Source organism: Heterodontus francisci, unplaced genomic scaffold (assembly GCF_036365525.1).
Source record: "Heterodontus francisci isolate sHetFra1 unplaced genomic scaffold, sHetFra1.hap1 HAP1_SCAFFOLD_789, whole genome shotgun sequence".
Classification (NCBI taxonomy): Eukaryota; Metazoa; Chordata; class Chondrichthyes; order Heterodontiformes; family Heterodontidae; genus Heterodontus; species Heterodontus francisci.
In genome coordinates, this window is record NW_027140805.1 from 234570 (window position 1) to 306658 (window position 72089).

Here is a 72089-nt window from a genome sequence, read left to right on the forward strand (position 1 = left end):
TAGTGCATTTGGGACATCTGCATCAGTAATACTTTGTCAGAGAGTTCCCAAACTCTTCTAGGGCGCCTAAGGAAGACAAGATAAGCCCACAAGTGTAGGGGTGAGCCACCCACATTACTCTGGGAAATCATGGCTAAACGCTTCTACCCTTTCCCTAACTCGCATCTTAATCTACTAGGAGTGGCAAAAAACTTAAAAGCCCTGGGACAATGTGGGGACAAACCTCAGTAAATTTCCTCTCCAATGCCCTGCTGCCCTGGCACTCAAAAACCTTTCCAGGAGATCACATGGACCGATAAACAAACGTACCTTCTTTATGACACAATCTTTCTTACAGTCAGGAACTGATGGAGCTCCCTCTTGACGCCGCTGAGAAATTCAGTACGCACCACACCAGCTGACAATGTATTCCAGAGGCACTGCATTATTTGGGAAAAGAGCCACTGAATATCATGTCTATTCCTCCATGCACAAGGTTTATATAATTTTTTTAAGTTAAGCTCACAGATGGTTTTCTCTCCACAATGTTACTTGTCTGCGACTGTGAAACAATTATTGGTCAATAATGGAGCAAAGGCTTGCTTTTGAAAATCAAACATTACTTCTACAGCCATTACAACTTGTTTGAAATTATTTAAATTTGATGGGGAAATATTTCATTAATAATGCTACACCGTTTAATGTCTTCAAATTGGTTTTGACTTGAACCGAACATTTCTACTGATAGCCAACTCTCTATTCACTCGCATGGAACACAACACCCGCCCTTTGGGACTAGACTTTGGAATCAGAGGAATACTTCATTCAAGGAACACTAGCTATTAGGTTGACTAATATAGACTGTAATGGCAGATTAATATTTCAGAGTGTTTTAATTTATTACCTGGAAGAATAACATTTATAGTTGGATAGCCAGTATTGATTATTCCAACCCCCCACCCACCCACTAGATATGAAAAAATAATGTGCACAAAGCCAATTAAGGTCTAGACTAGATCCAATAGATATTGTTTCGATGCATTTACATTTTTAATATTTGCATTTGAAACAGTGGATTATCAAAACTTAGATAACTTGGGAATAAGTTAGTCTCTCACCCACTAAGTAATGAGAATTATGTAAATTGGATCCTGTGTTTTGCCTTATCTCATAATTCCTAGTGGATTCTGTCTACAAGATCAATTGATGTGGACAATGGCACTCGCTTTCAATCATAATGTGGCAGCTTTCCAGATCTAAATTACACAGCAGCTACAACATAACTTTTTACATTAACCATCTATCATCGAATTCCGTGTTAGACTAATTGTTTTTGTCCTCTTTCAATAACTGGCTAGATATAATGCTTGATTTTTTTTTAAGTTAAGACAAATCATCAATATGCTGACAACCAGGGTCGTCTGGGCAGGGAATGATAGCTATTTCTCCAAGTCTATAGTTGCAATGTTGAAACAACAGTTCATCAATTATAATTTAATCTTGTTTTCTGTATAACACGAGACGTTACTATTCCTTTCGAGGCTAATTTTAACTCACATGACTGTTACTCAAATTACCCAGTAAATGTCATACAATTTTGGCAGCCACTATAACTGAAATATTAAAGGATCTTACAATCTACCCCTGGGTTTCCTTTGGGCAGAGAAGTAAGCCCCTAATTTGTGTTATTGAATGACATACTCAAAAGTCATTTTAAATAAAATTGCATTAGAAATGCAATTCATAAGAATTTCCAGGCTTAAAACCAGTCTGCAAAATAAAACATGTGCTCCCACAATTTAAAATGATTTATTTTAATCATAACATTGACAAGATGGTTTTAAAATGTCACACATAAGTTTTAATGCACAGCAAGTATTTATATTAGGATTTTCACATAAGCAGACATGACAAGTGGCACCAAGACTGCCAAAGCTAAACAATACAATCCTGCCCGACCCCACCCAACCCAGAATGTATGACACAGAATATAGACCAGAACCGATCCGAAACCGACACATGTATTCGGGGTTGGTTGGGTTCAGTTCGGCTAACAAGGCCGAAGCTGTCCAGGAAAAGCACATTTTGTGATGTTCCTGTGGGGTGAAATGTGTTCAGTGTATGACACGGAGCTGTCCCAGGTAGGGGACGGTTTGTGATATCCCTGTCAGGTGCAATGTGCAAACTGTCTGTGCCTGAGCTGCCCTGGGTAGGGGATAGTTTGTTATGTCCCTGTGGGGTGCAGTGTGTTGACTGTCTGACCCTGAGCTGTCACAGGGAAAGGACTATTTGTGATGTACCTGTGCAGTGTAAAGTGTTCAACGACTGGCCGTGAGCTGTCCCAGTGAGAGTATAGTTTGTGATGTCCCTGTAGGGTGAAATTAATTCAGTATATGACGTTGAGCTGACCCAGCGAGGGGACGAATTGTGATGTTCCTGTGGGGTGCAGTGTGTTCAGTGTCTGACACTGAGCTATCCCCAAGGAGGAGAAGATTTGTGATGGCCCTCTGGGATTTAATGTGTTCAGTGTCTGATCCTGAGCAGCCCTGTGAGGGGACATTATGTGATAGCCATGTGATGCGCATTGTGTTCAAAATCTGACCCTGAGCGGTCCCAGGGAGGTTGGAGTTTGTGGTGTCCCTGTGTGGTACAGTCTGTTAACTGTCCTACTCTGAGCTATCCCAGGGAAGGGACCGTTTGTGATTTCCCTGTGGGTACAGTGTGTTCAGTATCTCAGCCAGAGCTGTCCCAGGGAGTGGCCAGTTTGTGATGCCCCTGTGGGGTCCAGTGTCTTCAGTATCAGACACTGAGCTGTCCCAGGAAAGGGACAGTTTGTGATGTTCCTTTGGGATGCCATATATTCAGTACCTGACCGTGAGAAGACCCAAGGAGGGGGCATTTTGTGTTGTCAGTATGAGGTGCAGTGTGTTCAGTATCTGACACTGAGCGCGCCTCCGAGGAGGGGGAAGATGGCGATGTCGCTGTGGGGTGCACTGTTTTCCGTGTCTGTCCCTGAGCTGTCCCAGGGAGTGGACATATTATGAAATCCCTGTGGGTTTGCAGTGTGTTCAGTGTGTGATTCTGAGATCTCCCATGGAGGGGACAGTTTGTAATGTCTCTGTGGGGTGCAGTGTGTTCAATGTCTGGCCCTGAGCTGTCTCAGAGAAGCTCTGTATGGGGTGTTCCTGTGTGGTAAAGTGTGTTCAGTGTCTGATCGTAAGCTGTGCCAGGGACGGAGACAGTTTGTGATCTCCGTGTGGAGTGCAGCGTGTTCAGTATCAGACCCTCAGCAGTCCCGGGAGGGGTCAGTTAGTGATTTCCCTGCGTGGTTCAGTGTGTTCATTATCAGACGCTGAGCTGTCCCAGGAAGAGGACAGTTTGTGATATCCCTGTGGGGTGCAGTGTATTCATTGTCTGACCCTGAGCTGTATCGGGGAGGGGACATTTTGTCATGTCTCTCTGGGGTGCAGTTTGTTCAGTTTCTGGCACTGAACTGCCCAAGGAAGGTGACAGATTATACGGTTTCTGTGGGGTGCAGTGTGTCTCGTGACTGACCCTGTGCTTCCCCTGGGAGGGGACAGTTTTTGATGTTCCTGTGAGGTTCACTGTGTTCAGTGTCTGACCCTGAGCTGTACCAGTGAGGGGACAGTTTGTGATTTCCCTGTGGGCTGCAGTGTCTTCAGTATCAGATCATGAGCTTTCCTTGGAAGTGGGCAGTTGGTGATGTCCCTGTGGGGTGCACTGTGCTCAATATCAGAACCTGAGATGTCCCAGGGAGGGCACATTTTGTGATTTCCCCGTGGCTTGCTGTGAGAGGTCAGATTGTGAGGTCCATGTGGGGTGCTGTGTGGTCAGTGTCTTACCTGGAGCTGTCCCTGGGAGGCGACAGTTTGTTTTTCACTGTGGTTTGCAATGTGTTCAGTGTCTCATCCTGATCTGCCCCAGGGAGGGAACAGTTTGTGATATCCCTGTGAGGTGCAGTGTGTTCAATGTCTGACCCTCAGCTGTCGCAGGGAGGGGACAGACTGTGATGTCCCTGTGGGGAGCCCTGTGTTCAGGGTCCAACCATAAACTATCCCAGGGAGGGGACACATTGTGTTAAGCTTATGGGGTGCATTGTGTTCAGTGTCTTATACTGAGACGTCCCACGGAGGGGACATTTTGTGATAACCCTGTGGGGTGCAATGTGTTCAGTGTCTGTCCCTGATCTGCTCCAGGAAGGGGACAGTTTGTTTTAACTCTGCGGGGTGCAGTTTGTTCAGTGTCTGTCCCTGAGCTGCTCCAGGGAGGGGATAGTTTGTTTTAACCCTGTGGGGTGCTGTGTGTTCATTGTCTGACCCTGAACAGCCCCAGGGAGGGGACAGCTTGTTTTAACCCTGCGGGGTGCAGTGTGTTCAGTGTCTTATCCTGAGGCGTCAAGGAGGGGACATTTTGTAACGTTCCTGTGGAGTGCAGTGTGTTTACCGTCTGACCCTGAGTTTTCCCAACAAGGGCACAATTGGTGATGTCCCTTTGTGGTGCATTGTGTTCAGTGTCTGACCAGGAGCTGTCCCAGGGAATAGACATATTGTGAGGTCCATGTGGGCTGCAGTGTGTTCCGTATCTGACAATGAGCTCTCCCAGGTCGGGGAGAGGTTGTGAGGCCCCTGTGGGGTGCAGTGACTTCAGTGTTTGACCCTGGGCTGCATCAGGGAGGGTACAGATTGTGATGTCGCTGTGGGGTTCAATGGGTTCAGTATCTGTCCCTGAGCTGTCCTAGGGAGGGGACAATTTGTGTTGTCCCCGTGGGGTGCAGCGTGCTCACTGTCTGACCCTAAGCTGTCCCGGTGAGGATGCGGTTTTTGAAGTCCCTGTGATCTGAACTGTCGCAAATGTGGGGGTATGCCATTAGGTTACATCGGCCGAGCTTTGTATTCTCACTGTCTTGCTTCTGTTTGATGCTGTCATTCTGTGCAATGTGGAGTCACACCGTTCTGCTTATTTTGAGGGAGCATTGCATTGTACCTGCCCTGAGGGAGCTCGATGCTAAAAGCGGGCATAAAGTGGATATATAGTGTTAAGGTAATGTTGATTGTGCACTGTTCTGCACCTACCCTGGGAGAGCTCGATACTGTCACTGGGTATCACGTTCAGGTAGGAACATAGGAACGGGAGAGGGCCATTCAACTCCTGGATACATTACACCATTCATTGAGATCATGGCTGACTTGGATCCTAACTCTATTCACCTGTCTTGGCTGCGTTGTACCCACTACTTTGTTTGGTGAAAATCTATCAGCTGTATATTTATATTATTTCTTGAGCTCGTTTCTACTGTTTTTGTGGGAGACAGTTCCACATTCAAAGCACAATTTGGGTGAAGGACTGTTTCCGATTTCCTCTCCTTCATTGAGTCGCTGTGATTATACGAATATGTCCCCTTATTTTTGACTCTCAGCCCAGCCGATTAAAGTTTCTATCTGCAGTCTCAATACTTTCAAAGCCCTAAAACCTCATTCAGTTGGCATCACCTTTGCACCTTTGACATTCCAGAGAATACGAGCTACAAGGCTAATTTCTGTCGACTGGCCGCACAATTTAACCCTTGATGCCCTCATAATATTCTGGGGAATTAGCGTTGCACTCCTGCGATGGTCAATAAATATTTTCTAAGGTGCCCAGGATCTACACACAGTGCTCCAAGTGTGATCTAACCAGAGTTTTGTATTGCTGCAGGAAAATATCCTCACCTTTATATTTTCTTGCCATATGTAAATGGACTTGGGCAGAGAGAATGTAATTTCAAAGAACTAACAGGAGGAGTTGGCGCCACAAATACCCCATCCTCAAAGATGGAGGAGCCCGGCGCATCAGTTCAAAAGATACGGCTCAAGCATTGGCAACAATCTTCAGTCAGAAATGCCGAGCGGATGATCCATTTCGGCCTCCTCCTGGAATCTCCAGCAACACAGATGCCAGTTTCACCCAAGTCGAGTCACTCCGTGTGACATCAAGAAACGACAGAAGGCATTACATATTGCAAAGACTATGGACCCTGACAACATTCCAGTAAATGTACTGAAGACCTGTGCTCCAGAACTCGCTTCATCCCCAGCCAAGCTGTTCCAGTACAGCTGCAGTGCACTGGCATCGACTCGGCATTGTGGAAAATTGCCCAGGTATAGTCCTGTGTACAGAAATAAACATGACAAATCCATGCTGGTCAATTACCACCCTATCAATCTACTGTCGATCATTAGTAAATTGATGGAAGGTGTCATCGAGAGTGCCATCAAGCGGCACTTGCTCAGCAATAAACTGCTCAGTGACACTCAGTTTGGGTTCCACCAGGCTCACTCAGCTCCTGATCTCATTACAGCCTTGGTTCAAACATGGACAAAAGTGCTGAACTCCAATGGTGAGGTGAGAGTCACTCACCTCGAAATCAAGACTGCATTTGACCGAGTTGGCATCAAGGAGTCCGAGCAAAACTGGAGTCAATGGGAAAAAGGCAGAAAACTCTCTGCTGATTGCAGTTGTGGTTGTTGGAGGTCAGTCATCTCAGTCACAGGAAATCACTGCAGGAGTTACTCAGGCTAGTGTCTTTGACACAACCATCTTCAGCTGCTTCATCAATGAGCATTCCTCCGTTATAAGGTCAGAAGTGGGGATATTCCTTGATCATTGTGGTATGTTCAGCACCATTCGTGACTCCTCAGTTACTGAAGCAGCTCATGTCCCGATGCAGCAAGAGCTGGGCAGCATCCATGTTTTGGTTGATATACAGCAAGTAACATTTGCCCCACACAAATGCCAGGCAATGACTATTTCAAACAAGACAGAATCTAACCATCTGCTCTTGATGTTCAATGGTAGGATCAACGCTGAATCCCCCACTATCAACATCCTGGGGATAACCATTGGCCAGAAAGGGAACTGGAGCAGCCACGTAAATACTGTGACTGAAAGAAGAGGACAGAGTCTGGGAATTCTGCGGCGACTAACTCACCTCCTGACTCCCCAAAGCAAGTCCATCATCTACAAGGCACAAGTCAGGAGTGTGATGCAATACTGTCCACCTGCTTGGACGGGTCCAGTTGCAGCAGCACTCAAAAATTTTACACCATCCAGGACATAGAAGCCCGCTTGATTGGCACCCCATTTACCACCTTCAACATTTACTCCCTTCAACACTGATGCACAGTGGCAGCAGTGTTTACCATCTAGAAGAAGCATGCAGCAACTTACCAAGGCTCCTTCGGTCGCAGTTTCCACACCTGCGATCTCTACCACATAGAAGGGCAAGGGCAGCAGATGTATGGGGACACCAACACCTACAAGTTCTCTTCCAAGTCACACACCATCCTGACTTGGAACTATATTGCCATTCTTCACTGTCACCAGGTCTAATTCCTGGAATTCCCTTACCAACAATACTGTGAGCGGACCTACACCCCACGGACAGCAGATGTTCCAGGAGGCAGCTCACCACAACCTTTTCAAAGCCAGTCAACCATGCTATCTGCATCAAACTTCGCTATTGCTTCATCAACAAAACTTAATCAAGGTTGCCTAACATTATTTGACATTACTACATCCATGCAGCTTGTCATTTTCCAAGCCACACAATTTTTGCCGCAGATTATAGAATCTGAATTTTCCAGCATGTGTCACCGAGATTAAACTAACAGACCTGTAACTACCGGGTTTACTCCATCTCTTCTTTTCATGCAACATGTATAGCCAACCAGCTCTCAAAAACCATTCCTTTATCCAAGGTAGAATGACAGATTCTGTCCAGTGCTTTTGCTATTTGTATCTTTCCTTTCCTAAGCAACCCACGTACATCCCATCTGGAGTAATTGGTGTACTGTAGTGAGGTGGAATGAGGCGGATAAGTAGTGGTATTATCACTGCACTAGTAACCCAGAGACACAGTGTGTTGATCTGGAGACATGGGTTCGAATCCCACGACAGCAGAAGGTGGAATTGGATTGTAATTAACAAACCTGGAATTAAAAGCTATTCTAATGATGGCCATGAAACCATTGTCGATTGTTGTGAAAACTCATCTGGTTCACTAACGTCCTTTAGGGAAGGCAATCTGCTGTCCTTACCTGGTCTGGCCTACATGTGACTCCAGACCCACAGCCGTGTGGTTAAATCTTACATGCCCTCTGAAAAGGTATAGCAAGCCAATCAGTTGTACCTGACCACTACGAAGGCAATAAAAAGAAATGAAATCGGGATGCCCCACCCAGCATCGACCTAGGCACCGGAAACGACAACGGCAAACCCAGCCCTGTCTACCTTGCCAAGTCCACCTTACTAACATCTGGGGGCTTGTGCCAACGTCGCGAGAGCTGTCCCACAGACTAGTCAAACAACAGCTTGACATAGTCATACTCGCGGAATCATACCTCACAGACAATGTCCCAGACACTGCAATCACTGTACCTGGGGATCCCTTGTCACACCGAAAGGTCAGACCCAGCAGAGGTGGTGGGACTGTGGTCAACAGTAGGGATAAAGCTGTTCTTGGAGTCCTGAACATCGACTCTGGGCCCCATGAATTCTCATGGCATCAGGTCAAACATGGACAAGGTAACCTCCCACTGATTAACACCTACCGCCCTCCCTCAGCTGATGGGTCAGTATTTCTGCATGTTGAACACCACTTGGAGGAGGCACTGAGGGTAGCAAGGGCACAAAATGTACTCTGTGTGGGGGATTTCAATGTCCATCACCAAGTGCAGGACCACTACTGTCCGAGCTGGCCGAGTCCTGAAGGACATAGCTGCTGAACTGGCTCTGCAGCAGGTGGTGAGGGAACCAACAAAAGGAAAAACATACTTGACCTTGTCATCAACAATCTGCCTGCCGCAGATGCTTCTATTCATGACTGTATTGGTAGGAGTGACCACCGCACAGTCCTTATGGAGACGAAGTCCCGCCTTATCATTGAGGATAGCGCCCATCGTGTTTGTGGCACGATCACCGTGCTAAATGGGATAGATTTCGAACAGATCTAGCAATGCAAAACTGGGCATCCATGAGGAGCTGTGGGCCATTATCAGCTGCTAAATTGTACTCAACGACGATCTGTAACCTCATGGCAAACTGGCATATCCCCCACTCCAGCATGACCATCACGCCAGGAGGACAACACTAGTTCAATGAAGATTGCAGAAGGGCATGCCAGGAGCCGCACCAGACATACCTCAAAATGAGTTGTCAACTGGGTGAATCTACAACACAGGACGATTTGCGTGCCAAACTGCATAAGCAGCTTGTAATAGTCAGAGCTAAGCGATCCCATAACCAAAGGATCAGATCTAAGCTCTGCAGTCCTGCTGTGATTCAGCCGTGAATGGTGGTGGACAATTAAACAACTAACTGGAGAAGGTTGCTCCACAAATATCCACATCCGCAATGATGGGGGAGCCCAGAACATCAGTGCGAAAGATAAGGCAGAAGCATTTGCAACAACTTTCAGCCAGAAGTGCCGAGTTGATTACCACCTACAGCATTACAGATGTCAGACTTCAGCCAATTCGATTCACTCTACATGATATCAAGAAATGACTGAAGGCACTGGATACTGCAAAAGGCTATGGGTCCTGACAACTTTCCAGTAATGGTACTGAAGACCTGTGCTCCAGAACCTGTCGCACTCTAGCCAAGCTATTCCAGTGTAGCTACAACACTGGCATCTACGCGGCAATGTGGAAAATTTCCCAGTTATGTCCTGCACACAAAAAGAAGGACAAGTGCAACCTGGCCAATTACCGCCCCATCAGTCTACTCTCAATCATCAGCAAAGTGATGGAAGGTGTCATCTACAGTGCCATCAAGCAGCACTTCCTTAGCAATAACCTACTCAGTACTAGCTAAACTGGAGTCAATGGAAATCACGGGGAAAAGTCTCTGCTGTTTGGAGTCATTCCTAAAACAAAGAAAAATGGTTGTGGTTGTTGGAGGTCAATCATCTGAGTTCCAGGACATCACTGCAGGAGTTCCTCAGGGTAGTGTCCTGGGCCCAAACATCTTCAGCTGCTTCATCAATGACCTTCCTTCAATCATAAGGTCAGAAGTGGGGATGTTCGCTGATGATTGCACAATGTTCAGCACCATTCGTGACTCCTCAGATACTGAAACAGTCCGTGTAGAAATGCAGTAAGACTTGGACCCTATCCAGGCTCGGGCTGATAAGTGCCAAGTAACAATTGAGCCACACAAGTGCCAGGCAGTGACCATCTCCAGCAAGAGAGAATCTAACCATCTCCCCTTGACATTCGATGGCATTATCATCGCGGAATCCCCCACTATCAACATCTCAGGGGCTACCATTGACCAGAAACTGAACTGGAGTAGCCATATAAATTCCGCGGGTAAAAAAGCAGGTCAGAGGCTCGGGATACCGAGGCGAGTAACTCACCTCCTGACTCCCCAAAGCCTGTCCACCATCTACAAGGCACAAGTTAGGTGTGTGAGGGAACACTCTCCACTTGCCTGGATGGGTGCAGTTCCAACATCACTCAAGAAGCTTGACACCACACAGGACAAAGCAGCCCACTTGATTGGCACCCCATCCACAAACATTCACTGTCAGCACCACCGAGGCACAGCGGCAGCAATGTGTACCATCTGCAACATGCACTGCAGCAACACACCAATGTTCCTTAGACAGCACTTTCCAAACCCCGACCTCTGCCAATTGGAAGGACAAGAGCAGCAGATGCAGGGGAACATCACCACCTGCGAGTTCCCCTCCAAGTCACACGCCATCCTGACATGGACCTGTATCACCATTCCTTCAGTGTTGCAGGATCAAAATCCTGGAACGCCCTTCCGAAGACCACTGCGGTGTAACTATCTCACATGGACAGCAGCGGTTCAAGATGGCAGTTAACCACCACCTTCTCAAGGGAAATTAGGGATGGGTAATAAATGCTGGTACAGCCAGTAACGCCCACATCCCATGAATGAATAAACTTTACATAATGCTTTGGATTAAAAGGGGTTAATTGAACCTGTTTGTTCAGCGACTGTGATTAATGTTAGTCTCAATGAACACTAATTGTGTCACTGGAGGATCTTCATCTTATTTCAATAACTGACTGCTTTCAATGTGTCATCCCGAAGTGTCAGCGGGAGCATCACCATCGGTACTAACAAGGATCAGCAGCTCCAGAGAGAGGAGTGGAATGGTCAGAATCTGAGAACATAGATTGGAACGCAACAACAATGGGTCAGAATTTAATAAGAATCGATTGGAATGTTACAACAATGAGTCAGAATCTGAGAATAATAGACTGGAATGTTACTACATTGGACAGGAGTTTATCCGATTGGTTTGCCTTTTTTACTGCGAATTATGATTGGATAACATTACCTTATCAGATCTTTTGGGCACTGAAGATAATTCAATTCTTTTACTATCCCATCCTCGCTATTGTTGGTGTCACTGGTAAGTCTCTCTCGCCGAATCTAAGTATTACAGACTTTGTGCCGTTTTAATTTGCTGCCTCATCTTTGCTGTTGTCAGGGTTCCTGTTCAGTCTATGTGTCCAGCTATTCAATGTAGTAGTGTTATTGTTCTTCAAGTATTAGCAAGGTGGAAGTCACTGTTTTTAGTCCCCATTACAAATTCTCTTCTCTTTCCACCGACTGCCGTGCCCCATTCATATCTGACACTGAAACAGACTGTTCATTACCTCACTTATGCCTTTGACACCGAGCTGAGTTCCAATACCGTATCCTGTCCTTCATAAATACTGCCAGCTGTCACCACCGGCATATCTTTCCCTGCCTTAGCAAATCTGCTGCTTAAACTACCATCCATGGCTTTGTTAAATCCAGACCCGACTATTCTAATGCTACCCTGACAAGACTCCCGGTTACAAAACGTCATAAACCACAGCCAGTCGGAAACTCTGCTGCACATATCCCAACTTACACCAAATCCCACTCAGCCAACACTCATGTGCTCACTGACCTACATTGGTTGTGGATCTGATAAAAGCACAGTATTACTATTCTTATTCTTGGGTTAAAATCCCTCCATGACCCCACTCCTCCAAATAGTCCCTATTTCTGTTACCCATATTCCTGAAAAATGTTACGCTTAAAATATTTATCCTATTAACTTTTATAAGTGATTTTTTTTCTCCCTCTGTATCTCTCCCTGGCCATAATTCTGGACTCCGTAGATCCACTGGTGCCAAGGCTATGACGATTATATATTTTTATATTGTGGGGATGCACTGCCAGCCACTTATGACTTCTCGTGCATGCTGTTGCATGGTGCACTCGGCGTTCTGGCATCATTGGCACACGTCTTTCAAACCTGGTCTGTGCATGTCCTCTGACCACCAGTGCTACTCACTTTCAGCCAAACATGTTTTCAGCAGCATGGGAACTCGCTCTAGTTTTATTCAAAAGGACCAGTCATCCAAATTGCATGTGACGGGTTTTGAAAGAGTTCTGCTAATGTAACGTTATGGGAGGTACTTTGGATGGTTTTCTGGAGGTTGTGTTGTGAGTTGCTGCAGACATTCAGGGAGGGCAGGAGATTTGGAGATTCAATTCTGGGCGAGGTATCTGGACTGCAGTTACAGTGTCTCTGGGTCTGTAACATGACCAACAAATGGTGCAGAAGCTGCAGAGAAGGGAAGCTCTGTAAAGAGAGGGGACAGGGGAGAGGGGTTGGGGATGTGCCATACCACCCCGGGATTATCAACAACACCTTTCTTTTTTTATTTTCTTTTATTCATTAAAGAGATGTTGCATCACTCCCCAGTAATGGCGCCAGCTGCCTGTGCACAGATGCTGAGGCCATTTTTTAAAAATCTGCTAGCCCTACCAGCTTATTTAAATATTTAAATACAGAGTTAATAAAAGTTAAATAAATTAATTTCCTTTGTCCCTCTCCCAACACCAATGACACCTAAATAAATTATTTACCGCTTTTCTCCAAAACAGTTAACCATATAAACTTCCGCCCAACACCCACACCCCCCCCCACCACGCACCACCTCCCCTCCTTCCAGCCCCGCCATCAGCCAGTATGCACAAACGTGCATCTACAACCCCTCTCACCGTCCAACTACATCCATGACGCCAATTTGGCACCGTACCCCCAATTTCACTCTGAGAAATTTGCCTCCTCCCCCCCACCCGACCAATAAGGTACCTCATCCTCTCAGACGGGGATCTAAAGGCGCGGGACTGCTGGCCACTGGGCCGGAGATTGAGAGCTGCCATCCTGATGAGATATAAGTATACGTAAATCTATTAAGTATTTTAGTTTGCATATGCTGATTGTGATCCCTTCACTGAGAGATGGAGAATTGCCAGGGAGCCTTGCTACAGCTGGGATAATCAGTCTGGGACCAGCTAGCGCCGAGGTCTGTGGTAGGTCTCATCTGGGGACATCTTCAGGCCCCACCTCATATTCACGCTATGGAAAAGGAAATATAGGGCTCCTTGAAATCCAGCCGTTGTCTTCAGTTGCTGTTCCAAACTCCATTCTCTAGCTACCGATTCTATCCCTCTTCCTGGCATCTGTGTGTGACTGTTCGTAACCTTGGTTTCATATTTGACCCCAAGATGAGTTTAGGACCTCAGATATGCACATTCACTAAAATGGCCTATTCCTACCTCTGTAACATCGCCTGACTTCGCCCCTGTGCTCAAAACCCTAATTCATTCCTTCATTCCCTCTTGGCTTGTCCATTACAATGTCCTCCTGCTGATCTCCCACAGTCTACAGCCTGTAAACTGCAGGCCATCCAAAACTTTGCTGCTGACGTGTTAACTCACAGTAACTCCCGTTCACCTATCACTCCTGTGCTTGCTGACCTACATTGGCCATCGATTAAGAAACAGTTTGATTTTAAAATTTGCATCACCATTTTTAAATTCCTCCATAGCTTCACCACTGGATTTTATGGTACCCCTAAGTAAGGTCAGAGGCGGGACCAACGGGTGATTGTGGTGGAGGGCCGATGGTCACCCCATCGTCAAGTGATCTTTCTGGGGACGAGATAGGCCGTCGATGACATTACCGCCCAGCGGCCAAATGAGGCCCTTTAATGGCCACTAAAGGGCCGCTTTCTGCCATCGCTTGGATCTAATCTTTGGAGGGGGTACCTCTGCTATGTGGGGAGGGTATCTTGAACAATGTGGAACCCTCCATCGGGCTTGGGGCCTTTCCCTCTCCATGGGCAAACTGTGGCCAACGAAGGGCCCTGACTGTGAAACAATGAACCTCCCAGGACACCCCTGCACCTGGACTTTAGGACCACCAGTTCCCCTCAGCAGGAGCTTCCAGACCTGTACCGTTGACCCCGTCTCAATCAAGTGGGTCCACATTCAATTCAGGGCCTGGGTCCATGATCTCTGCCGTGCTGACAGTGGCCAGACCTCCTGGTGACACTGCCTCACTAACCTGGTGTCCAGGGTGCAGTGCTGGGCCTGGGTCGAGACATCTGCAGTACTGAAAGAGACAACCCCTCCTGGTAACCCCACTGCACACAACGTAAGTCAAGATTCCAGCACAGTGACTGCATCCAAGGCCTCTGCAGTACTGACAGTGATCACTCCTCCAGGTGAACGAACTGCACTCACCTTGAGTCCAGGTTCCAGCACTGTGACTGGGTCCAAGACCTCTGCAGTACAGTCAGTGACCACCCCTCCCGGTGACCCCAATGCACTCACCTTGGGTCCAGGTTACAGTGCTGTGACTGGCAGAAAAACCTCAGCAGTACTGACAGTGACAGCCCCTCCCGGTGACCCCACTGCACTCACTCTGTGTCCGCTGTGAAGGGGTCCAAGACCTCTGCAGTACTGACAGTGACCTCCCCTCCTGGTGATGCCAGTGCACTCACCTTGGGCCCAGGTTCCAGCACTGTGACTGGGTCCAATACCGCTGCAGTACAGACAGTGACTAGCCTTCCCGGTGATCCCACTGCACTCACCTTGGGCCCAGGTTCCAGCACTGTGACTGGTTCCAAGACCTCTGCAGTAATGACAGTGACCACCACTCCCGGTGAACTCACTGCACTTACCTTGGTCCCAGGTTCCCGCACTGTGACTGCGTTCAAGACCTCTGTTGTACTGACAGTGACCACCACTCCCGGTGAACCCACTGCACTCACCGTGGGCCCAGGTTCCAGCACTGTGACAGGGTCCAAGACCTCTGCAGTACAGACAGTGACGAGCCTTCCGGATGATCCCACTGCACACACATTGGTCCCAGTTTCCAGCACTGTGACCGCGTCCAAGACCTCTGCAGTACTGAAAGTGACCACTCCTTCCGGTGACATTACCATTTCTGCTGAGCTGCTGGCCCTCTGATTGGCCAGCAGCTCGAGGAGGCAGGAATGCCATCGTCAAAGGGAAAGGGATTCCAGGCTCAGGTCAGTGAGACAGCGGGCTGAATCCTGAAGTCCTGAAATAAGGAACAGCCTCTGCGCACTGTGAATTGAGTCAATTGTTTATGGATAGGCATAGGTACTATATTTTAAAGCGGTTGCCCGCTCAACTAAATCAAAATTGCATATTGTCCGACCGCAACAATGCAAGTTGACACTTTCCCCTCCGCCTGCACTTCTTTATAAATGCACTGTTTCACCTTTACCACCTTGGTGGCGCTAGTTTTCCCTGGACGGGAAAGTTGAGGCACGTGAGTTCCACCCATCACACTGAACATCTGGAACTGCAGTAATATTGCTACAGTTTTCATTTTAACTCAGGCAAACAATTTATTTAAATATGTGAAGTCGGGTCCTGTCACAGAGCGGTGGAGGGTTTGTCACCAAGGTTCGCCACCACTGTGAATATCGGGCCTGGTAAACCCGGCATTTCCTGGCGGGCTGCTGCCACACTAAACATCGATGCACAATGTCGATAAAAGAACAAGATCCAAGTCAGAAAATCAACACAGGACTCTCTGGTGGACAGGCTGGATGGCACAAAAACGCCAAAGTGAGGATCCCCTCCTCTCTGGCCCGGTGCTGGGAATCCCGCCTCCTACACATGTCCTTTTCCCATCTCTGCAATGTCCTCCTGCCTCACAATACACTAAGATATCCATTTTCATCTAATGGTGGCCACTAGTACAACCCTAATTTTAGTTTCTTCGCCATTGGTGGCCATACCTTCAGTTGCCTGGGCCCTAAGATCTGTCATACCTTCTCCAAACGTCTCCAACTCGGTTTCCACATTTAAGCCATTCCTTAAATCCAGCTTTTCTCCATCTTACCTCCAATCTCCTTGTGTGACTTGGCATCTTACTTTTGTTATATAATGCACCTGTGACGCATCTTGGGATCTTTTAATACATTAAAGGTGCAATATAAATGCATATTGTTGTTGCTTCGACACAGTCTACCTCCCTGTCTATGTCCTCTTGAATTCTATTGCCGTCTTCATCGCCCGTCACTATACTTCCACACTTCATGATTTCTGCAAATTTCAACATTGTGGTCTGATATCTGAAGTCTAAGTCATTAATGTATATCAGAAACATCAGTGAACCTGGTACTGAACCCTGGGGAACAGCACAGTAAACATCCCTCCAGTCTGAAAAGCAGCAGCGTTCCTGGTACTGAACCCTCCAAAACAGCACTGTATACCTTCGCACAATCTGAAAAACAACAGCAGTGCTCCGAGTGCTGAACCCTGGGGAACAGCACTAGATATCTCGTTCCAGTCTGAAAAGGACAACAGTGATCATAGTACTGAAACCTGGGGAACAGCACTGTATACCTCCCTCCAGTGCGAAAAACAGCAGTGGTCCGAGTACTGAACCCTGGGGAACAGCACTGTATACCTCGCCCAAACTGAAAAACAGCAGTGGTCCTTGCACCGAATTCTGGGGAACAGGACTGTAAACCTCACTCCAGTCTGAAAAACAGTATTGATCCTAGTACTGAACCCTGGGATCAGCACTGCATACGTCCCTCCAATCGGAAAAACAGCAGTGATACTATTATTGAACCCTGGGGAACAGCACTGTATTTCTCCTTCCAGTCAGAAAAACAGTAGTGATCCTGGTACTGAACCCTGGGGACAGCACTGTATACCTCACTCCAGTCTGAAAAACAGTAGTTATGATAGTACTGAATCCTGGGGAATAGCAGTGTATACCTCACTCCAGTCTGAACAACAGTAGTTCTCCTAGTACTGAACCCTGGGGAACAGCACTGTATCCCTCCATCCGGTACGAAAAACAGTAGTGATCCTAGTACTGAACCATGGGGAACAGCACTGTATACTTCCTTCCAGCCTGAAAAACAACAGTGGCCCGAGTAGTGAACCCTGGGGATCAGCAGTGCATACCTCGTTCCAGTCTGAAAAACGGTATTGATCCGAGTACTGAACCCAGGGGAACAGCACTGCATACCTCACTACAGTCTGCAAAAAACATCGCTGCTCCCAGTACTGAACACTGGAGAACAGCACATTACATCTCACTCAGTGTCTGACAAACAGCATTTGGAACAGCATTGCACCCTGGGGAGGAGTGCTGTATACCTCCCTCCAGTCTGAAAAACAGCGCTGGTCCTATTACTGAACACTGGTAAACAGCACTGTATACCTCCCTCCAGTCCGAAAAACAGCAGTGATCCTAGTACTGTACCCTGGGGAACAGCAACGTGTACCTCCCTCCAGTCTGAAAAACTGCAGTGAAGCTAGTACTGAACCCTGGTGAATAGCACTGGATAACGAACTCCATTCTGCAAAGTACTGAACCCTGGGGAACAGCACTGTACACTTCCCACCGGTCCGAAAAACAACAGTGGCCCCAGTATTGAACATAGAACATAGAACATAGAACATACAGCACAGAACAGGCCCTTCGGCCCACAATGTTGTGCCGATCCTTTGTCCTCTGTCAAGGACAATTTAATCTATACCCCATCATTCTCCTTTATCCATATACCTATCCAAAAGCCTTTTGAAAGTCCCTAAAGTTTCTGACTCAACAACTTCCCCGGGCAAGGCATTCCATGCCTCGACCACTCTCTGGGTAAAGAACCTTCCCCTGACATCCCCCTTATATCTCCCACCCTTCACCTTAAATTTATGACCCCTTGTAACGCTTTGCTCCACCCGGGGAAAAAGTTTCTGACTGTCTACCCTATCTATTCCCCTGATCATCTTATAAACCTCTATCATGTCACCCCTCATCCTTCTCCTTTCTAATGAGAAGAGGCCTAGAATGTTCAGCCTTTCCTCGTAAGACTTATTCTCCATTCCAGGCAACATCCTGGTAAATCTCCTCTGCACCCTCTCCAAGGCTTCCACATCCTTCCTAAAATGAGGCGACCAGAACTGCACACAGTACTCCAAATGAGGCCTTACCAAGGTCCTGTACAGCTGCATCATCACCTCACGGCTCTTAAATTCAATCCCTCTGCTAATGAACGCTAACACCCCATATGCCTTCTTCACAGCCCTATCCACTTGAGTTGCAACTTTCAATGATCTATGCACATAGACCCCAAGGTCTCTCTGCTCCTCCACATGCCCAAGAACCCTACCGTTAACCCAGTATTTTGCATTCATGTTTGTCCTTCCAAAATGGACGACCTCACACTTTTCAGGGTTAAACTCCATCTGCCACTTTTCAGCCCAGCACTGCAACCTATCCAAGTCCCCCTGCAGACGACAATAGCCCTCCTCGGTATCCACAACTCCACCAACCTTTGTATCATCTGCAAATTTACTGACCCACCCTTCGACTTCCTCATCCAAGTCGTTAATAAAAATCACAAACAGGAGAGGACCCAGAACTGATCCCTGCGGCACGCCACTGGTAACTGGGCTCCAGGCTGAGTATTTACCATCTAAGACCACTCTCTGCCTTCTATCAGTTAGCCAATTCTTAATCCAACTGGCCACATTCCCCACTATCCCATGCCTCCTGACTTTCTCCATAAGTCTACCATGGGGGACCTTATCAAATGCCTTACTAAAATCCATGTACACCACATCCACTGGTTTACCCTCATCCACTTGCTTGGTCACCTGCTCAAAGAATTCAATCAGGCTTGTGAGGCAAGACCTACCCCTCACAAAACCGTGCTGACTGTCCCGAATCAAGCAGTGTCTTTCCAGATGCTCAGAAATCCTATCCCTCAGCACCTTTTCCATCAACTTGCCTACCACCGAAGTAACCCTTGGGAACAGCACTGTATACCTCGTTCCAGTCTGCAAAAAACAGCGCTGGTCCTAGTACTGAACCCTGGGGAACAGCACTGTCTACCTCACTCGAGTCTGAAAAACAGCAGTGATCCAAGTACTGAAACCTGGGGAACAGCATTGTACAGCTCCCTCCAGTCTGAAAAGGAGCAGTGATCCTAGTACTGAACCCTGGGAACAGCACTGTGTACCTCCCACCAGTCTGAAAAGGAAAGCAGTGATCCTAGTACTGAACCCTGGGGAACAGCACTGTATACCTCCCTCCAGTCTGAAAAGGACAGCAGTGATCCCAGTACTGAAAACTGGGGACAGCACTGTATACCTCCCTCCAGTCTGAAAAACAGCAGTGATCCTAGTACTGAACCCTGGGGAACAGCACTGGAAACCTCGACCAAACTGAAAAATAGCAGTGGTCCTTGTACCGAATTCTGGGGTTCAGGCCTGTCAACCTCACTCCAGTCTGAAAAACTGTAATGATCCGGGTACTGAACCCTGGGGAACAGCACTGTATACTTCCCTCCGGTCCGAAAAACAGTAGTGATCCTAGTATTGAACCCTGGGGAACAACACTGTATACCTCACTCCAGTCTGAAAAACAAAAGTGGCCCTAGTACTGTACCCTGGGGAACAGCAGTGTATACCTCGTTCCAGTCTGAAAAAGAGTATTGATCCTAGTACTGAACCTTGGGGAACAGCACTGGATACCTCACTCCAGTCTGCAAAAAACAGCGCTGGTCCTAGTACTGAATCCTGGGGAACTGCACGTTCCACCTCCCTCCAGTCTGACAAACAGCAGTTGTAACAGTATTAACCCCTGGGGCAGAGTACTGTTTCCCTCCTTCTGGTCTGAAAAACAGCGCTGGTCCTACTACTGAACCCTGGGGAACAGCACTGTATACTTCACTCCGGTCCAATAAACAGTGGTGATCCGAGTACTGAACCCTGGGGAACAGCACTGTATACTTCACTCTGGTCCAATAAACAGTGGTGATCCTAGTACTGAACCCTGGGAAGCAGCACTGTAAACCTCCCTCCAGTCTGAAAAACAGAAGTGATCCCAGTACTGAATCCTGGGGAACAGCACAGTAAACCTACTTCCAGTCTGAAAAACAGCGGTGAGACTGGTACAGAACCCTCCAGAACAACACTGTATACCGCCCTCCAGTCTGAAAAGCAGCAGCTGTCCTATCATTGAACCCAGGGAATCAACACTGTATACCTTCCCGCAATCTAGAAAAAACAGCAGTGCTCCTTGTGCTGAACACTGCGGAACAGCACTGGATACTTCCCTCGAATTTGAAAAAAAGGCACTGGTCCTGGTACTGAACACTGGGGCACAGCACGTTTCACTCCCTCCTGTCTAAAAAACAGCAGTTGTCCCTGTATTGAACTGTGGGGAAGAGTGCAGTACACCTCCCTCCAGTCTGAATAACAGCAGTAAACCTAGTACTGAATCCTGGGGAACAGCACTGTATACCTCCCTCCAGTCCAAAAAACTATAGTGATCCGAGTACTGAAAGATGGGGAAAAGCACTGTATACCTCATTCCAGTCTGAAAAACAGTAATGATCCTTGTACTGAACCCTGAGGAACAGCACTGTATACCTCCCTCCAGTCTGAAAAACAGTAGTGATCCTAGTACTGAACCCTGAGGAACAGCACTGTATACCTCCCTCCAGCCTGAAAAACAGTAGTGATCCTAGTCGTGAACCCTGGGGAACAGCACTGAAAACCTCCTTCCAGTCTGAAAAGCAGCGGTGATCCTTTCATTGAACCCTGGGGAACAGCACTGTATCCCTCTCTCCGGTGCGAAACACTGTAGTGATCCTAGTACTGAACGCTGGGGAACAGCACTGTATACCTCACTCCAGTCTGAAAAACAACAGTGGCTCTGGTACTGAACCCTGGGGAACAGCACTGTATACCTCACTCCAGTCTGCAAAAAACAGCGCTCGACCTAGAACTGAACCTTGGGGAACTGCACTTTACACCTCCCTCCAGTCTGACAAACAGCACTTGTATAGAACCCTGGGGAAGAGTACTGTTTCCCTCCTTCTGGTCTGAAAAACAGCGCTGGTCCTACTACTGAACCCTGGGGAACAGCACTGTATACCTCCCTCCAGTCCAAAAAACTATAGTGATCCTAGTACTGAAACCTGGGGAACAGCACTGTATCCCTCCCTCCGTCCGAAAAACTGTAGTGATCTTAGTACTGAAACCTGAGGAACAGCACTGTATACCTCCCTCCAGCCTGAAAAACAGTAGTGATCCTAGTACTGAACCCTGGGGTACATCACTGAAAACCTCCTTCCAGTCTGAAAAACAGTAGTTATCCGAGTACTGAACCCTGGGGAACAGCACAGTAAACCGCCTTCCAGTCTGAAAAGCAGCGGTGATCCTTTCATTGAACCCTGGGGAACAGCACTGTATCCCTCTCTCCGGTCCGTAACACTGTAGTGATCCTAGTACTGTACGCTGGGGAACAGCACTGTTGCCTCACTCCAGTATGAAAAACAGCAGTGATTCTAATACTGAACCATGGGGAATAGCACTGTAAACCTCACTCCTGTCTGAAAATTAGCAGTGAACCTCGTACTGAACCCTGGGAAACAGCACTGTCTACCAACCTCCAGTCTGAAAAACAGCAGTGAAGCTAGTACTGAACAATGGGGAACAGCACTGTATACCTCCCTCCGGTCTGAAAAGCAGCAGCGAATCTCGTACTGAACCCTGGGGAACAGCACTGTATACCTCCCTGCAGTCTGAAAAACAGTAGTGATCACAGTACGGAAACCTGGAGAACAGCACTGTATACCTCCTTCCAGTCTGAAAAACGGTAGTGATCGTAGTACTGAAACCTGGGGAACAGCACTGTATACTTCCGTCCGGTCCGAAAAACAGTAGTGATCCTAGTACTGAATCCTGGGGAACAGCACTGTATACCTCCCTGGAGTCGGAAAAGCAGCAGTGGTCCATTTATTGATTCATGAATATCAGCACTGCATACCTCACTCCAGTCTGAAAAGAAAAGCAATGATCCCAGTACTGAACCATGGGGAACAGCACAGTATACCTCCTTCCAATCTGAAAAACTGCGTTAATACTGGTACAGAACCCTCCAGAACAACACTGTATACCGCCCTCCAGTCTGAAAAGCAGCAGCTGTCCTATTATTGAACCCTGGGGATCAGCACTGTATACCTTCCCCTAGGGCGGCACAGTGGCGCAGTGGTTAGCACTGCAGCCTCACAGCTCCAGGGACCCGGGTTCGAATCTGGGTACTGCCTGTGTGGAGTTTGCAAGTTCTCCCTGTGTCTGCGTGGGTTTTCTCCGGGTGCTCCGGTTTCCTCCCACAAGCCAAAAGACTTGCAGGTTGATAGGTAAATTGGCCATTATAAATTGTCACTAGTATAGGTAGGTGGTAGGGAAATATAGGAAAAGGTGGGGATGTTTGGTAGGAATATGGGATTAGTGTAGGATTAGTATAAATGGGTGGTTGATGGTCGGCACAGACTCGGTGGGCCGAAGGGCCTGTTTCAGTGCTGTATCTCTAATCTAATCTAATCTAATCTAAATCTCGAAAAAGCAGCAGTGATCCAGTACTGAACCCTGGGGAACAGCAGTGTATACCTCCCTCCAGTCTGAAAAACAGCAGTGGTACCAGTATTGAGTCCTGTGAAACAGTACTATTTACCGCACTCCAGTCTGAAAAACAGCAGTGGTCCAAGGACTGAAACCTGAGGAACAGCACTTTATACGTATTATTGCTTTGAAATAATTGAATTCCGTGTTTCCTGTCACAAGTGAGGGAATCTCTCAGTCAGTCCAACATTTAACTTTTTATACAAGAGCAAAGTGCTGCAGCTGCTGCAAATCTGAAATAAAAACAGAAAATGCTGGAAATATTCAGCAGGTCTGGCAGCATCTCTGGAGAGAGAAACCGAGATAATATTTCATTTAAGTGACCCTTAATCAGAACTGGGACAGATTAGATATGGAACAATTTTTAAACTAAACAGCGAAAGGAGGGAGAGGGAGGATTATGTTTAACAATTTCGGTATCATCCTTTTGTTATTTAATCTCTCCTGCCTTCCACCAATTCGTAGACCATCCCGTTTGTTCTTTCACTCTCAATCATTTTAATACATCACTGGATACAGGAACACATTTGTTAAACTCAATAAGTCCTCAATCGAACTGTTAACTTTGCTCCAGCCTGATGTATAATTTCTCTGTTTATTTCCCTTCCTCACAGTTAACTTGCTGACGATTGGGATCCTGTCTCGGGGAAAGTGCGGTCTCTCCAAATGTGTCAGTTGTTACCTGGTGGCCATGTCAGCGGCGGATCTACTGGTCATTATCCTGGACCTGATATTGAGGCACATTCCGATTGTTTATTGGGAACAGTTTAAGTTCCTGCGGTCCATCTACGTGTGTAATTTCCACGCCGTCCTGCTTTATGCAGCCACAGACTGTTCTGTCTGGTTCACCGTCACTTTCACCTTTGATCGATTTGTGGCCATTTGCTGCCAGAAGCTGCGAAGTAGATATTGCAGTGAGAAAATGGCGTCTGTGGTACTTGGAGCAGTGACTGTTCTGAGCTGTTTAAAGAACATCATCTGGTATTTTATGTTAACAGGTCCATATAGTCTGCTTAACACACCCTGGTTTTGTGATGCAACACTGGATGTTCTGCTCTCTCGGGTCTGGGGAACAATCGAGTTGCTCCACCACATTCTAACTCCGGGGCTCCCATTTGTGCTGATCCTGCTGCTCAAAGCTCTCACCGTCAGACACATTTCAGTGAACAGCAGAGCTCGCAGGAGACTCCGAGATCACAGCAGTGGGAAGAGTCGCAGAGATCCAGAGATGGAGAGTCGAAGGAAATCCATCATTTTACTGTTAGCTATCTCGTTGAATTTCATCCTGTTATGGGCAGCGTTAATGGTGTATTCAATATGGTTCCGGATGTGGATTTTGGACGGTACGTTTGCTTATCCACATGTTTTCCTGCAGGAATTGGGATTCATGCTGCAGCTCCTGAGTTGCTGCACAAACACTACGATTTATGCTGTGACCCAAACTCGGTTCAGAGAGCAGTTGAAGAATGTGCTGAAATATCCCCTAACTGCAATTGTTCAATTCATTGGATGATGAGAGAAACTGATTGACCATTTCCAGCAGCCGGGGGGGGGTGGGGGGCAGTCGCTGTAGTGACGGGAGAGTCCGGCTGGGCCTGTCGTGATGGCGAAAGGCGGTGGCCAAACCTGTAGATCTGATGCCACAGGGATTGGGGCCTGGCTTGTTGCTGTGGTGACAAAGCAGCGCGGGGCCTATCACTATTGTGACAAAGCAGGACGGGCCTATCACTGTGGTGAACAAGAGGGGCGAGGCCTATCGCTATGGTGACAAAGCGGGGCGGGGCCTATCACTGTGGTGACAGAGCAGCATGGGCCTATCACTGTGGTGAACAAGAGGGGCGGGGCCTATCGCGACGGTGACTGCTGCTGGTGGGGCCTGAGCCCATTCGCAAAGTTGAGTGTTCGCTATTTTGGTAGGGAGGTGAGTGTCGGGCCTCATTCACATGGGGACGGGCAGAGGGGGCGAGTGCGGTTCACCGTGGTTATCGGATATGGGGTTGGAGCCTGTTCCCATGGTGACACCACAATGGAAAGATCGCGGTGTCTGACCACTGGCGGCCCCGCCCACCACGATCAGCATCAGCAGCGGCCCCGCCCGCCGCCCTCAGCATTGGCAGCAGCCCCACCCACCACCCTCAGCATAAGCAGCGGCCCCACCCACCACCCTCAGCATCGGCAGCGGCCCACCCACCACCCTCAGTAGAAGCGGCAGCCACGCACAGCACGCTCAGCATCGGCAGCAGCCCCACCCTCCAACCTCAGCATAAGCAGCAGCCCCACCCACCACCCACAGCATCGGCAGCGGCCAAACCCTCCACCCTCAGCATAAGCAGCGGCCCTGCCCACCACCCTCACCATCAGCATCGGCCCTGCCCACCACCCTCACCATCTTCAACAGCCCTGCCCACCACCCTCACCAACAGCAACGGCCCTGCCCACCACCCTTACCAACAGCAACGGCGCTGCCCACCACCCTCACCATCAGCAACGGCCCTGCCCACCACCCTCACCAACAGCAACGGCCCTGCCCACCACTCTCACCATCAGCAACGGCCCTGCCCACCACCCTCACCAACAGAAACGGGCCCCGCCCACTACCCTCATCAACAGCAACGGCCCCGCCCACTACCCTCACCAACAGAAACGGGCCCCGCCCACTACCCTCATCATCAGCAACGGCCCTGCCCACCACCCTCACCAACAGAAAAGTGCCCCGCCCACTACCCTCATCAACAGCAAAGGCCCCGCCCACTACCCACACCAACAGCAACGGCCACGCCCACCACCCTCACCAACAGCAACGGCCCTGCCCACCACCCTCACCAACAGCAACGGCCACGCCCACCGCCCTCACCAACAGCAACGGCCCTGCCCACCACCCTCAGCATCAGCAGCGGCCCCGCACAGCACCCTCAGCAGAGTCAGCAGCGGCACTGCACTCCACCCTCAGCATGAGCAACGGCCCCCCCCACCACCCTCAGCATGAGGAGCGGCCCCGCCCAGCACCCTCAGCAGAGTCAGCAGCGGCACCGCACTCCACCCTCAGCATGAGGAGCGGCGCCGCGAACCACCTTACGTGAGCCTTACATCAGTGGCAGGGAAACTATTAGAGAGGATTCTTCGGGACAGGATTTGCTCCCATTTGGAAAAAAACGAACTTATTTGCGAGAGACAGCATGGTTTTGTGAAGGGGAGGTCGTGTCTTACTAATTTGATTGAGTTTTCTGAGGAAGTGACGAAGATTATTGATGAAGGAAGGGAATTGGATGTTGTCTATATGGACTTTCGTAAAGCCTTTGACAAGGTCCCTCATGGCAGACTGGTACAAAAGGTGAAGTCACATTGGATCAGAGGTGAGCTGGCAAGATGGATACAGAACTGGCTCAGAAGGCAGAGGGTGACAGTGGAAGGGTGTTTATCTGAATGGAGGGATGCGACTAGTGGTGTTCCGCAGGGATCAGTGCTGGGACCTTTGCTGTTTGTATTATATATAAATGATTTGGAGGAAAATGTAGCTGGTCTGATTAATATGTTTGCGGACAACACAAAGGTTGGTGGAGTTGTGGACAGCGATGAGGATTGTCAGAGGATACAGCAGGATATAGATCGGTTGGAGATTTAGGCAGAGAGATGGTAGATGGAGTTTAATCCAGACAAATGTGAGGTAATGCATTTTGGAAGGTCTAATGCAGGTGGCAAGTATACAGTAAGTGGCAGAACCCTTCGGGGTATTGAAAGGCAGAGAGATCTGGGCGTACAGGTTAACAGGTCACTGAAAGTGGCAATGCAGGTGGATAAGGTAGTCAAGAAGGCATATGGCATACTTGCCTTCATCGGTCGGGAAATAGAGTATAAAAATTGGCAATTCCTGCTGCAGCTGTATAGAACATTAGTTGGGCCACACTTAGATGATTGCGTGCAATTCTGGTCACCACACTACCAGAAGGACGTCGAGGATTTGGAGAGATGTACAGAGGAGGGTTACCAGGATGTTGTCTGGTCCAGAGCGGATTAGCTGTGAGGAGAGGTTGGAAAAACTCGGATTGTTTTCATTGGAACGACGGAGATGGAGGGGCGACATGACAGAGGTTGACAAAGTTATGAGCGGAATGGACAGAGTGGATAGTCAGAAGCTTTTTCCCAGGGTGGAATAGTCAGTTACTAGGGCACATACGTTTCAGAGTGAAGGGTAAAGTTTAGAAGGGATCTGCGAGGCAATTTCTTTACACAGAGGACGGTGAGTGCCTGGAACTTGCTGCCGGCGGAGGTGGTGGAAGCAGGTACAATATCGACGTTTCAGGGGCATCTTGACAAATGCGTGAATAGGAAGGGAAGAGAGGGATATGGGCCCCGGAGGTGCAGAAGGTTTTAGTTTAGGCAGGCATCAAGATCGGCACAGGCTTGGAGGGCCGAATGGCCTGTTCCTGTGCTGTCCTGTTCTTTGTGCTTGTTCTTTCTTCACCGTCAGCATCAGCAGCGGCCGAGCCCAACAACCTCAGCATCAGCAGCGGCCGAGCCCACCAACCTCAAAATCAGCAACGGTCCCGCCCACCGCACTCAACATCAGCAACGGCCCCGCCCACCACCATCAGCATCAACAGCGGCGCTGCACGCCACCCTCATCATCGGCAGCGGCTCCGCCCGCCACCCTCCGCATCAACAGCAGCCCCGCCCACCACAATTAGCATCAGCAGCGCCCCCCCACCACACTCATCATCAGCAACCGTCCCGTTCTCCACCCTCATCATCAACAGCGGCCCCGCCCACCACCCTCATCATCAGCAGCGGACCCGCCCACCACCCTCATCATCAGCACCGGCACCGCCCACCACCACCCGCATCAACAGCGTCCCCGCCCACCACCCTCATCATAACGGCGTCCACTCCCACCACCCTCATCATCAGCAGCGGCACCGCCCACCACCCTCATCATAACAGCGGCGCTGCCCACCACCCTCATCATCAGCAGCGGCCCCACCCACCACACATCGCATCAACAGCGGCCCCGCCCACCACCCTCATCATCAACAGCGGCCCCGCCCACCACCCTCATCATAACAGCGTCCCCGCCCACCACCCTCATCATCAGCAGCGGCTCCGCCCACCACCCTCATCACAACAGCGGCGCTGCCCACCACCATCTTCATCAGCAGCGGACCCGCCCACCACCCTCCGCATCAACAGCGGCCCCACCCACAACCTTCAGCATCAGCAGCGGCCCCGCCCACCACCCTCATTATAACAGCGGCCCCGCCCACCACCTTCAGCATTAGCAGCAGCCACGTCCACTTCCCTTTCCATCACAACCAGATCAACAACTGTTCGAGAGAATCTGGTTTGAGCTCAGCCTGAATATTTCATGACAATTGATAACATTTTAATGTTTTATTTTCGTTTATAAATCTTTACATTTTTATAACACGTTGCAATAATTTATAACTTTGCAATGCATTATTATCCTTTATACATCTGTCTATTCCTTTGTTGCACTTGGTAATGTAGAACCATTTACAATACTTTACAATGGTCCATCTACTTTGCAGGTATTTGAAATGCTCCTTACATCTTTAAACAACTACATAACAATGTAGAATCCTACACCAATATTTAGATACCTAGATAATCCTTTATATCCCATTACAGTAATTTATCATCTTTTATAATACTTGATGAACCTATCTTATCTTTTATCGTCATTTATATTGCTCGAAAATAGTTTATAACCCTTTACAATTCTTCATAATCCTTTAAAGCCTGCGAAACAAAACCGTTTCTACTGCTTCAGAATCTGACATAAAGATTGATATCCATTTACCATCCTTTATGTCCCTTTAAAACATTCACAATATTTCCTAACTCTTTACAATGTTCAGTAATCCTTTTTAACGCTTCCTGACATATTAACCGGGATTTTCTTGCCCTCCTGACATCAGGCTCTTTGGCAGTGACACTAGGTCGCACTGGCATCAGCCCGACATGGAGCATTCTGCCTGGCAGAATTCTCTGGCTGCAGCAGCCCGACATGGAGCATTCCGCCGGGCCCAATCCTCCGGTTGCAGCAGCCCGACATGGAGCATGCAGACCCTCAAATTAATGCAGCCGCTCAAATTAATGCAGACCCTCAAATTGATGCAGACCCTCAAAGTAAGGCAGCCTCTCAAACTGAGGGAATACCTCAAATTAATGCAGCCGCACAAAATAATGCAGACCCTCAAACTATGGCAGCCTCTCAAACTTTTGCAGTACTTCAAATTAAAGCAGCCCACAAAATAATGCAGCCCCTCAAACTAAGGCAGCTTCTCAAACTTATGCAGTACCTCGAACTAATGCAGCCCCTCAAACTAAGGCAGACCCTCAAGCAAAGGCAGCCTCAAACTTATGCAGCACCTCAAACTAATGCAGCAACTCAAACTAATGCAGCGCCTCAAATTAAGGCAGACCCTCAAACTAATGCAGACCCTTAAACTGAGGCAGTCCCTTAAACTAAGGCAGCCCATGAAACTTATGCAGCCCCTCAAACTAAGGCAGCCTATCAAACTAATGCAGACCCTCAAACTAAGGCTGACCCTCAAACTTATGCAGCCCCTCAAATAAATGCATCCACTCAAATAAATAACTTCAGTCAAACTAATGACTTCACTCAAACTAATGCAGCTCCCCAAAGCACTGAAGCCCCTCAAAGTAATGCAGCCCCTCAAACTAATGCAGCCCCTCAAATAAATAACTTCAGTCAAACGAATGACTTCACTCAAACTAATGCAGCCACTCAAACTAATGCAGTCTTTCAAATCAATAACTTCAGTCCAAATAATGACTTCACTCAAACTAATGCAGCTCCTCAAAGCAATGCAGCCCCTCAAACTAATGCAGCCTCTCAAACTAATGCAGCCCCTCAAATAAATAACTTCAGTCAAACCAATGACTTCATTCAAACTCATGCAGCTCCTGAAAGTAATGCAGCCCCTCAAATAAATAACTTCAGTCAAACTAACGACTTCCCTCAAACTAATTCAGCTCCTCAAAGTAATGCAGCCCCTCAAACTAATGCAGCAACTCAAACTAATGCAGATCATCAAACTTATGATTGATGAGGGAAGGGCTGTCGATGTCGTATACATGGACTTCAGTAAGGCGTTTGATAAGCTTCCCGATGGTAGGCTGATGGAGAAAGTGAAGGCGCATGGGGTCCAAGGTGTACTAGCTAGATGGATAAAGAACTGGCTGGGCAACAGGAGACAGAGAGTAGCAGTGCAAGGGAGTTTCTCAAAATGGAGACGTGTTCCACAGGGATCCGTGCTGGGACCACTGTTGTTTGTGAGATACATAAATGATTTGGAGGAAAGTATAGGTGGTCTGATTAGCAAATTTGCAGACGACACTAAGATTGATGGAGTAGCAGATAGTGAAAGGGACTGTCAGAGAATACAGCAGAATATAGATAGATTGGAGAGTTGGGCAGAGAAATGGCAGATGGAGTTCAATCAGGGCAAATGCGAGGTGATGCATTTTGGAAGATCGAATTCAAGAGTGAACAGTACAGTAAATGGAAAAATCATGGGGAAAAGTGATGTACAGAGAGATTTGGGTGTTCAGGTCCATTGTTCCCTGAAGGTGGCAACGCAGGTCAATAGAGTGGTCAAGAAGGCATACGGCATGCTTTCCTTCATCGGACGGGGTATTGAGTGCAAGAATTGGCAGGTCATGCTACAGTTGTATAGGACTTTGGTTCGGACACATTTGGAATACTGCGTGCAGTTCTGGTCGCCACATTACCAAAAGGATGTAGATGCTTTGGAGAGGGTGCAGAGGAGGTTCACCCGGATGTTGCCTGGAATGGAGGGCGCTAGCTATGAAGAGAGGTTGAGTAGATTCGGATTATTTTCATTCGAAAGACGAAGGTTGAGGGGGGACCTGATTGAGGTGTACAAAATCATGAGAGGTTTGGACAGGGTGGATAGCAAGAAGCTTTTTCCCAGAGTGGGGGATTCAATTACAAGGGGACACGAGTTCAAAATGAAAGGGAAAAAGTTTAGGGGGGATATGCGTGGAAAGTTCTTTACGCAGAGGGTGGTGGGTGCCTGGAACGCATTGCCAGCGGTGGTAGTACATGCGGGCACGATAGCGTCTTTAAGATGTATCTAGTCAGATACATGAATGGGCAGGAAGTAAAGAGATACAGACCCTTAGAAAATAGGCGACAGGTTTAGATAGAGGATTTGGATCGGCGAAGGCTTGGAGGGCCGAAGGGCCTGTTCCTGTGCTGTAATTATCTTTGTTCTTTGTTATGCAGATCATCAAACTTATGCAGATCATAAAACTAATGCAGCCCCTCAAACTGATGCAGCCCCTCAAACTAACGCAGAAGCTCAAACTAAGGCACCCTCAAACTAATACAGCCTCTCAAACTAATGCAGACCCGCTAACTGAGGCTGACCCTCAAACTTATGCAGCCCCTCAAACTAATGCATCTCCTCAAAATAATGCATCCCCTCGTAGTAAGGCAGCCCCTCAAACTAAGGCAGACCCTCATAGTAAGGCAGCCCCTCAAACAAAGGCAGCCCCTCAAACAAAGGCAGCCCATCAAACTAAGGCAGCCGCTGAAACTAATGCAGCCCCTCAAATAAATAACTTCAGTCAAAGTAATGACTTCATTCAAACTAATGCAGATCATGAAACTTATGCAGATCATCAAACTAAGGCAGCCCTCAAACTAAGGGAGCCCCTCAAACTAAGGCAGACCCTCAAACTAAGGCAGCCCCTCAAAATAAGGCAGCTTCTCCAACATTAGTTTAGTGATACAGCACTGAAACAGGCCCTTCGGCCCACCGTGTCTGTGCCAACCATCAACCACACATTTATACTAATCCTATATCCCCACCTGTCCCGATATTTCCCGACCATCTACCTATACTGGGGGCAATTTATAATGGCCAATTAACCTATCAACCTGCAACACTTTGGCATGAGGGAGGAAACCGGAGCAACAGCAGGAAACCCACGTAGACACAGGGAGAACTTGCAAGCTCCACGCAGGCAGTACCCAGAATTTAACCCGGGTCGCTGGAGCTGCGAGGCTGCGGTGCTAACCACTGCGCCACTGTGCCGCCCCGTTATTCGGCCCCTCAAACTAATGCGTCCCCTCAAACAGATGCTGCCGCTCAAACTAAGACAGACACTCAAACTAAGGCAGACCCTTTATCTAAGACAGCCTCTCAAACTAATAGAATTAGAATTAGAACACGACAGCGCAGTACAGGCCCTTCGGCCCTCGATGTTGTGCCGACCTGTGAAACCATCTGACCTACACTATTCCATTTTCATCTATATGTCTATCCAATGACCACTTAAATGCCCTTAAAGTTGGCGAGTCTACTACTGTTGCAGGCAGGGCGTTTCACGCCCCTACTACTCTCTGAGTAAAGAAACTACCTCTAACATCTGTCCTATATCTATCACCCCTCAACTTCAAGCTATGTCCCCTCGTGTTTGCCATCACCATCCGAGGAAAAAGAAACTCACTATCCACCCTATGCAACCCTCTGATTATCTTATATGTCTCTATTAAGTCACCTCTCCTCCTCCTTCTCTCCAACGAAAACAACCTCAAGTCCCTCAGCCTTTCCTTGTAAGACCTTCCCTCCATACCAGGCAACATCCTAGTGAATCTCCTCTGCACCCTTTCCATAGCTTCCACATCCTTCCGACAATACGGTGACCAGAACTGCACGCAATACTCCAGGTGCGGTCTCACCAGAGTTTTGTACAGCTGCAGCATGACCTCATGGCTCCGAAACTCGATCCCCCTACTAATAAAAGCTAACACACGATATGCCTTCTTAACAGCCCTATTAACCTGGGGAGCAACTTTCAGGGATTTATGTACCTGGACACCAAGATCTCTCTGCTCATCGACACGACCAAGAATCTTCCCATTAGCCCAGTACTCTGCATTCCTGTTACTCCTTTCCAAAGTGAATCACCTCACACTTTTCCGCATTAAACTCAATTTGCCATCTCTCAGCCCAGCTCTGCAGCCTATCTATGTCCCTCTGTACCCTACAACATCCTTCGGCACTATCCACAACTCCACCGACCTTAGTGTCATCCGCAAATTTACTAACCCACCCTTCTACACCCTCTTCCAGGTCATTTATAAAAGTGACAAATAGCAGTGGCCCCAAAACAGATCCTTGCGGTACACCACTAGTAACTAAACTCCAGGATGAACATTTGCCATCAACCACCACCCTCTGTCTTCTTTCAGCTAGCCAATTTCTGATCCAAAGCTCTAAATCACCTTCAACCCCATACTTCCGTATTTTCTGCAATAGCCTACCATGGGGAACCTTATAAAACGGCTTACTAAAATCCATATACACCACATCCACTGCTTTACCCTCATCCACCTGTTTGGTCACCTTCTCGAAAAATTCAATAATGTTTGTGAGGCACGACCTACCTTTCACAAAACCGTGCTGACTATCGCTAATGAAGTTATTCTTTTCAAGATGATTATAAATCCTGTCTCTTATAACCTTTTCCAACATTTTACCCACAACCGAAGTAAGGCTCACAGGTCTATAATTACCAGGGCTGTCTCTACTCCCCTTCTTGAACAAGGGGACAACATTTGCTATCCTCCAGTCTTCTGGCACTATTCCTGTCGACAATGACGACATAAAGATCAAGGACAAAGGCTCTGCAATCTCCTCCCTAGCTTCCCAGAGAATCCTAGGATATATCCCATCTGGCCCAGGGGACTTATCTATTTTCACACTTTCCAAAATTGATAACACCTCCTCCTTGTGAACTTCAATCCCATCTAACCTAGTAGCCTGAATCTCAGTATTCTCCTCGACAACATTTTCTTTCTCTACTGTAAATACTGACGCAAAATATTCATTTAACACTTCCCCTACCTCCTCTGATTCCACACACAACTTCCCACTACTATCCTTGATTGGCCCTAAACTAACTCCAGTCATTCTTTTATTCCTGATATACCTATAGAAAGCCTGAGGGTTTTCCCTGATCCTACCCGCCATTGACTTCTCGTGTCCTCTCCTTGCTCTTCTTAGCTCTCCCTTTAGATCCTTCCTGGCAAGCTTGTAGCTCTCATGCGCCCTAACTGAGCCTTCACGTCTCATCCTAGCATAAGCCTTCTTCTTCCTCTTGACAAGCACTTCAATTTCTTTCGTAAACCACGGCTCCCTCGCTCGACAACTTCCTCCCTGCCTCACAGGTACATACTTATCGAGGGCACGCAGTAGCTGCTCCTTGAATAAGCTCCACATTTCGATTGTTCCCTTCCCCTGCAGTTTCCTTCCCCATCCGACGCATCCTAAATCTTGCCTAATCGCTTCATAATTTCCTTTCCCCCAGCTATAATTCTTGCCCTGTGGTATATACCTTTCCCTGCCCATCGCCAAGTTAAACCTAACCGAATTGTGGTCACTATCACCAAAGTGCTCACCTACATCTAAATCTAACACCTGGCCGGGTTCATTACCCAGTACCAAATCCAATGTGGCATCGCCCCTGGTTGGCCTGTCTACATACTGTGTCAGAAAACCCTCCTGCACACACTGGACAAAAACTGACCCATCTGAAGTACTCAAACTATAGTATTTCCAGTCGATATTTGGAAAGTTAATGTCCCCCATAACAACTACCCTGTTACTCTCGCCCCTGTCGAGTTTCATCTTCGTTATCCTTTCCTCTACATCTCTGGAGCTATTCAGAGGTCTATAAAAGACTACCAGCAGGGTAACATCACCTCTCCTGTTTCTAACCTCGGCCCATACTACCTCAGTAGACGAGTCCTCAAACGTCCTTTCTGTCTCTGTAATACTCTCCTTGATTAACAATGCCACACCACCCCCCCCCCTCTTTTGCCATCTTCTCTGTTCTTACTGAAACATCGAAATCCCGGAACCTGCAACATCCATTCCTGCCCCTGCTCTCCCCATGTCTCCGAAATGGCCACTACATCGAGATCCCAGGTACCAGCCCATGCTGCAAGCTCACCCACCTTATTCCGGATGCTCCTGGCATTGAAGTAGACACACTTTAAACCAGGTTCTTGCTTGCCAGTGCCCTCTTGCGTCCTTGTAACCTTAACCCTGACCTCACTACTCTCAACACCCTGTGCACAGGCACTACATTTTAGGTTCCCATTCCCCTGCTGAATTAGTTTAAACCCCCCCGAAGAGCACTAGCAAGTCTCCCCCCCGCGCGCCCCCCCAGGATATTGGTACCCCATGGTTCAGGTGCAGACTATCCTGTTTGTAGAGGTCCAACCTTCCACAGAAAGAGCCCCAATTATCCAGGAAACCAAAACCCTCCCTCCTGCACCATCCCAGCAGCCACGTGCTCAACTCATCTCTCTCCCTATTCCTATTGCAGTCCCTCAAACATATGCAGCCCCTCAAACTGAGGCAGCCTCTCAAACTAATGCAGCCCCTCAAACTAAGACAGCACCTCAAACTAAGGCAGCTCCTCACTCTAATGCAGACCCTCAAACTAATGGAGCCCCTCAAACTAAGGCAGCCCCTCAAACTAAGGCCAACTCTCAATCGAAGGCAGCGCCTCAATCTAAGGGAGTCCGTCAAAGCAATGCAGCCCCTCAAACTAATGCAGCAACTCAAACTCATGCAGATCATCAAACTGAGGCAGACCCTCAATATTTAGTTCAGTGATACAGCACTGAAACAGGCCCTTCGGCCTACCGCGTCTGTGCCAACCATCAACCACCCATTTATACTAATCCTGCACTAATCCCATATCCCCACCTGTCCCTATATTTCCCTACCATCGACCTGTACTAGGGGCAATTTATAATGGCCAATTAACCTATCAACCTGCAACACTTTGGCATGTGGGAGGAAACCGGAGCACCAGGAGGAAACCCACGCAGACACAGAGAGAACTTGCAAACTCCACACAGGCAGTACGCAGAATTGAACCCGTGTCGCTGGAGTTGTGAGGCTGCGGTGCTAACAACTGCGCCACTGTGCCACCTCGTTATTCGGCCCCTCAAACATATGCAGCCGCTCAAACTAAGGCAGACACTCAAACTAAGGCAGCTCCACACTCAACGACAGCCTCTCAAACTATTGCAGTCCCTCAAACATATGCAGCCACTCAAACTAAGGCAGCCTCTCAAACTAATGCAGCCCCTCAAACTTATGCAGCCCCTCAAACTAAGACAGCCCCTCAAAGTAAGGCAGCCCCTCAAACTAAGGCATCTCCTCAAACTAAGGGAGCCCCTCACTCTGAAGCAGACCCTCAAACTAATGGAGCCCCTCAAAATAAGGCAGCCCCTCAAATTGAGAAAGCCCCTCAAACTGAGGCAGCCCTTCAAACTAAGGCAGCCCCTCAAACTTATGCAGACCCTCAGACTAAGGCCAACTCTCAATCTAATGCAGCTCCTCAATCTAAGGCAGCCCTTCAAACTACGGAAGACCCACGTTCTCAGGCAGCTGCTCAAACTAAGGCAGCCCCTCAATCTAAGGCAGCCCCTCAATCTAACGGAGACCAGAAATCTAATCCAGCTCCTCATACTAAAGCAGCCCCTGAAAATAATGCCGCCCCTCAAACTAATGCAGCCCCTCAAACTAAGGCTGACCCTCAAACTTATGAAGCCCCTCAGACTAATGCATCTCCTCAAACTAATGCATCCCCTCGTAGGAAGGCAGCCCCTCATACTAAGGCAGAACCTCATAGTAAGGCAGCCCCTCAAACAAAGGCAGCCCATCAAACTAAGGCAGACCCTCAAACTAATGCAGCTCCTCAAACTAAGACACCCTCTCAAACCTCTGCAGCACCTCAAATTAAGGCAGCACCGCAATCTAAGGCAGCCCCTCAATCTAAGACAATCCCTAAATCCAAGGCAGCACCTCAAACTTATGCAGACCCTCAAACTAAGGCACCCTCTCAAACCTCTGCAGCACCTCAAATTAAGGCAGCCCCGCAATCTAAGGCAGCCCCTTAATCTAAGACTGCCCCTCAGTCTAAGGCAGCGCCTCAAACCAAGGAAGACCCTCATTCTCAGTCAGCCCCTCTATCTAAGGCAGCCCCTCAACCAAAGGCAGCCTCTCAACCTAAGGCAGCCCCTCAAACCTATGCAGCCCCTCAAACTAAGGCACCCTCTCAAAACTCTGCAGCACATCAAATTAAGGCAGCCCCGCAATCTAAGGCAACCACTCAATCTAAGGCAGCACCTCAAACCAAGGAAGACCATCATTCTAAGTCAGCCCCTCAAACTAATGCAGACCCTCAAACTAATGCAGCCCCTCAAACCTCTCCAGCCCCTCAAACCTCTGCAGCCCCTCAATCGAAGACAGCCCCTCAATCGGAGACAGACCCTCAATCAAAGCCAGACTCTCAATCAAAGGCAGACCCTCAGTCTAAGGCAGCACCTCCAACCAGGGAAGACCCTCAATCTAAGGCAGCCCCTCAAACTAATGCAGACATTCAAACTAATGCAGCCCCTCAAATTTATGCAGACCTTCAAACTAATGCAGCCCCTCAAGTAAGGCAGACCCTCAAACTAATGCAGCCTCTTAAACTAAGGCAGGCTCTGAATCGTACACAGCCCCTCAAACTAATGCAGCCCGTCAATCTAAGGCAGCACCTCTTACTAAGTTAGACGCTCAAAGTAATGCAGACACTCAAACTCATGCAGACCCTCAAACTAAAGCAGCCACTTAAACTAATGCAGTACCTCAAACTAAAGCAACCCCTCAAACTAATGCAGCCCCTCAATCTAAGGCAGGCCCTCAGACAAAAGCAGACCCTCATACTAAAGCATACCCTCATACTAATGCAGACCCTCAAACTACTGCAGACCCTCAAACTAATGCAATATCTCAAACTAATGCAGAACCTCAAATGAATGCAGACCCTCACACGAATGCAGATCCTCAAACTACTGCAGACGCTCGAACTAATGCAGTATCTCAAACTAATGCAGCCCCTCAAACTAAGGCAGAGACTTGAACTGAGGCAGCCCCGCAATCTAAGGCGGCCCCTCAAACTTATCCAGACCCTCAATCTAATGCAGCCCGTCAAACTAATGCTGCCCCTCAATCTAAGGCAGGCCCTCAGACAAAAGCAGACCCACATTCTAAAGCAGACCCTCAAACTAATGCAGACCCTCAAACTAATGCAGACCCTCAAACTACTGCAGACCCTCAAACTAATGCAATATCTCAAACTAATGCAGAACCTCAAATGAATGCAGACCCTCACACTAATGCAGATCCTCAAACTACTGCAGACGCTCAAACTAATGCAGTATCTCAAACTAATGCAGCCCCTCAAACTAAGGCAGACCCTTGAACTGAGGCAGCCCCGCAATCTAAGGCAGCCCGTCAAACTTATCCAGACCCTCAATCTAATGCAGCCCGTCAAACTAATGCAGCCCCTCAACCTAAGGCAGCCTCTCAAACTAATGCAGACACTCAAACTAAGGCTGACCCTCAAACATATGGAGCCCCTCAAATTAAAGTATCCCCTCAAATAAATACCTTCAGTCAAACTAATGACTTCACTCAAACTAATGCAGCTCCTCAAAGTAATGCAGCACCCCAAAATTAATGCAGCCACTCATACAAAGGCAGCCCCTCAAAATAGTGCATCCCCTCAAACGAAGGCAGCCCCTCAAACTGAGGCACCCTCAAACTAATGCAGCCCCTCAAACGTATGCAGCGCCTAAACTTATGCAGCTCCTCAAATTAAAGCAGCCCCTCAAATTAATGCAGCCTCTCAAATAAATAACTTCAGTCAAACTAATGACTTCACTCAAACTAATGCAGCTCCTCAAAATAATGCAGCCCCTCAATCGAATGCATCCCCTCACACTAATGCAACCCCTCAAACTAATGCAGCTCCTCAAAGTAATGCAGCCCCTCAAATTAATGCAGCCCATCAAATAAATAACTTCATTCAAACTACTGACTTCACTCAAATTGATGCAGCCCTTCAAACTAATGCAACCCATCGAAATAATGCAGATCCGAAAAACGAAGGCAACCCCTCAACCTAATTCAGGGCCTCAAACTAAGGCAGCCCCTCAAACAAAGGCAGCCCCTCAAACTAATGCAGCCCCTCAAACTAATGCAGTCACTCAAACTAATGCAGCCCCTCAAATTAAGGCAGTCCCTTAAACTTAAGCAGCCCCTCAATTCAAGGCAGCCCCTCAAAATAATGCAGCCCCTCAAAATAATGCAGCCCCTCAAAGTAATGCATCCCCTCAAACGAAGTCAGCCCCTCAAACTAAGGCACCCCTTCAAACTAATGCAGTACCTCAAACTAATGCAGCCCCTCAAATTAAGGCAGTCCCTTAAACTAAAGCAGCCCCTCAATCCAAAGCAGCCCCTCAATCTAATGCAGCCCCTCAAAATAATGCATCCCCGCAAAATAATGCATCCCCTCTAACTAAGGCACTCCATCAAACTTATGCAGCCCCTCAAACTAAGGCAGCCTCTCAAACGAATGCAGAACCTTAATCTAATGCAGCTCCTCGAATTAAAGCAGCCCCTCAAATTAATGCAGCCTCTCAAATAAATAAATTCAGTCAAACTAATTACTTCACTCAAACTAATGCAGCATCTCAAACTGAGGCAGCCGCTCAAACTAATGCAACCCCTCAAACCAAAGCAGCGCCTCAAACAAAGCCAGCCCCTCATTCTAAGGCAGCCCCTCAAACTAAGGCTGAGCATCAAACTAAGGCAGCTCCTCAATCTAAGTCAGCACCTCAAACTAAGGCTGGCCCTCAATTTAAGTCAGCACCTCAAACTAAGCCTGGCCCTCAATCTAAGGCAGCACCTCAAACTGAGGCAGACCCTCAATCTAAGGCTGCCTCCTAAACAAAGGCAGCCTCTCAAACAAAGGCAGCCCCGCCAACTAATGCAGCCCCTCAATCTAAGGCAGCCTCTCAAACTTGTGCAGCACCTCAAACTAAGGCAGCCCCTCCAACTAATGCAGACCCTCAAACAAATGCAGCCCCTTAAACTAAGTCATCCCCTGAAATTAATGCTGCCCCTTAAACTAAGGCAGACCCTCAAACTAAGGACCCCACAATCTAAGTCAGTCCCTCACACTAATTCAGGCCCTCAAACTAAGACAGCCCCTCAAACAAAGGCAGCCCCTCAAACTAATGCAGCCCCTCAATCAAAGGCAGACCCTCAATCAAAAGCAGCCCCTCAAACGAAGGCAGACCGTCAAACTAAGGCAGCCGCTCAAACGAAGGCAGCCCCTCAAACTAAGGCTGCCCTTCAAAATAATGCATCCCCTCAAACGAAGGCAGCCCCTCAAACGAAGGCACCCCTTCAAACTAAGGCAGCCTCTCAAACTTATGCAGCCCCTCAATCTAAGGCACCCCTCAAACTAATGCTGCCTCTTAAACTAAGACAGACCCTCAAACTAAGGACCCCACAATCTAAGTCAGCCCCTCAAACTAAGGCTGACCTTCAAAATAATGCATCCCCTCAAACGAAGGCAGCCCCTCAAACGAAGGCACCCCTTCAAACTAAGGCAGCCTCTCAAACTTATGCAGCCCCTCAAACTAAGGCACCCCTCAAACTAATGCTGCCTCTTAAACTAAGACAGACCCTCAAACTAAGGACCCCACAATCTAAGTCAGCCCCTCAAACTAAGGCTGCCCTTCAAAATAATGCATCCCCTCAAACGAAGGCAGCCCCTCAAACGAAGGCACCCCTTCAAACTAAGGCAGCCTCTCAAACTTATGCAGCCCCTCAAACTAAGGCACCCCTCAAACTAATGCTGCCTCTTAAACTAAGACAGACCCTCAAACTAAGGACCCCACAATCTAAGTCAGCCCCTCAAACTAATCCAGGCCCTCAATCTAAAACAGCCTCTCAAACTGAGGCAGACCCTGAATCTAATGCAGCTCCTCAATCAAAGGCAGCTCCTGAAACTAAGTCAGGCCCTCAAACTCAGGCAGCCCCTTAAACTAATGCAGCCTCTCAAACTGAGGCAGCCGCTCAAACTAATGCAGCCCCTCAACCTAATGCAGTACCTCATACTAATGCAGCCCCTCAAACTAAGGCAGACCCTCAAACTAAGGCAGACCCTCAATCAAAGGCAGATCCTCAATCAAAGGCAGCCCCTCAAACTAAGGCAGACCCTCAATCAAAGGCAGCCCCTCAAACTATAGCAGTCACTCAAACTAATGCAGCATCTCAAACTGAGGCAGCCGCTCAAACTAATGCAGCCCCTCAACCTAATGCAGTACCTCAAACAAATGCAGCCCCTCAAACTAAAGCAGACCCTCAAACTAATGCAGTACCTCAAACAAATGCAGCCCCTCAAACTAAGGCAGCCCCTCAAACTAAGGCAGCCCCTCAAACTAAGGCTGCCCTTCAAAATAATGCATCCCCTCAAACGAAGGCAGCCCCTCAAACGGAGGCACCCCTTCAAACTAAGGCAGCCTCTCAAACTTATGCAGCCCCTCAAACTAAGGCACCCCTCAAACTAATGCTGCCCCTTAAACTAAGACAGACCCCACAATCTAAGTCAGCCCCTCAAACTAATCCAGGCCCTCAATCTAAAACAGCCTCTCAAACTGAGGCAGACCCTGAATCTAATGCAGCTCCTCAATCGAAGGCAGCTCCTGAAACTAAGTCAGGCCCTCAAACTCAGGCAGCCCCTTAAACTAATGCAGCCTCTCAAACTGAGGCAGACCCTCAAACTAATGCAGCCCCTCAAACTAAGGCAGACCCTCAAACTAAGGCAGACCCTCAAACTAAGGCAGACCCTCAATCAAAGGCAGATCCTCAATCAAAGGCAGCCCCTCAAACTAAGGCAGACCCTCAATCAAAGGCAGCCCCTCAAACTATAGCAGTCACTCAAACTAATGCAGCATCTCAAACTGAGGCAGCCGCTCAAACTAATGCAGCCCCTCAACCTAATGCAGTACCTCAAACAAATGCAGCCCCTCAAACTAAGGCAGACCCTCAAACTAATGCAGTACCTCAAACAAATGCAGCCCCTCAAACTAAGGCAGCCCCTCAAACTAAGGCAGCCCCTCAAACTAAGGCTGCCCTTCAAAATAATGCATCCCCTCAAACGAAGGCAGCCCCTCAAACGAAGGCACCCCTTCAAACTAAGGCAGCCTCTCAAACTTATGCAGCCCCTCAAACTAAGGCACCCCTCAAACTAATGCTGCCCCTTAAACTAAGACAGACCCCACAATCTAAGTCAGCCCCTCAAACTAATCCAGGCCCTCAATCTAAAACAGCCTCTCAAACTGAGGCAGACCCTGAATCTAATGCAGCTCCTCAATCGAAGGCAGCTCCTGAAACTAAGTCAGGCCCTCAAACTCAGGCAGCCCCTTAAACTAATGCAGCCTCTCAAACTGAGGCAGACCCTCAAACTAATGCAGCCCCTCAAACTAAGGCAGACCCTCAAACTAAGGCAGACCCTCAATCAAAGGCAGACCCTCAATCAAAGGCAGCCCCTCAAACTAAGGCAGACCGTCAAACTAAGGCAGACCCGAAATCTATTCCAGCCCCTCAAACTAAAGCAGCCCCTGAAAATAATGCAGCCCCATAAACTGATGCAGCCCCTCAAACTAATGCTTCCCCTCAAACTAATGCAGAAGCTCAAACTAAGGCAGCCTCAAACTAACACAAACTCTCAAACTAATGCAGACCCTCTAACTAAGGCTGACCCTCAAACCTATGAAGCCCCTCAGACTAATGCATCTCCTCAAACTAATGCATCCCCTCGTAGTAAGGCAGCCCCTCATACTAAGGCAGATCCTCATAGTAAGGCAGCCCCTCAAACAAAGGCAGCCCATCAAACTAATGCAGCCCCTCAAACTAAGGCACCCTCTCAAACCTCTGCAGCACCTCAAATTAAGGCAGCCCCGCAATCTAAGGCAGTCCCTCAATCTGAGGCAGCCCCTCAAACCAAGGAAGACCCTCATTCTAAGTCAGCCCCTCAATCTAAGGCAGCCCCTAAACCAAAGGCAGCCTCTCAACCTAAGGCAGCCCCTCAAACCTATGCAGCCCCTCAAACTAAGGCACCCTCTCAAACCTCTGCAGCACCTCAAATTAAGGCAGCCCCGCAATCTAAGGCAGCCCCTCAATCTAAGGCAGCCCCTCAAACCAAGGAAGACCATCATTCTAAGTCAGCCCCTCAAACTAATGCAGACCCTCAAACTAATGCAGCCCCTCAAACCTCTGCAGCCCCACAAACCTCTGCAGCCCCTCAATCGAAGACAGCCCCTCAATCGGTGACAGACCCTCAATCAAAGGCATACTCTCAATCAAAGGCAGACCCTCAGTCTAAGGCAGCACCTCCAACCAGGGAAGACCCTCAATCTAAGGCAGCCCCTCAAACTAATGCAGACATTCAAACTAGCAGCCCCTCAAACTTATGCAGACCTTCAAACTAATGCAGCCCCTCAAGTAAGGCAGACCCTCAAACTAATGCAGCCTCTTAAACTAAGGCAGGCTCTGAATCGAATACAGCCCCTCAAACTAATGCAGCCCCTCAACCTAAGGCAGCACCTCTTACTAAGTTAGACGCTAAAAGTAATGCAGACACTCAAACTCATGCAGACCCTCAAACTAATGCAGCCCCTCAAACCTCTGCAGCCCCTCAAACCTCTGCAGCCCCTCAATCGAAGACAGCCCCTCAATCGGTGACAGACCCTCAATCAAAGGCTACTCTCAATCAAAGGCAGACCCTCAGTCTAAGGCAGCACCTCCAACCAGGGAAGACCATCAATCTGAGGCAGCCCCTCAAACTAATGCAGACATTCAAACTAATGCAGCCCCTCAAACTTATGCAGACCTTCAAACTAATGCAGCCCCTCAAGTAAGGCAGACGCTCAAACTAATGCAGCCTCTTAAACTAAGGCAGGCTCTGAATCGAATACAGCCCCTCAAACTAATGCAGCCCCTCAATCTAATGCAGCACTACTGACTAAGTTAGACTCTCAAAGTAATGCAGACACTCAAACTCATGCAGACCCTCAAACTAAAGCAGCCCCTCAAACTAATGCAGCCCCTCAAACTAAGGCAGACCCTCATACTAAGGCAGACCCTCAATCAAAGGCAGACCCTCAATCAAAGGCAGCCCCTCAAACTAAGGCAGACCGTCAAACTGAGGCAGACCCGAAATCTAATCCAGCTCCTCAAACTAAAGCAGCCCCTGAAAATAATACAGCCCCATAAACTGATGCAGCCCCTCAAACTAATGCTTCTCCTCAAACTAATGCAGAAGCTCAAACTAAGGCAGCCTCAAACTAACACAGACTCTCAAACTAATGCAGACCCTCTAACTAAGGCTGACCCTCAAACCTATGAAGCCCCTCAGACTAATGCATCTCCTCAAACTAATGCATCCCCTCGTAGTAAGGCAGCCCCTCATACTAAGGCAGATCCTCATAGTAAGGCAGCCCCTCAAACAAAGGCAGCCCATCAAACTAAGGCAGACCCTGAAACTAATGCAGCCCCTCAAACTAAGGCACCCTCTCAAACCTCTGCAGCACCTCAAATTAAGGCAGCCCCGCAATCTAAGGCAGTCCCTCAATCTGAGGCAGCCCCTCAAACCAAGGAAGACCCTCATTCTAAGTCAGCCCCTCAATCTAAGGCAGCCCCTCAAGCAAAGGCATCCTCTCAACCTCAGGCAGCCCCTCAAACTTATGCAGCCCCTCAAACTAAGGCACCCTCTCAAACCTCTGCAGCACCTCAAATTAAGGCAGCCCCGCAATCTAAGGCAGCCCCTCAATCTAAGACAGCACCTCAAACCAAGGAAGACCATCATTCTAAGTCAGCCCCTCAAACTAATGCAGACCCTCAAACTAATGCAGCCCCTCAAACCTCTGCAGCCCCTCAATCGAAGACAGCCCCTCAATCGGTGACAGACCCTCAATCAAAGGCAGACTCTCAATCAAAGGCAGACCCTCAGTCTAAGGCAGCACCTCCAACCAGGGAAGACCCTCAATCTAAGGCAGCCCCTCAAACTAATGCAGACATTCAAATTAATGCAGCCCCTCAAATTTATGCAGACCTTCAAACTAATGCAGCCCCTCAAGTAAGGCAGACCCTCAAACTAATGCAGCCTCTTAAACTAAGGCAGGCTCTGAATCGAATACAGCCCCTCAAACTAATGCAGCCCCTCAATCTAAGGCAGCACCTCTTACTAAGTTAGACGCTCAAAGTAATGCAGACACTCAAACTCATGCAGACCCTCAAACTAAAGCAGCCACTTAAACTAATGCAATACCTCAAACTAATGCAGCCCTCAAACAAAGGAAGACCCTCAATCTAAAGCAGCCCCTCAAACTAATGCAGCCCCTCAATCTAAGGCAGGCCCTCAGGCAAATGCAGACCCTCATACTAAAGCAGACCCTCAAACTAATGCAGACCCTCAAACTAATGCAATATCTCAAACTAATGCAGAACCTCAAATGAATGCAGAACCTCAAACTAAGGCAGACCCTTGAACTGAGGCAGCCCCTCAATCTAATGCAGCCCGTCAAACTAATGCAGCCCCTCAACCTAAGGCAGCCCCTCAAACTAATGCAGACCCTCAAACTAAGGCAGCCTCTCAAAGTAATGCAGACACTCAAACTAAGGCTGACCCTCAAACCTATGTGGCACCTCAAATTAAAGCATCCACTCAAATAAATGACTTCAGTCAAACTAATGACTTCACTCAAACTAATGCAGCTCCTCAAAGTAATGCAGCCCCCCCAAACTAATGCAGCCCCTCATACAAAGGCAGCCCCTCAAAATAATGTATCCCCTCAAACGAAGGCAGCCCCTCAAACTAAAGCACCCTCAAACTAATGCAGCCCCTCAAACGTATGCAGCGCCTAAACTTATGCAGCCCCTCAAACGAAGGCAGCCTCTCAAACTAATGCAGTCCCTTAATCTAATGCAGCCCATCAAACTAATGCAGACTAATACAAAAGCAGCCTCTCAAACTAATGCAGACCCTCAACCTAAGGCAGCCCCTCAAACTAATGCAGACCCTCAAACTAAGGCAGCCTCTCAAACTAATGCAGACACTCAAACTAAGGCTGACCCTCAAACCTTTGCAGTCCCTCAAATTAAAGCATCCCCTCAAATAAATAACTTCAGTCAAACTAATGACTTCACTCAAACTAATTCAGCTCCTCAAAATAATGCAGTCCCTCAATCGAATGCATCCCCTCAAACTAATGCATCCCCTCAAACTAAAACAGCGCCTGAAGCTAAAGCAGCACCTCAAACTATGCCAGCCCCTCATACTCAGGCAGCCCCACAAACTAAGGCAGAGCCTCAAACTAAGGCAGCCCCGGAAACTAATGCAGACCCTCAATCTAAGGCAGCCTCTCAAACCTATGCAGCCCCTAAACTTATAAAGCCCCACATTATATGCAGCCCCTCAAACGAAGGCAGCCTCTCAAACTAATGCAGACCCTTAATCTAATGCAGCCTCTCAAATAAATTACTTCAGTCAAACTAATGACTTCACTCAAATTAATGCATACCCTCAAACTAATGCAACCCATCGAAATAATGCAGATCCGAGAAACGAAGGCAACCCCTCAAACTAATTCAGGGCCTCAAACTAAGGCAGCCCCTCAAACAAAGGCAGCCCCTCAAAGTATTGCAGCCGCTCAAAATAATGCAGCCCCTCAAAATAATGCAGCCCCTCAAAGTAATGCATCCCCTCAAACGAAGTCAGCCCCTCAAATTAAGGCAGTCCCTTAAACTAAAGGAGCCCCTCAATCCAAAGCAGCCCCTCAATCTAATGCAGCCCCTCAAATTAATGCATCCCCGCAAAATAATGCATCCCCTCTAACTAAGGCACTCCATCAAACTTATGCAGCCCCTCAAACTAAGGCAGCCTCTCAAACGAATGCAGAACCTTAATCTAATGCAGCTCCTCGAATTAAAGCAGCCCCTCAAATTAATATAGCCTCTCAAATAAATAAATTCAGTCAAACTAATTACTTCACTCAAACTAATACAGCTCCTCAAAATAATGCAGCCCCTCAATCTAATGCATCCCCACAAACTAATGCAACCCCTCAAACTAATGCATCCCCTCAAACCAAAGCAGCGCCTCAAACAAAGCCAGCCCCTCATACTAAGGCAGCCCCTCAAACTAAGGCTGAACCTCAAACCAAGGCAGCTCCTCAATCTAAGTCAGCACATCAAAATAAGGCTGGCCCTCAATTTAAGTCTGCACCTCAAACTAAGGCTGGCCCTCAATCGAAGGCAGCACCTCAAACTGAGGCAGACCCTAAATCTAAGGCTGCCTCCCAAACAAAGGCAGCCTCTCAAACAAAGGCAGCCCCGCAAACTAATGCAGCCCCTCAATCTAAGGCAGCCTCTCAAACTTATGCAGCACCTCAAACTAAGGCAGACCCTCCAACTAATGCAGACCCTCAAACAAATGCAGCCCCTCAAACGAAGTCATACCCTGAAACTAATGCTGCCCCTTAAACGAAGGCAGACACTCATACTAAGGACCCCACAATCTAAGTCAGCCCCTCAAACTAATCCAGGCCCTCAATCGAAAACAGCCTCTCAAACTGAGGCAGTCCCTGAATCTAACGCAGGTCCTCAATCAAAGGCAGACCCTCAATCAAAGGCACCCCTCAAACTAAGGCAGACCGTCAAACTAAGGCAGACCCTCAATCTAAGGAAGCCCCTCAACCTAAGGCAGTCACTCAAACTATTGCGGCCCCACAAACTAAGGCACCCTCTCAAACCTCTGCAGCACCTCAAATTAAGGCAGCCCCGCAATCTAAGGCAGACCCTCAATCTAAGGCAGACCCTCAAACTAAGGCAGACCCTCAATCAAAGGCAGACCCTCAATCAAAGGCAGCCCCTCAAACTAAGGCAGACCGTCAAACTAAGGCAGACCCGAAATCTAATCCAGCTCCTTAAACTAAAGCAGCCCTGAAAATAATGCAGCCCCATAAACTGATGCAGCCCCTCAAACTAATGCTTCCCCTCAAACTAATGCAGAAGCTCAAACTAAGGCAGCCTCAAACTAACACAGACTCTCAAACTAATGCAGACCCTCTAACTAAGGCTGACCCTCAAACTTATGAAGCCCCTCAGACTAATGCATCTCCTCAAACTAATGCATCCCCTCGTAGTAAGGCAGCCCCTCATACTAAGGCAGAACCTCATAGTAAGGCAGCCCCTCAAACAAAGGCAGCCCATCAAACTAAGGCAGACCCTCAAACTAATGCAGACCCTCAAACTAAGGCACCCTCTCAAACCTCTGCAGCACCTCAAATTAAGGCAGCCCCGCAATCTAAGGCAGCCCCTCAATCTAAGGCAGCCCCTCAAACCAAGGAAGACCCTCATTCTAAGTCAGCCCCTTAATCTAAGGCAGCCCCTCAAGCAAAGGCATCCTCTCAACCTAAGGCAGCCCCTCAAACTTATGCAGCCCCTCAAACTAAGGCACTCTCTCAAACCTCTGCAGCACCTCAAATTAAGGCAGCCCCTTAATCTATGACTGCCCGTCAGTCTAAGGCAGCGCCTCAAATCAAGGAAGACCCTCATTCTAAGTCAGCCCCTCAATCTAAGGCAGCCCCTCAACCAAAGGCAGCCTCTCAACCTAAGGCAGCCCCTCAAACCTCTGTAGCCCCTCAAACTAAGGCAAACTCTCAAACCTCTGCAGCACCTCAAATTAAGGCAGCCCCGCAATCTAAGGCAGCCCCTCAATCTAAGGCAGCACCTCAAACCAAGGAAGACCATCATTCTAATTCAGCCCCTCAAACTAATGCAGACCCTCAAACTAAGGCACCCTCTCAAACCTCTGCAGCACCTCAAATTAAGGCAGCCCCGCAATCTAAGGCAGCCCCTCAATCTAAGGCAGCCCCTCAAACCAAGGAAGACCCTCATTCTAAGTCAGCCCCTTAATCTAAGGCAGCCCCTCAAGCAAAGGCATCCTCTCAACCTAAGGCAGCCCCTCAAACTTATGCAGCCCCTCAAACTAAGGCACTCTCTCAAACCTCTGCAGCACCTCAAATTAAGGCAGCCCCTTAATCTATGACTGCCCGTCAGTCTAAGGCAGCGCCTCAAATCAAGGAAGACCCTCATTCTAAGTCAGCCCCTCAATCTAAGGCAGCCCCTCAACCAAAGGCAGCCTCTCAACCTAAGGCAGCCCCTCAAACCTCTGTAGCCCCTCAAACTAAGGCAAACTCTCAAACCTCTGCAGCACCTCAAATTAAGGCAGCCCCGCAATCTAAGGCAGCCCCTCAATCTAAGGCAGCACCTCAAACCAAGGAAGACCATCATTCTAATTCAGCCCCTCAAACTAATGCAGACCCTCAAACTAATGCAGCCCCTCAAACCTCTGCAGCCCCTCAAACCTCTGCAGCCCCTCAATCGAAGACAGCCCCTCAATCGGAGACAGACCCTCAATCAAAGGCAGACTCTCAATCAAAGGCAGACCCTCAGTCTAAGGCAGCACCTCCAACCAGGGAAGACCCTCAATCTAAGGCAGCCCCTCAAACTAATGCAGACCTTCAAACTAATGCAGCCCCTCAAACTTATGCAGACCTTCAAACTAATGCAGCCCCTCAAGTAAGGCAGACCCTCAAACTAATGCAGCCTCTTAAACTAAAGCAGGCTCTGAATTGAATACAGCCCCTCAAACTAATGCAGCCCCTCAATCTAAGGCAGCACCTCTTACTAAGTTAGACGCTCAAAGTAATGCAGACACTCAAACTCATGCAGACCCTCAAACTAAAGCAGCCACTTAAACTAATGCAGTACCTCAAACTAATGCAGCCCGTCAAACAAAGGCAGACCCTCAAACTAAAGCAGCCCCTCAAACTAATGAAGCCCCTCAATCTAAGGCAGGCCCTCAGACAAAAGCAGACCCTCATACTAAAGCAGACCCTCAAACTAATGCAGACCCTCAAACTAATGCAATATCTCAAACTAATGCAGAACCTCAAACTAAGGCAACACTTGAAATGAGGCAGCCCCGCAATCTAAGGCGGCCCCTCAAACTTATCCAGAACCTCAATCTAATGTAGCCCGTCAAACTAATGCAGCCCCTCAACCTAAGGCAGCCCCTCCAACTAATGCAGACCCTCAAACTAAGGCAGCCTCTCAAACTAATGCAGACACTCAAACTAAGGCTGACCCTCAAACCTATGCAGCCCCTCAAATTAAAGCATCCCCTCAAATAAATAACTTCAGTCAAACTAATGACTTCACACAAACTAATGCAGCTCCTCAAAGTAATGCAGCCCCCCAAACTAATGCAGCCCCTCATACAAAGGCAGCCCCTCAAAATAATGCATCCCCTCAAACGAAGGCAGCCCCTCAAACTAAGGCACCCTCAAACTAATGCAGCCCCTCAAACGTATGCAGCGCGTAAACTTATGCAGCCCCTCAAACGAAGGCAGCCTCTCAAACTAATGCAGTCACTTAATCTAATGCAGCCCCTCAAACTAATGCAGACCCTCATACTAAAGCAGCCTCTCAAACTAATGCAGCCTCTCAAACTAATGCTGTCCCTTAATCTAATGCAGCCCCTCAAACTAATGCAGACCCTCATACTAAAGCAGCCTCTCAAACTATTGCAGACCCTCAACCTAAGGCAGCCCCTCAAACTAATGCAGACCCTCAAACTAAGGCAGCCTCTCAAACTAATGCAGACACTCAAACTAAGGCTGACCCTGAAAGCTATGCAGTCCCTCAAATTAAAGCAACCCCTCAAATATATAACTTCAGTCAAACTAATGACTTCACTCAAAGTAATGCAGCTCCTCAAAGTAATGCAGCCCCCCCAAACTATTGCAGCCCCTCATACACAGGCAGCCCCTCAAAATAATGCATCCCCTCAAACGAAGGCAGCCCCTCAAACTAAGGCACACTCAAACTAATGCAGCCCCTCAAACGTATGCAGCGCCTAAACTTATGCAGCCCCTCAAACGAAGGCAGCCTATCAAACTAATGCAGTCCCTTACTCTAATGCAGCCCCTCAAACTAATGCAGCTCCTCAAATTAAAGCAGCCCCTCAAATTAATGCAGCCTCTCAAATAAATAACTTCAGTCAAACTAATGACTTCACTCAAACTAATGCAGCTCCTCAAAATAATGCAGCCCCTCAGTCGAATGCATTCCCTCACACTAATGCAACCCCTCAAACTAAAGCAGCGCATCAATGTAATGCAGCATCTCAAATTAATAACTTCACTCAAACTAATGACTTCACTCAAACTAATGCAGCCCTTCAAACTAATGCAGCCCCTCAAATAAATAACTTCAGTCAAACTAATGACTTCACTCAAACGAATGCAGCCCCTCAAACTAATGCAACCCCTCGATATAATGTAGATCTGCAAACTAAGACAGCCCCTCTAACTGAGGCAGACTCTCAAACTAATTCAGGGCCTCAAACTAAGGCATCCCCTAAAACAAAGGCAGCCCCTCAAACTAATGCAGCCCCTCAACCGAATGCAGTACCTCAAACTAAGGCAGCCCCTCAAACTAAGGCAGCCCCTCAAACTAATGCAGCCCTTCAAAATAATGCATCCCCTCAAACTAATGCAGCCCCTCAACCGAATGCAGTACCTCAATCTAAGGCAGCCCCTCAAACTAAGGCAGCCCCTCAAACTTATGCAGCCCCTCAAACTAAGGCACCCCTCAAACTAATGCTGCCCCTCAAACGTATGCAGCGCCTAACCTTATGCAGTCCCTCAAACGAAGGCATCCTCTCAAGCTAATGCAGACCCTTAATCTAGTGCAGCTCCTCAAATTAAAGCAGCCCCTCAAATTAATGCGGCCTCTCAAATATATAACTTCACTCAAACTAATGACTTCACTCAAACTGATGCAGCTCCTCAAAATAATGCAGCCCCTCAATCGAATGCATCCCCTCAAACTAATGCATCCCCTCAAACAAAAGCAGCGCCTGAAGCTAAAGCAGCGCCTCAAACGAAGCCAGCCCCTCATACTCAGGCAGCCCCACAAACTAAGGCAGAGCCTCAAACTAAGGCAGCCCCGGAAACTAATGCAGACCCTCAATCTAAGGCAGCCTCTCAAACCTATGCAGCCCCTAAACTTAGAAAGCCCCACAATTTATGCAGCCCCTCAAACGAAGGCAGCCTCTCAAACTAATGCAGACCCTTAATCTAATGCAGCCTCTCAAATAAATTACTTCAGTCAAACTAATGACTTCACTCAAATTAATGCAACCCCTCAAACTAATGCAACCCATCGAAATAATGCAGATCCGAGAAACGAAGGCAACCCCTCAAACTAATTCAGGGCCTCAAACTAAGGCAGCCCCTCAAACAAAGGCAGCCCCTCAAACTAATGCAGCCCCTCAAACTAATGCAGTCACTCAAACTAATGCAGCCCCTCAAAATAATGCAGCCCCTCAAAGTAATGCATCCCCTCAAACGAAGTCAGCCCCTCAAACTAAGGCACCCCTTCAAACTAATGCAGTACCTCAAACGAATGCAGCCCCACAAATTAAGGCTGTCCCTTAAACTAAAGCAGCCCCTCAATCAAAAGCAGCCCCTCAATCTAATGCAGCCCCTCAAAATAATGCATCCCCGCAAAATAATGCATCCCCTCTAACTAAGGCACTCCTTCAAACTTATGCAGCCCCTCAAACTAAGGCAGCCTCTCAAACGAATGCAGAACCTTAATCTAATGCAGCTCCTCGAATTAAAGCAGCACCTCAAATTAATGCAGCTTCTCAAATAAGTAAATTCAGTCAAACTAATTACTTCACTCAAACTAATGCAGCTCCGCAAAATAATGCAGCCCCTCAATCTAATGCATCCCCACAAACTAATGCAACCCCTCAAACTAATGCATCCCCTCAAACCAAAGCAGCGCCTCAAACAAAGCCAGCCCCTCATACGAAGGCAACCCCTCAAACTAAGGCTGAGCCTCAAACTAAGGCAGCTCCTCAATCTAAGTCAGCACCTCAAACTAAGGCTGGCCCTCAGTTTAAGTCAGCACCTCAAACTAAGGCTGGCCCTCAATCTAAGGCAGCACCTCAAACTAAGGCTGGCCCTCAATCTAAGGCAGCACCTCAAACTGAGGCAGACCCTCAATCTAAGGCTGCCTCCCAAACAAAGGCAGCCTCTCAAACAAAGGCAGCCCCGCAAACTAATGCAGCCCCTCAATCTAAGGCAGCCTCTCAAACTTATGCAGCACCTCAAACAAAGGCAGCCCCTCAAACTAAGTCATCCCCTGAAACTAATGCTGCCCCTTAAACTAAGGCAGACCCTCAAACTAAGGCAGACCCTCAATCAAAGGCAGACCCTCAATCAAAGGCAGCCCCTCAAACTAAGGCAGACCGTCAAACTAAGGCAGACCCTCAATCTAAGGAAGCCCCTCAAACTATAGCAGTCACTCAAACTAATGCGGCCCCTCAAACTAATGCAGCATCTCAAACTGAGGCAGCCGCTCAAACTAATGCAGCCCCTCAACCTAATGCAGTACCTCAATCTAAGGCAGCCCCTCAAACTAATGCAGCCCGCAAACTAATGCAGCATCTCAAACTGAGGCAGCCGCTCAAACTAATGCAGCCCCTCAACCTAATGCAGTACCTCAAACTAATGCAGCCCTTCAAAATAATGCATCCCCTAAAACGAAGGCAGCTCCTCAAACTAAGGCAGCCCCTCAAACTAAAGCAGCCCCTCAAACTAAGGCAGCCCCTCAAACTAAAGCAGCCCCTCAAACTGAGGCAGCCGCTCAAACTAATGCAGCCCCTCAACCTAATGCAGTACCTCAATCTAAGGCAGCCCCTCAAACTAAGGCAGCCCCTCAAACTAATGCAGCCCTTCAAAATAATGCATCCCCTCAAACGAAGGCAGCCCCTCAAACTAAGGCACCCCTTCAAACTAAGGCAGCCTCTCAAACTTATGCAGCCCCTCAAACTAAGGCACCCCTCAAACTATTGCTGCCTCTTAAACTAAGGCAGACCCTCAAACTAAGGACCCCACAATCTAAGTCAGCCCCTCAAACTAATCCAGGCCCTCAATCTAAAACAGCCTCTCAAACTGAGGCAGTCCCTGAATCTAATGCAGCTCCTGAATCGAAGGCAGCTCCTCAAACTAAGTCAGGCCCTCAAACTCAGGCAACCCCTTAAATTAATGCAGCCTCTCAAACTGAGGCAGACCCTCAAACTAATGCAGCACCTCAAACTAAGGCAGCCCCTCAAACTAAAGCAGCCCCTCAAACTAATGCAGCCCCTCAAACTAAGGCAGACCCTCAAACTCAGGCAGACCCTCAATCAAAGGCAGACACTCAATCAAAGGCAGCCCCTCAAATTAAGGCAGACCGTCAAACTAAGGCAGACCCGAAATCTAATCCAGCTCCTCAAACTAAAGCAGCCCCTGAAAATAATGAAGCCCCTCAAACTAATGCAGCCCCTCAAACTAATGCAGCCCCATAAACTGATGCAGCCCCTCAAACTAATGCTTCCCCTCAAACTAATGCAGAAGCTCAAACCAAGGCAGCCTCAAACTAATACAGACTCTCAAACTAATGGAGACCCTCTAACTAAGGCTGACCCTCTAACTTATGAAGCCCCTCTGACGAATGCATCTCCTCAAACTAATGCATCCCCTCGTAGTAAGGCAGCCCCTCATACTAAGGCAGAACCTCATAGTAAGGCAGCCCCTCAAACAAAGGCAGCCCATCAAACTAAGGCAGACCCTCAAACTAATGCAGCCCCTCAAACTAAGGCACCCTCTCAAACCTCTGCAGCACCCCAAATTAAGGCAGCCCCGCAATCTAAGGCAGCCCCTCAATCTAAGGCAGCCCCTTAATCTAAGACAATCCCTCAATCTAAGGCAGCACCTCAAACCAAGGAAGACCCTCATTCTAAGTCAGCCCCTCTATCTAAGGCAGCCCCTCAAGCAAAGGCATCCTCTCAACCTAAGGCAGCCCCTCAAACTTATGCAGCCCCTCAAACTAAGGCACCCTCTCAAACCTCTGCAGCACCTCAAATTAAGGCAGCCCCGCAATCTAAGGCAGCCCCTCAATCTAAGACAGCACCTCAAACCAAGGAAGACCATCATTCTAAGTCAGCCCCTCAAACTAATGCAGCCCCTCAAACCTCTGCAGCCCCTCAAACCTCCGCAGCCCCTCAATCGAAGACAGCCCCTCAATCGGAGACAGACCCTCAATCAAAGGCAGACTCTCAATCAAAGGCAGACCCTCAGTCTAAGGCAGCACCTCCAACCAGGGAAGACCCTCAATCTAAGGCAGCCCCTCAAACTAATGCTGACCTTCAAACTAATGCAGCCCCTCAAACTTATGCAGACCTTCAAACTAGTGCAGCCCCTCAATTAAGGCAGACCCTCAAACTAATGCAGCCTCTTAAACTAAGGCAGGCTCTGAATCGAATACAGCCCCTCAAACTAATGCAGCCCCTCAATCTCAGGCAGCACCTCTTACTAAGTTAGAGGCTCAAAGTAATGCAGACACTCAAACTCATGCAGTACCTCAAACTGATGCAGCCCCTCAAACAAAGGCAGACCCTCAAATTAAAGCAGCCCCTCAAACTAATGCAGTCCCTCAATCTAAGGCAGGCCCTCAGACAAAAGCAGACCCTCATACCAAAGCAGACCCTCAAACTAATGCGGACCCTCAAACTAATGCAGACCCTCAAACTACTGCAGACCCTCAAACTAATGAAATATCTCAAACTAACGCAGAACCTCAAACTAAGGCAGACCCTTGAACTGAGGCAGCCCCGCAATCGAAGGCGGCCCCTCAATCTAATGTAGCCCGTCAAACTAATGCAGCGCCTCAAACTAATGCAGACCCTCAACTAAGGCAGCCTCTCAAACTAATGCAGACACTCAAACTAAGGCTGACCCTCAAACCTATGCAGCCCCTCAAATTAAAGCATCCCCTCAAATAAATAACTTCAGTCAAACTAATGACTTCACTCAAACTAATGCAGCTCCTCAAAGTAATGCAGCCCCCCACACTAATGCAGCCCCTCATACAAAGGCAGCCCTTCAAAATAATGCAAAATAATGCATCCCCTCAAACGAAGGCAACCCCTCAAACTAAGGCACCCCTCAAACTAATGCAGCCCCTCAAACGTATGCAGCGCCTAAACTTATGCAGCCCCTCAAACGAAGGCAGCCTCTCAAACTAATGCAGACCCTTAATCTAATGCAGCTCCTCAAATTAAAGCAGCCCCTCAAATTAATGCAGCCTCTCAAATAAATAACTTCAGTCAAACTAATGAATTCACTCAAACTAATGCAGCTCCTCGCAGTAATGCAGCCCCTCAAACTAATGCAGCCTCTGAAATAAATACCTTCAGTCAAACTAATGACTTCACTCAAACTAATGCAGCCCCTCAAACTAATGCAGCCCCTCAAATAAATAACTTCATTCAAACTACTGACTTCACTCACATTAATGCAGCCCCTCAAACTAATGCAACCCCTCGATATAATGCAGATCTGCAAACTAAGACAGCCCCTCTAACTAAGGCAGACCCTCAAACTAATTCAGGGCCTCAAACTAAGGCATCCCCTAAAACAAAGGCAACCCCTCAAACTAATGCAGCCCCTCAACCGAATGCAGTACCTCAAACTAAGGCAGCCCCTCAAACTAAGGCAGCCCCTCAAACTAATGCAGCCCTTCAAAATAATGCATCCCCTCAAACGAAGGCAGCCCCTCAAACTAAGGCACCCCTTCAAACTTAGGCAGCCTCTCAAACTTATGTAGCCCCTCAAACTAAGGCACCCCTCAAACTAATGCTGCCCCTCAAACGTATGCAGCGCCTAACCTTATGCAGTCCCTCAAACGAAGGCAGCCTCTCAAGCTAATGCAGACCCTTAATCTAGTGCAGCTCCTCAAATTAAAGCAGCCCCTCAAATTAATGCTGCCTCTCAAATATATAACTTCAGTCAAACTAATGACTTCACTCAAACTAATGCAGCTCCTCAAAATAATGCAGCCCCTCAATCGAATGCATCCCCTCAAACTAATGCATCCCCTCAAACTAAAGCAGCGCCTGAAGCTAAAGCAGCGCCTCAAACTAAGCCAGCCCCTCATACTCAGGCAGCCCCACAAACTAAGGCAGAGCCTCAAACTAAGGCAGCCACGGAAACTAATGCAGACCCTCAATCTAAGACAGCCTCTCAAACCTATGCAGCCCCTAAACGTATAAAGCCCCACAATTTATGCAGCCCCTCAAACGAAGGCAGCCTCTCAAACTAATGCAGACCCTTAATCTAATGCAGCCTCTCAAATAAATTACTTCAGTCAAACTAATGACTTCACTCAAACTAATGCAGCTCCTCAAAGTAATGCAGCCCCTCAAATTAATGCAGCCCCTCAAATAAATAACTTCATTCAAACTACTGACTTCACTCAAATTGATGCAGCCCCTCAAACTAATGCAACCCATCGAAATAATGCAGATCCGAGAAACGAAGGCAACCCCTCAAACTAATTCAGGGCCTCAAACTAAGGCAGCCCCTTCTGAGCTCATGTCCTCCCTCCGTCTGAGCTCCTGTCCCGCCTCCACCTGAGCTCCTGTCCCCGTCCCCCTGAGCTTCTGCCCCCTTACCCTGAGCTCCTGCCCACTCCCCCTGAGCTCCTGAACCCCTCACCCCACCTCCTGTCCCCCTGACGCTGAGCTCCTGTCCGCCTCCACCTGAGCTCCTGTCCCCCACCCCTGAGCTCCTGCCCCCTCTCCCACGAGCTCCTGTCGCCTCTCCCCTGAGCTCTTATACCCCTCCACCCGAGATTCTTCCCCCTACCCCGAACTTCTGTCCCCCTGAGCACATGACCCCTCTCCCCTTGTTCCTGTCCCCTCCGCTGTGCTCTTCCTTCCTGATCTCCTCTTCCCCCTCCCCTGAGCTCCTGTCCCCCTCCCCCTGAGCTCCCGTCCCCCCTTCATCTGAGATCCTGTTCCGCCTCCCTCAGACCTCCTGTCCCCGTCCCCCTGAACTCCTTCCACCTCCTCCTGAGCTCCTGTCCCACTCCTCCTGATCTCTTGTCCCCCCTCCGTCTGAGCTCCTGTCCCGCCTCCCCCTGACCTCCTGTCCCCATCCCCTTGAACTCCTCAGCTCCTGTCTCCCTCCTCCTGAGCTCTGGTCCCCCCTCCGTCAGAGCTCCTGTCCCGCCTCCCCCTGACTCCTGGCCCCTCCCCCTGAGCGCCTGCCCACTCCACCTGAGCTCTTGTCACCCTTCCATCTGCGCTCCTGTCCCGGCTCTCCCTGATCTCCTGTCCCCTTCCCCCTGAACTCCTGAGCTCCTGTCCCCCTCCTCCTGAGCTCTTGACCCCCCTCCGTCTGAACTCCTGTCTCGCCTCCCCCTGACTCTTAGACCCCTCACCCTGAGCTCCTGGCCCCCGGACCCTGAGCTCCTGTCCTCCCTCCGTCTGAGCTCCTGTCCCGCCTCCCTCTGAACTCCTGTCCCCGTCCCCCTGAGCACCTGTCCCCATCCCCCTGAGCTCCTGTCCCTCCCCCTGAGCTCCTGTCACCCTCCTCTGAGCTCTTGTCCCCCTTCCATGAGATCCTACCCGCCTCCCCTGAACTCCTGTCCCCCTCCCCTGAGCTCCTCTCTCCCACACCTCAGCTCCTTTCCCCTCCGCATTAGCGCTTGCCCCTCTCCCTGAGCACTTGTCCCCATCTCCCCGAGCTTGTTTGCACCTCTCCTGAGCTCCTGTGCCCCTCTCATTGAGCGCCTGTCCACCTCCCCTGAGCTCCTGACCCCCCTCCATCTGAGCTCCTGTCCCGCCTCCCTCTGAACTCCTGACCCCGTCCTCCTGAGCGCCTGTCCCCATCCCCCTGAGCTCCTGTCCCTCACCCTGAGCTCCTGCCCCCCTCCCCTGAGCTCTTGTCCCCTCCCATGAGATCCTACCCGCCTCCCCTGAACTCCTGTCCCCCTCCCCTGAGCTCCTCTCTCCCACAACTCAGCTCCTTTCCCCTCTGCATTAGCGCTTGGCCCCTCTCCCTGAGCACTTGTCCCCGTCCCTCCCAGCTCGTTTGCACCTCTCCTGAGCTCCTGTGCCCCTCTCATTGAGCGCCTGTCCACCTCCCCTAAGCTCTTATCCCCTTCCCCCTGAGCTCCTGCCCCCTCCCCTGAGCACTTTTCAGCCCTCCCCTGAGCTCCTGCCCCCCCCAGCTCCTGTCCCCCTCTCCTGATCTCTTGTCCTCCCTCTCCTGAGCTCCTGTCCCACTGAGCTCCCGTCCCCCTCCCCTGACCACCTCCCCCTTCCCCCTCAGCTCCTGTCCCCCTCCCCTGATCTCTTGTCCCCCTCTCCTGAGCTCCTGTCCCACTGAGCTCCTGCCCCCCCTCCCCTCAGCACCTCTCCCCTTCCCGCTGAGCTCCTGCACCCCTCCACTAAGCTCCTGTCTCCCTCCCCTGAGCTCGTGCCACCCTTACCCAGAGCCCTTATTCCCCTCCCCGCGAGCTCCGGTCTCCCTCACCCTGAGCTCTTTTGCCCCTTTCCTGAGCTACTGTCCTCCCTTCCCTGATCCCCTGTCTCCTCTCCCTGAACCCGCTCCCCTCGAGTTTCTGTCTCCCTCAACCTGAACGCTTGTTCCCCTCCCCTGAGCTCCTGTCCCCGGCCCCACGAGCTACTGCCCCCACACCCGAGCACCTGGCCCCCTCACCCTGAGCTCCTGTCCTCCTCCCCCTGAGCTCCTATCCCAATCCACTGAGCTCCTGTCGCCCCTCCTCCTGAGCTCCTGCCCCCTCCCCCTGAGCTCCTGGCTCCCTCCTCCTGAGCTCCTGTTCACCTCACCCTGAGCGCTTTAACCCCCCCCATGAGCTCCTGTCCACATCCACCTGAGCTCCTGTCCCCCTCACCTGAACCACTGTCCCCTCCCCCTGAGCCCTGTAGCCCCGACCTCCCGTCCCCCGAAACCAGAGCTCCCGTGAGCTCCTGTCCCCATTCGCTCGAGCTCCTGTCCTCCCCTGAGCTCCTGTCTCCCCAACCCTGAGCTCCTATCCCATCCTCATGAGCTCCTGGCCCCTCCCATGAGCTCCTGTCCCCCTCCACCTGCTCTTCTGTCCCCCTCCCCTGAGCTCCTGTTCCCCTCCCCTGAGCTTCTGTCCTTCCAGACGAACTCTTGTCCCCCTCCCCCCGAGATCCTGTCCCCCCTACCCTGAGCTCTTCTCTCCCACCATTGAGCTCCTGTGCCCCTCCCCCTGAGCGCCTGTCCAGCTCCCCTGAGCTCTTGTGCCCCATCCGCTGAGCTACTCTCCCCCAACCCCTGGAGCTCTTGTCCCCTCCCTGAGCACCTATCCCCTTACCCTGAGCTCCTGTCCGCCTCCCCTGATCTCTTGTCCCCCCTCTCCTGAGCTCCTGTCCCACTGAGATCCTGTCCCCCTGACCTGAGCGCCTCTCCCCTTCCCGCTGAGCTCCTGTCTCCCTTCCCTGATCACTTGTCCCCCCTCTCCTGAGCTCCTGTCCCACTGAGCTCCTGTCCCCCTGCCCTGAGCGCCTCTCCCCTTCCCGCTGAGCTCCTGTCTCCCTCCACTGAGCTCCTGCCCCCTCTCCTGAGCTCGTGCCACCCTTGCCCAGAGCTCTTATTCCTCTCCCCCAGAGCTCCTGTCCAAGTCTGCCTGAGCTCCTGTCCCCCTCCCCTGAGCCCATGTCCCCTCCTCCTGAGCCCTGTCACCCCGAGCCACTGTCTCCCTCAACCTGATCCCCTGCCCCTGAGCTGTTGTCCCCCTCCCCCGAGATACCGTCCCCCCTCCCCATAGCTCCTGTCCCCTACCCTAAGCCCCTGTCCCCTCCTCCTGAGCCCTGTCGCCCCGAGCCACAGTCTCCCTCAACCTGTTCCGCTGCCCCTGTGCTGTTGCCCCCTCCCCCGAGCTACTGTCCCCCCTCCCCTGAGCTCCTGTCACACACTCCTGAGCTCCTGTCCTCTCTCCCCTGAGCTCCTGTCGCCTCTCCTTTGACCTTTTGTCCCCCTCCCCCCGAGAACCTGTCCCCCTCCCCTGAGCTCCTGACCCCCCCTTAGCACTTGACCCCTCTCCCCGTGTTCCTGTCCCCTCCCCTGAGCTCTTCCCCCGATCTTCTCTTCCCCCTCCCCTGAGCTCCTGTCCCCTTCACCTGAGCTCCTGTCCACCTCCTCCTGAGCTCTTGTCCCCCTCTATCTGAGCTACTGAGTCCCTCACCCTGCCTCCTGTCCCCCTCACATGAGCTCCTGTCCCCCTCCACCTGAGCTCCTGCCTCCTCCCCCTGAGCTCCTCTCCCTATCCCCCTGAACTCCTGCCCCTCAACCTGAGCTCCTGCCCCCTCCTACTGAGCTCCTGACACCCTCACACTGAGCTCCTGTCCTCCTCCACCAGAGCTCCTGCCCCCTCCCCTGAGCTCATGACCCCCTGAGCTCTTGTCCCTCTCCACCCCATGCTCCTGTCCCCCTCGCCTTAGCTCCTATCTCCCTCCCCTGAGATCCTGCCCCCTGCCCCTGAGCTGTTGTACATCTCCCCCGAGCTACTGTCCCCCTCCGCAGAGCTCATGTTCCGCATCCTTGAGCTCCTGTCCCCTCTCCCCTGAGCTCCTGTCGCCTCTCGCCTGAGCTTTTGTCCCGCTCCCCCCGAGATTATGTCCATCTCTCCTGAGCTCCTGTTTCCCCTGAACACTTGACCCCTCTCCCCGTGTTCCTGTCCCCGTCCCCCTGAGCTCCTGGCCCCCTCACCCTGAGCTCCTGCCCCCTCAACTTGATCTCCTGTCCCCTCCACATGAGCTCCTGTCCCCTCTCCATCTGAGCTCCTGTCCCGCCTCCCTCTGAACTCCTGTCCCCGTCCTCCTGGGCTCCTGTTCCCCCCCTCCCGTCTGAGCTCCTGTCCCGCCTCCCCCTTAGCTCCTGTCCCCGTACCCCTGAGCTCCTGCCGCTTCCCCGTAAGCTTCTGTCCTTCCCCTACTGAGCTCCTGACCCTCACCCTGCCACCTGTCCCCCTCACACTGAGCTCCTGTCCCCCTCCACATGAGCTCCTGCCCCTCCACCTGAGCTCCTGTCCCCCACCCCTGAGCACCTGCACCCTCTCCCCTGAGATCCTGCCCCTCCCCCTGAGCTCCTGACCCCTCCTCCTGAGCACCTGTCCCCCCATCTGAGCTCCAGTCCCGCCTCACCCTGGGCTCCTGTCCCCGTACCCCTGAGCTCCTGTCCTCCGGCCCAGGAGTTCCTACCCCCTCCATTGAGCTCTTGACCACCACCCCCGAGATCCTGTCCCCCTCCCCTGAGCTCCTGTCCCACTTGCTCGGAGCCCATATCACCCTCCCTCCGAGCACCTCTCCCCACCCCCGAGCTCCTGTCCCACCTCTCTGAGCTCCTGCCCTCCTTGCCATGAGCTCCTGTCCCCCTCCCCTGAGCTCCTGTCCCACGAGCTCCTGTCCCACTCCCCTGACCTCCTGCCCCCTTGCCCAGAGCTCTGTCCCCCTCCCGCAAGGTTCTCTCCACCTCCCCTGAGCTCCTGCCCCCCTCCTGTACCCTCCCCTGAGCTCCTGTTCCCCCCGAGCTCTTGTTCCCCTCCACTGAGCTCTTGTCCTCCACTCCCGAGATCGTGTCCCCCTCCCCTGACTTCCTATCCCCCTCCCCTGAGCTGCTGTCCTTCTCCCCCGAGATCCTGCCCCCTCCCCTGAGCTCATGTCCCACTTGCCCTGAGCCCTTATCCCCCTCCTTCCTAGCTCCACTTCCCAACCCCCGAGCTCCTGTCCCACTCCTCTGAGCTCCTGTCCCACTTGCACTGAGCTCTTGACCCCCCTCCCCTGAGCTCCTGTCCCATTGAGCTCCTGTTCCCCTACCCTGAGCTCCTGCCCCCCTTGCCCAGAGCTTTGACCCCCACCCCCGAGCTCCTCTCCACCTGCATTGAACTCCTGTCCCCGTCCTGTCGAACTCCTGTATCCCTCCCCCGAGCTCCTGTCCCACCCCACCTAGCTCCTGACCCCCCTAAGCTCTTGTACTCCTCCCCCCGTGCGCTTGTCCCCTCCGCTGAGCTCTTCCCCCCTGAGCTCCTGTCCCCCCTCCACTGAGCTCTTGTCCCCCTCCCCCTGATCTCTTGTCCCCCACCCCATGAACTCTTGTCCCCCACACCTGAGCTCCTGCCCCCTCCCCTGTGCTCCTGTCCCCCTCCCTTGAACTCCTGTCCCCCTCCCCCGAGCTCCTGTCCCTTCCCCCTGAGCTCCTGTCCCTCTCCACTGAGCTCTTGCCCCCTCCCCAGAACTGCTGTCCCCTTCCCCCCGAGCTCATGTCCCCTTCCACCCGAGCCCCTTTCCCCCAAGCTCCTGTCCCCTTCCCTCTGAGCTGCTGTGCCCTCCCCTCGAGCCCCTGTCTGCCTGAGCCCCTATCCCCCTTCCCCCGATCGCCTGTCCCCTCCCCGCCTGTCCCGTTGAGCTCCTGTCCCCCTCTCCCGAACTACTTTCCCTCTTCCACCAAACTCCTGACCCCTTCACCCAAGCGAAAGAGGGAAACTGCCTGATTGAGACAGACAGAGTAGGAGAGCAAGCGATGAACAGTGGGCGAATAAGTTAATAGAGGAATAGAGGGTGGCGTGACAGTTGGAGAGACAGAGCATGAGCGATTGAAAGAGAGAGAGAAGGGGCATGAGAGAGAGAATCAAAAATAGGAAGAGAGAGCAGGCGATGGGAATGAGAGAGAAAGAGAGAGAGTCAAAATCAGAGCGAGTGTAATGAATGTCACACTGACAGAGCATGAGAGAGCGAGAGTTTGAGGGACAGAGAGAGACTGAAGGAATGAGACAAAGTGGAAAAGTGAGAGGGACTGAAAGTCCGATAGACAAAGCATGAGAAAGAGAGAGAATGATGGGAATGTGAGAGGAAGAGAGAGAGAGACAATTGGAATGTGGGAGAATGCGTACCGAAAGTTACACTGGCAGAGCACGAGAGAACGAAAGGCAGAGTGAGAGAGAGAGAGAGAAAGAGCGAGACATTCAGAGATTGAGACAGACAGGGAATGAGAGCGAGTGGGAATGAGAGAGAGGATGAGAGACAGAGAGAAAGAGCGGAATGGGAGAGCAAAAGAGGCAGAACTAAAATGCAACAGACAGAGCATGAAACAGAGACAGACAGACAGATAGGGCCGCAGGGGGGAGAGACTGAGAGAGAGAGAATGAGCGTCATACTGACCGAGCATGTGTGTGTGTCAGACCGAGATAGAGAGAGAAAGAGAGAGAGAGAGAGGCAGAGGGAGAGAGAGACAGAGAAAGAGAGGGGGAGAGAGAGACAGAGAGAGAGAGAGAGGGAGAGAGAGAGACAGACAGACAGAGAGAGAGAGATAGAGACAGAGAGAACGGTACAGACAGACAGGGAAACTGAGAGAGAGAAAACGAGAGGGTGAATGAGTGATGCAGGCAGCGCACGAAAGAGAGAGACAGACAGTGAATGAAAAACAGTCAACCCGACAAACAGGGATGAGAGAGCGACATAGAGACCCGGAATAATACTCTGGGGCATGAAATCTATACCCACAATGGCACCTGATGATATTTAATTTCAATTCATTAATTAATATTAACCTGGAATTGGAAGATCGCCTCAGCAATGAACCTCTCATTGATTGTTATAAAATTCCATCTGGTTCACTAATGCCCTTTAGAAAAGGAAATCTGCTGGTCTGCCCTAGGAATGTTTCAGCGGGATAGACAGAGCATGCAAGAGAGAGACTCTGTGACAGGGAAGAAAGGTGGTGTGAATGAGAGCATGATTGACAGAGAAAATGTGCGAGATGGAGAGCTGGAATGAGCAGAAGGGAGAAGGGAATGACAGTCCGACAGAGCATGAGAAAATGATGGAATGAGCAAAGAGGAGAGAGGGAAGGCAAGAGAAACAGGCAGTGAATGAAAGAGATGGACAACGATTGAGAGTAGAACAGGCAGTACGAGAGAGAGAATGAGAGGGACTGAGACCCGAACAATCAGACATACAAAGAGAGATCTGGAGCTGTTTTAGTTCAATGTGAGGGTTTGAGCTGTGTGAAGAATTGACCTGTGTCACTGGTTCATTTCCCAGTCCCAGGTGGAGCCTATGAGCGGGATCAGATATTTGCAAACTGCAGTAATGTTGCCGACAAGGACTTGGAGTTGAAGATTTTTAATCAGTAAAACAGGTCACCTCGTCAAATCAGTTCTATCCTGGATTAACCTGTCAATGGACAGGGAACAAAGGGAGCAGATTGAGAGACATCTCAAAGTGTTACAGACTCAGTGGGTGAAGCAAACTGCTGATCTGGGGTGTTTCTGGGTGGGAGGGGACTCAGTCCCAATTACAAACCCTCCTCCCTCACGCTCTCCAGGGGAAGGGATATCTCTCCGCCTGTTGTGTGTGGGTTGTGTGCTCTCAGTGTCTCTTTGTCTCCACCTTTATCAATTAAATTCTTTCACTTTCTCAGCGGGATTTGTTTGTGATGGGTTGTTTCTGAGAGAATATCAGAATAACCGAGAGAGGAAGGTCTTGGATCTCCGTGTACCTTTTCTTATGAATATCTTGCTTTGATTTATCTAAATTCTTCTCTTCCCTCTCTTCCTGGTGACATTTCTTTTACTTTGATAACTGTAATGATAAGATGCTTAAAGGGAATGAAAGAGATTTGGGATGAAATTTTTATTGGACAGGATCTTCCTCTGCTTTGGTCAAAGACCTACACCCTGAGGCAGCAATCGATGGGACTCTGTTTGTTTGTGTCTGATAATTATACCATTGGTGAATTTTCTCTCCCAGACCCTGGGGTTCATCGCCTCGGTTACATGTGCTCCTGTTGGATTTCGGTCCTTGAGTTTGAAAGGGGTTTAAAGCTTCGGTTAATTTAAACCTGGCCTTTCAATATGCCACAAACATGTTAATCCACGATGCATGTGGACCCCGACAGTGTTCACCCCGACAGAGACGAGATCGAAGTCATCAATGAGAACCCATGTGAATGTTTCTTACAATTTTTGAATAATTCTTCTGTTTCCGGACAATTGACTGAAGTCAATGCTTAAGGGATATGCACGAAGTGCGACCATTTTAAGTAATTGTACACTGCGACCATTTTTAGTGATATGCACTGCGGACATTTTAAGTGATATATATGTCAAACATTTTAATTGATATGCATTGCGTCCATTTAAAGTGATTTGCAGTGCGACCATTTTAATTGACAGGCAGAGTGACCATTTTAGGTGATATGCTGTGCGGCCATTTTAAATGATATGCAGTGTGACCATTTAAGTGATATACTGCGCGGCCACTTAAAGTGAAAGGCACTGTGTCCATTTTATGTGATATGCAGTACGGCAATATTAAGCAATATGCAGTGTGACCATGTTAATTAACATGCAATGCAACCACTTTAAGTAATAAGTACTGTGATCATTTATAGTGATATGCTGTACAAATATGTGATGCGATTTTCAGTGTGGACAATCTTAAACGATATGGAGTGCAATCCTTGTGAGTGATATGTACTGCGGCCATTTTAAGTGATATGCAGTGAAACAATTTTGAGTGATCTTTCAAGTGTTGGATAAGTGGTTTATTTTTAAAGGCTTCATCGTCAAACTGAAGAAACTTTGGACCAGTTTTTTTTATTCAAAGGAGAACTGAAATAATTGGTATGGCAGCAATGTTTACTGGTTGTTACATGACTCCCAAATTGTTTAAAAATGGAGCAGAAGCCCTTGCAACACGGGATGTTGTGGGCAGATAAGCGACAGGTGTCTCTTGATAGGACATGCCTGGAGCAGCAGCGGGCGCCTGAAAGGACAGCAAAACTCACAACTTTTCGTTGTAGAGTCACTGCGGTTTACTTTCTGGAATGAGAAAAAGTTAGCCTGTCGCTGAAGATGTGTCAATTAAGGGGAGAAGATGACAACCCTGCTTGTTTTCTAGCAACTCTCTAAAAGACACGGAGAAGTCCACTGTGGCAATTCATGTCGTCTCCGATCTTTGAAAAAAGCCTGCCGACCTACTTCTCAATGCCACCTGAGAAGAACTGTTCTAAACGATCCCAGCGACTCATCTATGTTTACTCAGAAGTTAGTCTGTATGTCAGTATTCGAACACAATACAGCTATCTCATCTACTGTTTTCATAAGAAATGAGCAAATATTCAATCCAAATGTTTTTGTCTGTAACAGAGATATGAATCGCAAAAAAAAATACCTTTTTATTTTTGGGGTTAACCAGTTTATGGATGTATGTGCCTGTATGAGTGTGAGGGGCTAAGGTTAAAAAGTGGCTTTCAAATTTCAATTTGTGTGATTATGTTTTACTTCATTACTGGTTGAGACTTATTTTTAATAAACAGATAATTTTGTTGAAAGTTAAAGAAAACTGACCAGAGTGTTCTATTCTGAGGAAAATAGAGTATAAGATTGACAAAGTGGGAACATTTAAAATTTATGCTGTGACCTGTGGAGAAGTGGGACTCGAGTAAACTGTTCAGTCCTCCCGCCTTTATTATAACACAGGTCAGAGGCTGATAATTCTGTGGCGAGTCACTCACCTCCTGTCACCCCAATGTCTGTCCACCATCGACAAGGCACAAGTCAGGAGTGTGATGGAATACTCTCCACTTGCCTGGATTGGTGCAGCTCCAACAGCACTCAAGAAGCTCGACACCATCCAGGACAAAGCAGTCCAATTAATTGGCACCCCATCGACAAATATTCACTCCCTCCACCATCGACGCACAGTGGCAGCAGTGTGTACCATCTACAAGATGCACTGCAGTAATTCACCAAGGCTCCATAGACAGCATCTTCCAAACCCGCAAGCACAACCACCTGGAAGGACAAAGACACTAGATGCATGGACACACTACAACCAGCAAGTTCCTCTCGAAGCCACTAAGCATCCTGACTTGGAATTATGTCGCTGTTCCTTCACTGTTGTTGCGTCAAACCCTGGAATGCCCTTCAAAAGAATGCTGTGTCTGGACCTGCCCCACATGGAATGCAGCTTCGAACAGCACTGTTATATTAGCGACACCACAAGGACTGCAGCCGTCATGTTGAAAGTTCACCCCCACCTTCACAAGAGCAATTAGGGATGGGCAGTAAATACCACCCTGCTCTGTTACCAAAGCGACAGGCCTCGCCCGTGGCCTGCCACCATAGCAACAGGACGCCCCATCGTACTGTCACCACAGTGACAGGCCCTGCTCCCTGTACTGTCACCAAGACGACAAGACACCTCTCCTGGCTGCTGGAAATAGTTATTTAGTGATTTAGTTTCTCTCATCAATGAATTAATTCAACAACTGGGTAAAGGGATATTTCAGCACATTCTTCAACTGCTCTCTAAACTGAGTCTGGGTCACGGCATAAATCGCAGTGTTTGTGCAGCAACTCAGGAGCTGCAGCATGAAGCCCAATTCCTGCAGAAAACGCGGTGGAATTGCAGACAAAGACACCGACGTCAAATTCCACACCCGTGTCCATATGGAAAGCACCATTAACGCTGTCCACAACAGAATGAAATTGGCCGAGATAACTAGCAGTAAAATAATGGACTTCCTTCGGCTCTCCATCTGTGCGTCTCGGCGAGTCTCCCCAGTGCTGTGAGCCCGGAGTCTGCTGCGTGCTCTGCTGCTCACTAAAATGTGTCTGACGGTGAGAGCATTGAGCAGCAGAATCACCACAAATGGGAGCCCCGGGGTTAGAATGTGATGGAGGAATTCGATTGTTACCCAGACACGAGACATCTGAACATCCCCTGTTACAAAACAAAACCAGGGGAGATTCCCCAGCCAATACCGATCTGATAACATAAAATACCAGAAGATGTTCTTTAAACAGCTCAGCACAGTCACCGTTCCCAGAGCCACAGCAGCAGTTTTCTCGCTGCAATATTTACATTTCAGCTTCTGGCAACAAATAGCTACAAATCGATCAAAGGTGAAAGTGACAGTGAACCAGACAGAACAGTCTGTGGCTGCGTAAAGCAGGACAGCGTGGATATTACACACAGGGATGTAATACAGGAACCGAAACTGTTCCCAATAAACAATGGGAATGTGTCTCAATATCAGGTCCAGGATAATGACCAGTAGATCCGCCGCTGACATGGCCACCAGGTAGCGAGTGACACATTTGGAGAGACCGCACTTCCTCTGAGACAGGACCCCAATCGTCAGCAAGTTAACTGTGAGGAAGGGAAATAAACAGAGAAATTATACATCAGGTTGGAGCAAAGTTACCAGTTTGATTGAGAACATTTTGAGATTTACAAATATGTCACTGCATCCAATGATATGCTGAAATGATTGGACCTGAAATAACAAAAGGGAAGGTCTGCGATACGATGGAAGACAGGGGAGATGAAATGACTAAAGGGTGTTATTGAAATTATTAAGCTCAATGCTAATCATAATCCTACCCTCCCTCCTTTCCTTTTATGGTATAAAAACTGTTCCGCCTCTCATCTCTCCCAGGTCTGATCTGAAACATTAACTCTGTTTCTCTCTCCTCAGATGCTGCCTGACCTGCTGAATATGTCCAGAATTTTCTGTTTTTATTTCAGATTTTCAGCATCTGCAGCACTTTGCTCCTGAATCGAAAGTTAAATGTTGAACTGACTGAGCGATACCCTCACCTCTGACAAGCAGCACAGAATTCAATTATTTTAAAACAATGATATGGAATTAGACCACAAAAAAATCAATGAAACAAATAATCTCAATCCTCACTAAATTAACTATAAATAAGGGAAATTACCGGAAACTTATAGATCAGGTTGGATGTAAAATACAACAGGTTGAAGGAGTTTGGATTGACATTTATACACGTGTTACCATATTCGGTGTGTCTCTAATTATTGGACGAGTGACACGGATTTCAGTTGGAGGTCGGCAGCTGAATTTAATACAGCCAGTGGGGTTCCTGACGGCGGGCCGAAAATATGAGGGGAACCCTGTCTTAGCAATTCAGAACCAAGAAACAGCGCATTTCAGTGGCGTTGGGACAGTTAACTGCCTGGGCCATCGCTCACATCCCTGCTGAACAATCAGATGGCCAGCAACTCAGTAGCATACGCAACGCCACCGGGAGTAATGGAACTACTAATACTACATCAGGCCTGGGTGCAGGACCATCGCTTGAGCTCTAAAACCAATGTGAGTGTAGCAAGGACACCCAGGGCCAGTCAGCTCGTAGAAGCCACTGCCGTTCATACAACAGGCTTGAGACCAGGACCATGACAAGAGACCTGGACCCCTGCTAAGTGTACCGAGGAGACCGAGGCAACTGGGGAGTAGGGCCACTGTCAGTACTATACCAGACCTGGTGCTACGACACTTCCTGGACAGCCTGGACGTCAGGTGTTTGTACGGGGCTGCTGGGGCCAGTCGTAGACTGTGCACACTGCCATTAATGCAACAGGACCATTACTGGAGACCCAGGACCTCAGATAGGTGTTATTGCTGTGGCCAATAAGCCAGTGGGGGTCACTGCACCTAATACGCCATACCTGCAAGGAAGTTTATCACTGGTACCTGGGACACCAGTTAAGTGTATCGAAGACACTGTGTCAGTCATCTAGTGGTGTTCACTGCCAGTAATACATCCGGCCTGGGACCATCGCTGAAGTCCCTAACACGAATTAAGCGTGGCGGGGTTGCCATGTAAATTTAGAGAATGGGCGGCAGTGGGGGTCATACACGAAGCCAGAGACAGGGATCACCACTCGAGCACTGGGCCCCAGGTAAGTGTGGTGAGTACTCCGAAACCAGTTGACCAGAGTCGGGGCCACTGCCAGTGATACACAGCCCTGGGACCAGGGCAGTTGCTGGAGCCCAGTCTCCAGGAAATTGTTTTGAGGTATCGAGATCCACTCAGGAAGTGTGTGCCACTGCTGGATCGACTGCAGTTCTGGGACATGGAAGATCGCTGGAGTCCTGGACACCACATAACTGTGGGGACTATATGGCGCCAGTCAGGGAGTGTGCGACACTGCTGGTACTACACCAAATCTGGGACCAGGCTCAACGTAGGTGCCCCAGACCTCAGATAAGTGTGACAGATTCGCCACGACCAGGTAGGTAGCGGATGCACTGCTGGTACTACACCAGGTCTGGATACACGCCCACGGCATGAGAGTCTGGACATCAGGTAAGTTGTTTGAGGTTACTGGGGCCAGTCAGGGGGCGTTTACCACTGCCGGACCTACTGCAATCATGAGACCTGGACCATTGCTGGAACACCAGACTCCAGATAAGTGTAAGAAATTCATGTGGGCCATTCAGAGATTGTGGCCCAACGCCAGTACTACAACAGGCCTGGAACCACATGCCTTGCTGAAGCCCAACGCGCAAGGTAAGCGTGATGAGGTTTTAGGACCAAGAGAAGCAGGATTGGAGGCCTCATGGCTTTTTCAGGAAAGCCAGCTTCCCGATAGTGTAGCTGGCTCTGCCAGGCCGCTATGTCAATGGGGAGAGGTACAGGAAATGAAGGAACCCTTAACCCTTTCGTGTACAGTTGGTAGGTAACCATGCCCACTACAACATGTTGGTGAATGAGACCTTCATTAAGAAACACACAGCGTTCCCATAGTTTTAGCCTCCATGCAGAAGCAGAATGTGGCGGCTCGGAGACCATTACAAATCACCGCTAGACACAGCTCATGCTTCTACACCCTCAAACCACCTGTCACCGCCAACCAACATCACACAGTTAACAGGTGTATAACGTGAGAAAGGGAGTCACTATGAACATAGTGGAACAGACCATCGGTGTGATGAAGCAATGCTTCTGATGTCTGAACCGCTTGGGGGGAGCCCTCCAGTACACACTGGAGCAGGTGTCCAAGTTCATGGTGTTCTGCTGCACCCTTCCTTTCATCACCATCATGAGGACACAAGCATTGGCACCAGGAATCCGGAGGAGGAGGCAGGGAGGATATTTCCTGGATGCATTCGACCCAGACAGGCTGTCGGAGAGTCCGTGCTAAGATTCCAGTTCCCATAGGACAACTTCCCTTTCCCACCATGGATCCCCCATTCTCTACCATTACACCCATCTGAGACGCCCCATCACAGCGTCCCCTTGGTCATCATCATGCAATAAAAAACACCAATAAAAACCATTTCATTAACATCTTATCCAACAACACATCTAATTATACAAAACTTTCACCCTTGCCTGTCTTGTGGGTTCCCTCAACGTGCCCAATGCTCCAACACAGTGTTTCCCCACTGACCGCAGCATGGCTGGTGGAAGGCTGCTGACTTTCACTGGGGGAGAATGAAGATGGCCTTGCAGCAAGGCCTCGAGCAACTCTGGGCCTATAGGGCTCTGATTCGGACTGCACCACCTCCACAT

General features: G+C 49.3%; 2 protein-coding genes across 2 annotated transcripts; one reads left to right on the top strand and one right to left on the bottom strand.

Annotated features, from left to right (window-relative positions):
- The first annotated feature begins 24415 nt into the window (after positions 1–24415).
- On the top strand, positions 24416–25767 carry LOC137361194 (putative uncharacterized protein DDB_G0290521). The gene is made up of 2 exons (XM_068026117.1): positions 24416–24484; positions 24847–25767. The coding sequence occupies exons 1-2, from the start codon at positions 24416–24418 to the stop codon at positions 25765–25767; spliced, it is 990 nt and encodes a 329-aa protein (XP_067882218.1).
- Positions 25768–68020: 42253 nt separating this feature from the next.
- LOC137361193 (probable G-protein coupled receptor 139) lies at positions 68021–68908 on the bottom strand. Its single transcript, XM_068026116.1, has one exon. It carries the CDS (start codon positions 68837–68839, stop codon positions 68021–68023), a length of 819 nt encoding a protein of 272 aa, XP_067882217.1. The 5' UTR covers positions 68840–68908.
- Positions 68909–72089: the final 3181 nt, after the last annotated feature.

Bases quoted from the DNA above. Each gene is read 5' to 3' on its own strand.
- LOC137361194 (XM_068026117.1), top strand. From the start codon at position 24,416: ATGGCGAAAGGCGGTGGCCAAACCTGTAGATCTGATGCCACAGGGATT. The intron at 24,485-24,846 runs GTGACAAAGCAG...CACAATGGAAAG, and splicing joins GGGCCTGGCTTGTTGCTGTG to ATCGCGGTGTCTGACCACTG.
- LOC137361193 (XM_068026116.1), bottom strand. From the start codon at position 68,839: ATGTCAGCGGCGGATCTACTGGTCATTATCCTGGACCTGATATTGAGA.